This window comes from Bicyclus anynana, chromosome 7 (assembly GCF_947172395.1).
Source record: "Bicyclus anynana chromosome 7, ilBicAnyn1.1, whole genome shotgun sequence".
Lineage (NCBI taxonomy): Eukaryota > Metazoa > Arthropoda > Insecta > Lepidoptera > Nymphalidae > Bicyclus > Bicyclus anynana.
Window position 1 is genome coordinate 14793467 of NC_069089.1, and position 56758 is coordinate 14850224.

The 56758-nt window shown below is 36.1% G+C and overlaps 2 protein-coding genes across 2 annotated transcripts; one reads left to right on the forward strand and one right to left on the reverse strand.

The window, feature by feature from the left end:
* Positions 1-33299: 33299 nt before the first annotated feature.
* LOC112045199 (peroxisomal targeting signal 2 receptor) lies at positions 33300-48804 on the reverse strand. Its single transcript, XM_024081293.2, has 8 exons — positions 48620-48804; positions 46622-46835; positions 43670-43852; positions 42684-42869; positions 41787-41904; positions 40047-40131; positions 36502-37000; positions 33300-35568 (listed from the first exon to the last, which is right to left on the reverse strand). The coding sequence occupies exons 2-7, from the start codon at positions 46820-46822 to the stop codon at positions 36841-36843; spliced, it is 933 nt and encodes a 310-aa protein (XP_023937061.1). The 5' UTR covers positions 46823-46835; positions 48620-48804; the 3' UTR covers positions 33300-35568; positions 36502-36840.
* Positions 48805-48985: 181 nt separating this feature from the next.
* LOC112045197 (arrestin homolog) lies at positions 48986-51155 on the forward strand. The gene is made up of 6 exons (XM_024081292.2): positions 48986-49296; positions 49383-49589; positions 49676-49807; positions 49896-50247; positions 50332-50526; positions 50609-51155. The coding sequence occupies exons 1-6, from the start codon at positions 49108-49110 to the stop codon at positions 50755-50757; spliced, it is 1224 nt and encodes a 407-aa protein (XP_023937060.1). The 5' UTR covers positions 48986-49107; the 3' UTR covers positions 50758-51155.
* Positions 51156-56758: the final 5603 nt, after the last annotated feature.

Sequence of the window (56758 nt, forward strand, 5' to 3'; positions counted from 1 at the left end):
ATATATTAATATATATATATATATATATATATTTTAATTTAAATTAAATATATTTTAATTTATATATATATATATATATATATTTAAGCATTTTTTTTATATTGTGTCATAAAATCTAATTTTATGCAATGTCTTACTATAATTACGAACAAAAACTTGAACGTGTCTGAAACATCATAAAAATGACCCAGGATATCTTGCGTACTCGTAACTTTAGAATTCAAAATAATGATTCAGCTCCAAAAGCAGGTTCATGAACTAAAGCAAAACATATCTCAAACTGTGCAAGTTGTCGAATATCCATTTTTATTTAGAAAAATGTAAGCTTCTAATCGTTACAAATAGCTTGCATTGAATAAAAATAGTTTATATTATTATTATTAAAAGATTCATAAAATAAATAAAAACGAAAAAATCGATTCTTCAAAAATACTAACGTGAGTGGTCGCGCGGATTATTTATGTAATCTATCACTCACTCACTTGTATGACTCTGAACAGGTCTCTTAAAAGTTTAAGTTAAAGCACAATTAGCTATTTTTCAGATATTTTCCATTTTGTATGATGAATTACATAATATGGGATCTGGAGTGGTGGTGATAAGATAAATACATTTAAGGATACATTAAATTAAATATACTCATTAAATTAATATTATTTGTTTCAGTACGGAACAGCAATTTACGAAAATCTTTGATTCGGGACAAAAGAAATGTACAAACGATAATACTCGTCTACCGTGAAACAGGCAAATATTTTTTACTTTATTACTTTATAATGTCTACAATAATAATAATCATTAATTATCATACATCTACTTGTCAGTTATGTATCTACTTATCTCAGTGTACGATTCATATCACTAGCCATTTCATCACTCGCCACTTAGTGCATAGACTACTAAAAAGCTGTAATTTAGCATGAGTATGAACAATAAAATGTCGACAAAGTCGAAAAATATTTTTTTAGGTTAGCTAAAGTGGGGATATTTGTTTTTATACATTTTTCTCTCATACTGAGATATCGTCGGATAGGTTTTCAAAGAATATTGTGGTTTTGGAGACACTATTTTTCGGTATAACATTTAAATGCTAAGATCGTAAGATAACTCAAGAGTCTGTTACAAGAAAGCTGAAATTTGGCATGGGTATGTATCTACTCGTATATGAATCAAGTCTATAAAATAGTAAAAAGAAAATAAAACACATTTTTGGAGTTCCTTCTCCAAAGGGTGGTAAAGTGAGGATGTTTTTTTTTTGTCGACTATCTCATAGTGTGTTAAAGTGGTAGTGTGTATCACTATCAGTATTTTTGCGAAAACCCGGCTCAATGCGTGGTTTAAAGTGCTCATTTAATCTACGGAATCCTACACTGCGCGTGGCCCAACACGCACTTCGCCGATTTTTAATCATATTCGTATTTTCGTATTTGCGAGCATTTAACTTTGTTAACCAAATCATCTTGAAAACAGTCATGTCATGCAGAACTTCTAATAAAATAATAAAATAACTTCTTGATACTTTAGAAAACTACTTTTTAGTAATTCATTGCTGCACGTAAGTATGCTGCTGCTTCAAAAGTCAAAGGTTCTCAACTGAATGACTAACTTTTAGTGTCCTATGATTAATGATACAAGCCACCCTCTTTATGCGTTAGCCATCCTAAGTAATTGAACACAAACTTGAAGTATCTGTCTTAGTTACTAACTTTCCAGTTTCCATTTAGATTCTGTAAGGCGAAGAACAAATTGTACGGGAAAGCGCGAGCGGAAAAATGTGTCATACGTACATTAACGTACGTACGAAACGTAAATTAAACCTATATATATATACAGTTTTACACAACTAACTTATCTAATCGCATCGCTTACACTCTTCACACAGAATATTCTTATTTATTAATATTTTATTATACGAACTTGACATAATTTAGTTAGAAATGGCTAAAAATGAAACGTAACTTCATATTTTAGTGTACTAGACGTAGTTGACCGTTTTTATGCCATTCAACTATACCAGCCGGCATTTTTAGGGAGCTCTTTACACAACGAAAACGATTACAACAATGAAACATCGATTCTATAGAGACAGTTTTTATAAACACGTTAGATCGTTGATCTTATATTTTGACAGAGGGGTAACATCTAGTGCGGCAGGTCACATAATGTATATATATTACTAGCTAACGCCGCGCGGTTTCACCCGCATGGTTCCCGTTCCCGTATGAATACAGGGATAACATATAGCCTATAGCCTTCCTCGATAAATGGGCTATCTAACACTGAAAGAATTTTTCAAATGGAACCAATAGTTCCAGAGATTACCGCGTTCAATCAAACAAACAAACAAACTCTTTAGCTTTATAATATTAGTATAGATTTGTCTGAGGTTAAAAGTCTGCCAAAGAGGTTGTCACTCATGCGATCAACAAAGTTTTCCAACACAGTGTGAGTTCTCACTCGTGACTTCCTGAGAGCTCCTTTCTAAGTTATCGAAACCAAGTCTCCAGCTATATTGGTCAGTTTTAGTGTCTACGATACAATAGATAACAGGATAATCCAGATCTGTAACCCATAACTTGATATCATCGAACAATGAAAAAAAGAAAAATGTGGCATCGAAGCGCTTCCATGTGCTTCCATTTCCCAAGTCAACATCGTGTTAGGAAGTATCTCGTGTGATGGTTTCAATTCATGAATCATACAATGCTTCTTTTGTAGCGCATAGTTACCTACGTCTACGTTATAATTACGTAACGAAAAGCAAACATAGGTGTTTCGTAGCATCCTCGCGTACGAGTGCCTTGACGATTCCTAGTGACCATTGTATCCATCCATCCATCTTCTGTAAGCTCGTCTAAGTATTATACTGTAGCTTGTAGTATGCCTATGCTGTGCTCTACACTACACTGAAGCTGTATTCCATCGTAGTTATAAACATACATTGACAATTAATTAACATTATTAAATTGCGTATTCATACATATAGATTGCGATATTAGCTATATTGCGTAGGTACATAGTGGATTCGAATTGCAGCAAGAGTTACTTTTATTTTGTTAAGGCTTTCATAATTTCCAATAATAGCTCCGTGCCATTGTTATGGGAAGAGAAGATCTCATAATATGTGTTATTTCCTTCCCAGTGTACTGAGATTAAAGCAAAATAGTTCAACTACGTATAGTCGTGGCGTCGTGACGACATTCCACTCGCGTTTTTCCGCGCGCCGTGCATTCGTTAGGTTTCTCCCTGCTCTAAGACTGATATTAATCAAACGTTGTGAGGTGAAGTGTAACATAATAAAAGGAAAAATGATAGAATTATGCAGTAGCTGAAACAAAATTCTGGAACTCCTACAATAATCTAAATAAATAATAATAGGCCGATTGTAATGGCCTGTTAATGATGATGATGATGCCTATTTAAGTTACAGTTAAAAAGATCAGAGATAATAGATATATTGATTAAGTGCTTATTAAAATACTGTTAAATATCTTTAATCTTCCATTTTTCATGTTAGCCTGGAAAATTGGCCAGTCAAAATTTCCATATAAGTTCATCTGTACGTAAAAATAAGAGCACCTTGCCGCAATAACTGCGGTTGCAATTTTCTCTTGCGGAAAATCATACTTTTTCGATTTTTTTTCAGAGACGGGTGCTACGAAAGAACAAAAATTCGCTGAAATAATCGCATCCGTCGAGCAGAAGCCGTGGGAGGCGGTCCGTGAAAATGGTAAAAAATTTGCTTTTGAAATCTTCCCGAATAACGGATAACTTATAAGCCGTTTCTTGGGTGACTTGTGTGATATTTTTAACCGACTTCAAAAAAAGGAAGAGGTTCTTAATTAGACGCGTATTTTTTTAATGTTTGTTACCTCATAACTTCGTCATTTATTAACCTATTTTAAAAAATATTTTTTTGTTTGAAAGAATATACTTCCAGATTTGTCTTATTTAATTTTTACGAAAATAAATTCAGTAGTTTTCAGTTAAAATCAAAATTATTAAAATATTTATCTTAAATCGCTTTGAAGGCGAAAACAATAAACTTTAAGAGCCTATTTGGCATAGCCTTCAAACCGATCAATAGAAAGGACATAGGTACGATGTTATTTTTTGCCTTTTGGAATAAAGCGCCTTTGAAGTCGGTTAAATTTTTTGTAAAAAATATTTGTTTGATTAAAGACGAAGGGCGTATTCACGTAGTGAGCACGCTGCTTGCGCCACTCTAGCAGCGCTTATCGGTACTTGTTCGAGCAGATATTCTGTACCGAGTCTCCAAACCAGAGTCAAACCATTGCCGAATGTAGCAGACAAGTTCCTACCTGCTCCGATCAGCACTGTTATATTTGTACGCTACTCAAACCGCCGCGCCACCTACTTTCGCTTGACTTGTGTAGTAGCTATCTGCGGGGTTCAGTGCCGATAAGCGCTAATGATCGGCGCAGGCAACCTGCTTTCTTCGTGAATAACTGTTCTTTTTTTGATTGTGTAAGTGCCGTAAGCCCTCCAGTGACGCCGCGTCGCCGGAAAGTTTGCCCGAGCGCAGAAGCATCGCCTGATGGCTCAGACCAATTATAAAAGGACCTGTATCACACTCATAGTCACGAGCAAAATTGTCTGTCATTTTCTGAAGAAAACGAGCTTCGATTTGGTATATATCTTATTCTAAACTAGAAGTTTTTGCCCGTTTTTTACACCGTTCAACTACACAAAAATATTTTTACGGAGCTCTTTAATCGACGAACACGATTACAACTATGTAATATCGATACTATAGATACAGTTTTTATAATCGCATTAGATCGTTGATCGTATACTTTGACAGAAAAGTAACGTCTAGCGAGGCAGGTCCAATACAATAATTGGTCTGAGCCTGATGGGGCTGAAGGCAGAGGCTGAGGGCGAAACGACACTAATGGCGTCTCCTCTGAGACTCGGACCTCGGCTAAGACGGCCGTTCGGGAAGGGTGTTTTGGCCTCAGTGGCGCTGCCGAGATCGTGAGTTAAAAAGCCCACGTCGTGTAGCTTGACGGTCAAACCAAAACGTATCCTTCCTTAAAAAGTACCTCTTTCGTATTATGGTCACAAATCGTCCCAAATTCAGTACTTTCAGCGTGATGCCCGGTCAACATCAGTCGGACAGACAGACAGACAAAAAGTGAAAAATATTTTTGACTTCAATATCGATTAAATCATAATGCCCTGGAGCTAAAATTTTCAAAATCTTCAATCTTCAATGAAAACTCATTGTTACGGTTTTATTATAAGTAGGTAGATAAAGAGTATGTTAATCATGAAATAATTTCTCAGGTTCTACATCATCAGCGAAGTACAAGACGTCACAAATAAAACACGTGAACATCGGCCCATCCATGTTTCCGTTTCTCTACAACCCATGTAAGTGCAATTGTGCAAATCGAATATAAGCAAGTTGTTTTTAACAGACATTCAGATCCATTTTGACGGCCTCCGTGGCGCAGTAGTATGCGCGGTGGATTTACAAGACGGAGGTCCTGGGTTCAATCCCCGGCTGGGCCGAGTGAAGTTTTCTTAATTGGCCCAGGACAGGCTTCGGCCGTGGCTAGTTACCCTACCGGCAAATACGTACCACCAATCGATTTAACGTTCCGGTACGATGCCGTGTAGAAACCGAAAGGGGTGTGGATTTTAATCCTCCTCCTAACAAGTTAGCCCGCTTCCATATTAGATTACATCATCGCTTACCATCAGGTGAGATTGTAGTCAAGTCGTGTAAATTATTAAAAAAAAAAACATTTTCATGAAAATCGGTCTAGTAATTTTGTGTTAAAATCAAAATAACTGAAATACGACTTTGAAGTTGGTTCCAGTTCCATTTCTATGTAAAAAACAATATTTATGATTTGTGATATGACAAAACCATAATACGTAAATATTAAACCTTAAGACAGATTTTATAATTAACAGTATTAATTAAAAAAAAATTGTATTTGAATTTAAACTCTTAAAATGTCTGTATTTTACAAGTAAGCATTTAAAATACCGACACTTTACCGCCCGATTTTAAACCTAAAAAATAAATTAAATAAAAAAATTTAACTTTTTACAGCTCTACTGTGTATTTCGACATCAACAGCGAAAAATTTATCACAGCACAGCGCTCGCAGTAGTCACAAAATCAGTGACTTTAAAATTAAACATAACGAAAAATTAAAATTTCCACGAAATTCGAGCTTAGGAAAGGAATCCAAAGGTATCTTTGACGTACTTGTATGTTAGCCAATTATTATGAGTTATCACTCAGAGTGAATGTTTTCATTTAGAGTTTTGACTATAATTTGCCCGTTTTGTTATTTAATTTTTTTTTATATTGTTTTTAGATAATTCCCGCAGAAACACTAAGTCAACAAGCAACATAACAATACCGCATTACGTTTTAGAAAATGGAACAGGTATTTAATCACCTTCATCATCATCATCATCATCATCATATGCACAGAGGAAATACTAAGGCAACAAATTACCAAAGTCGGTCATACATATGGTTCAATAAATGAATTAACACTTCCAGTTACTGATAAAGTTCCGACCTATGTGGAGAATAAAGTTACAAGCACTACGATAAAGTTCAGACAGATCAAATTGGTTAACACGGAGTCTCAGGATGCGTATACTCAGATATATGTAACTAACAATCACGCAGGTAAACCCTTTCTCTTGATTTTTAACCCATATCCAAAGAAGGGAAAGGAAGAATCATATATGACTGATGGGAGTTTTTCAAAATTTCAACTTGTAATATGAACTTATTCAGCACCCGTAAATAGAATGCTTATGTTACTTATCATCAGTAAAATAATTGATATAGATATAAGCTTCGATAGCCTTAATTATTTAAAAAAAAAAGATATTTAAAAACTATTGCTTTGCAAATCCTGATTTAGACCTTGTATAATCTTTACCTAGAGTTAGGTAGTGTTTTGTTTTTGTTTTTTGTTCTATACACACATATTTCGTTTATATGTAGTTTAACTTTAATCTAAATTTAATTTTGTTCTTTGTATATTAGAAATCAGTATTACTTATTTATTATTATGCCTAGTTTGAATTACTTTAGTGTTTTGGTCGAGTACAAACGTTTTTTTGGATTTACCGCCCAAAAATCGTTTGTACTCGACTGGAATACTGGAGTAGTCCGAACTAAGCCTTACCATTAATGCATGCTGTGACAACTAATAAGTGCATCTGCAATAATGCCAATGATTGTTATTGTAACCGGTTGTTGTCCTGTTTAAATAAATAAATAAATAAGAGAGGGGGAAATTGAATTTTTCTCGACTATTTTATGTGTTTCTTTTTCTTATGAAATCTTTATCGGCTCACAGAAGATTATTTATAACAACAATTACGTACACTTTTTTCGCAGCAACCGATGTCAAACATACTTCTAACGCACGTTTAGACACTACTATCAATACGAAGTCTGATGAGGAAGCTTATTACTATGGAGTCGATAGAGGTAAAGTTTCACTACATTAAACTTTCATTATTATGTTATTTTTAATAATCGATGCATTTAGCGTAGGGATATAACTATATGGATGGACGGATTTAATGCAGACATAATGAAAAATTACATAGGAATGTAGTAATTCTGTAACATAAAGCATCTAGCGACGCGTAATCTGTGCACTCTTATTTTAGTAAAAAATTAACTCGTGTTTTAAACTACTTAATAAATTTATTAAAATTGTTAGGGACGGGACCGACCCTGACTCTAAAAAAATCACAGCGTTCTATATCCATCATGACGTCCAAAGGAATAATTGAAGAAGTGATTGATAACGGTAAGTTTCTAAAACTTTTGATTTTAATTGCAATTTGGTAAAAAATTTTTCGACGTCATAATTAATGACGTTAAAATTGCAATTTTCAATAGTTCCATAATGATTTTCATGGTTTCTATCCTTTAACTTGTATTATGTTGGACGAAGATCGATATTTTGTTTATGATTGTTAATTCAAAGTTGTATAATTTTTTTATGTTAATTATAAAGCTTAGTTAAATGTTATATACAAAATCGAAAGATAACCTCAAAACTGGTACAATGTAGAATCCTTTGCTTGTTTTAAAAAAAGCGGAATTTTAATTTTTTTTACTTACAATTTTACATAAAATTTAAATTAATCTTCTCTACCGTAAATAGTAAATTATGTGATTTAAAAACTATGTTTCCACATAGTTTCGAAATTCGATTCAAAGTTCTGAAAATGGAAGCCCATATGTGACCTTATGGCTTTATAATTACTATGTTTTATAGTTTCAAGGTAATCCCAAAAGGGCTATTTCCAATAGATAAAATTGGGTCGGAAGCGCCCAAAGGACCATACGCTGGGTAGTTTGGCGATTTAGTGAAACGTATTTCTCTTTGAAATTTCTTAGGTAGGTAATTAGTTTCACCCTCGTTTCGCCATTGATGACCCACATTTCATTTAAATGTTATAATGTTATAAATTGCAATTCTGAAAAAATATTTATTTTATTTATTTATTTATTTGGTCCACCAGTGACTGTTGCAGCATTTACACAACCACAATCTAAAAAAAACACAAACACAAGGCTCTGCACAATCAAATGAAGGTAGACACGGCATGCACATTTCCGTAATAAGTATTAAAATAAATTTTTCACTACTCTTGCTCAAAAACATTGTCATATTACCACTCCACAGCGGGACTAAACAAGCATATTAGCCTCTAGGGGCTAAAGTAATTTTGTTTTTTAATTATTGTCTGTTACGAGTACTAGCCAAGTACTAGCCTACTTTATATCGAAGGAGGTTATATGGCTCCGCGCGTCGAGCGATTGAGCCAGAGGAAAGGTCCTGACTGTTTGATAAAAATAAAACTTGGAATTGGAATAAAATGCAGCGTTCTTATCTGTGAAATGCGGTTTTTTCTTTTTATTTGATTTTTATTGAGTTGCGAATTTATAGAGCGAGATTTGAAGACATGGGTGCACGGTGTAATACCTTTGCCTTTTCTTCATGGGAAAAAATGGGACCTCTGCCTTCTATTCTAAGGGCGTAGGTTTGAATCCGTTCTAGGGCATGCACAGCCAACTTTTTAGTTATGTGTATTATAATAAATCAAATATCACATAACACAACATCGTGAGGAACCCTGCACACCGGAGAACTTTCTTAATTCTCTGCGTGTGTGAAGTCTGCCATTCCACATTGGCCAGCGTGGTGGACTATTACCTTAACCCCTCTAATACTTCGAGGAGATTCGTGCTCAATGGTGAGACGAATATGTATTGTTAAGGATGATGGTGATAACCTTTTACATAAATTCATTTCACACCAAATGCGTACAATGGCATTCATTTATAAAGATACATTATGAAACGAGATAAAAATAGAGATAGATATAATAGAGTTTACCTTTTTTTTTTTATTCTTTACAAGTTAGCCCTTGACTACAATCTCACCTGATGGTAAGTGATGATGCAGTCTAAGATGGAAGCGGGCTAACTTGTTAGAAGGAAGATGAAAATCCACACCCCTTTCGGTTTCGGCACGGCATCGTACCGGAACGCTAAATCGCTTGGCGGTACGTCTTTGCCGGTAGGGTGGTAACTAGCCACGGCCGAAGCCTCCCACCAGCCAAACATTAACTTTTTTTATGTTTGCAGAGAGTCAAGTATCTCCAGATTTATTTGTGAATATAAGAAAAGATTCTACAGCTATGGCACAAGAGCATTATAGAGATCCAAAAACAAGCATGATTACTGGTAAGCTAGCCATATTTAGCGTGTATTTTAATTATTTTATTAAAGCTTCAACCAACACATTAAAAAGCATTTGCTTAACTGATCGATCAAGGGTCGGATACAGAAGGAAGTTATTCTTGAATCGTCGCGTATTGTGAGGAAGTTCCTCACTCTGGAGTCCTGACCACCGATTGCTTGGACACTCAAATGTCCCGCAGCGGGAGGGTTGATTTTTTTTTCATAAATTTTTTATAGTGTTTTGTATTTTATTAACATTGCTGACTGCTCTATAATATTTTGTAGCGTATTAATTAAATCGCACTGTTTTTCAGATACTACAGTTCCATGTAAAAAGATTGATAAAATACTGATTACTTCTAAAGGGACAATTCTATCTTGTACAGGTAAAATACTACTCTCTGATACTCGTATATAATATTGGTTAAAACAGTCAAAATGCTTTTATTTACCTATATTTTTTGTATAATAAAACATATATCCCTCAAGTATAGGTACTTGACTTCATTAGAGGGGAATCTGAGAATCTAGAACATATTGGGAGGGTCTTTTAAAAGGCACTGGTGCTTTATAAAATGTCCTAAGTAATATAAATAGAAACACTTTCGGGGATGCATGCATGTAGTAGCATTTACTTTTACACTGAGTTTTTCATTTTTGTCAGTGTATATATATCCGTCCGCTATAGATACACGCATATATTTTTTTATTTTCCTCAGGCACTAAAGTTATTTCTACGTCTTCAGCACACATACAAACACCATCAGAACCAACAACAATAGCAAGAGTTAATGCCATGAATACAGGTATTTTCACACACGTACATACAGTCCTATATAAATCGAGCCACACACATTCAGTTTTCACACATAAATCGTCCGTGTTTTGTGTCCGTCTGTTTTAATTGTACAGTTAAAACTGAACGTCTGTAGCGTGGGTTTTTTTTTGTGATAAAATACGATGTCATCTGATGCTGTGCGATGAATGATGATACTAAGTAAGATGAATGGATTTTTAAATCGCACAATGAAAATGTTATAAAATTGAATATCATGTACCGTGTTATTGGTTTTTTTGTTATTATTCTCAAAAATGTACAAATTGTTTTTGTATTTTTATATATTTAACCGACTTCCAAAAGGAGGAGGTTCTCAAATTGATAGGTATGTTTTTTAACTAATTATGTTTTATTATAATATGTTTTATATACAGATTGTTTGACATATGTTGATGTCAAACAATCTGTATGTAAATCTCTCTATCGCAGACATGTTGAAAATGTTTCTTTGAGTAAGTAATAATTTACATGAAATATTTGTCTTAATTTTATTTTTGTTTGCACAAAAAAAAAATTAGAATTTAAGTCATAGATTTGTAACACATAGATAGTGTAATCGCAGGATTCGTTGTGTGCGTGACGGCGAGTGAAATTAGCTTAGCTGTTACACTCATATAGTCACAGAAGTGGCTTACGTTTGGAGTATAAAATTGTTAAGATTTGCGGATCTATACTTGTAGATTATTAGTCTAAGATTAAAGTATAAATAATTTGGCTGAATATTAGAAATATATACATACAAAAAGTTCATTTTGGATAATACAGTTTTCAATCTATACTGAATTTATATATAGAGGTAAAGTTTGTGATAGTAGAGGGTAATCTCTGTCTTACAGACAGACCAATTTTGACAGTAGAATACCACGTTATTTGTGTATCTCACAGGCTATATTTTAGCCCTGTATTCTCACGGGAACTACGCGGGTGAAACCACGGAGCATCGGCAACTCTATACTAATAATATAATGTTGGAGAGTTTGTTTGTTTGCTTGAACGCGCTAATCTCAGGAACTACTGGCCCAATTTGAAAAATTCTTTCAATGTTATATAGCCTGTATATCGAGGAAGGCTATAGGCTGTATATTATCCCCTTATTCCTACGGGAACGGGAACCGCGCGGCGCCAAGTAGTATTCAATAAAACAGGATGATCGTGGATGCTTATTATTGCGATTTTTAATCTTACAATGAATTTAGTATTTTAAATTAATATTTTTATAAACAGGTACTCAAGTGCAACAAGTTGTTAAAAATGAAAAATCAACGTCATGTGCAGCACAAACCTTTGTTCATACTGGTAATTATTTTTATTTTTCTCCCAATAATTCAAATTTATAAAAAAAATGTACAGCATTTAATTATCTCATTGTTTACGGGAGCTTTCCAAAAGTACTTACGACTACAACGAACAATATATCAATTAATTTTTGAACTTTCTGAATATTCTTTTAAAATTAAAAAAAAATATTTATTATCAAACAATAAGAGCATAGTTAACTTACAAGCTAAAAAAAATGTTTCAAGTACTAGCGAATTTCATAATTTGATATTTTCATAGATTTATTGACTTTTCAAATTATAACAAACTTTTAACTTCAAAGTTAGTCAGGGAAGTTATTATTTTCCATTTACATGAAACTATTTGAAGCTGAATTAAAAAACAGTATTTTACTATAAGTAAAATACAATTTTACTCATATAACATTTTTTTTTTGCTTTCAGGCGTATCTGCTTACAATTTGGTGGATCGTGCGTCATATAGCGGAGGTTCGCATTATTCACTGAAGAATTTTTGCGCAGGTACCTCATAATAATCATATAAATACATATAAATCCCCCTCTCCCAAGAAAACCGGCCTCCATGGCGCAGTGGTATGTGCAGTGGATTTACATGACGGATTCTGGATTGGATCTCCGGCTGGGCCGACTGAGGTTTACTTAATTGGTCCAGATCTGGCTGATGGGTGGCCGTGGCTAGCACTACCACCCTACCGGTAAAGCCGTACCGCCCAGCGATTTAGCGTACCGGTACGATGTCGTGTAGAAAGTGAAAGATGTGTGAATTTTCATCCTACTCCTAACAAGTTAGCCCTTCTTAATCTTAGATTGCATCATCACTTACCATAAGGTGAGATTGTAGTCAAGGGCTAAATTAAAGGGTCTTTACCCTTTAATTTAGCCCTTGAATTAAAAAAAAACCGTTTTGAATTTTGGCATAATATCCAATACGAATACTATGCTCAAAGTATATAATAATATATAATATATAATATTCAAATAAAATATATATAAGTAATAAATAACCTTAATAAGTTCAAATCAATCATGACAAGTTTTATTTGAATTTATATAGTAGTTGCGGAATGATGCACAGCTAACAAATAGACTGACAGACAAAATAAAATATAATAAAATATACGACACGATAAGAGGAAAAAGAAAACGTCTGGATTGTTGTGAAATTGAATAAAAGTATCCCTTACGAGTCTTAATAAACCTAAAAAGTAAAAATACGAAAAGGATTTATTTCAAGACCTTATCTAAATTGGTTTAACTAACAACGTATGCTACTCTCATATATTCTTCGTGTCGCTTGAGATTTAGAATCCACATATTTTTTCCATTTTCCACTTGACTAGGTGCAAGTATAAATGCATTGGTTGTTTTTCGGTAGAAAAATACCTTTTAGATATTGAGAGAATATTTAATAGTTGTTGACCCCTTGATTGGTGTCTACAAACATAAATAATGTATCTATTGTAGGAAACTGTAGTCTGAGACGGATATGACATCGCTCGATCTTGGGTTGGCTCGTGGCGACTGCGAGTAATAAAGGCTACACTTTATTCGCGTATTCCTATGTGAATGAGAACTACGCGGGTGAAACCACGGGGCGTTTGCTAGTAGGCTAGTAAATACAGTTGAACAAGAACTGTTTCTTATTACAGATAAACATCCGAAACGTTCGTCGGCCTGTATCAACACTGCCATAGAAATGACAAGTAATTCAACGAGTGTTGGGAAATCGTTTGACAATACGTCCAAGAAAAATAATAGTTTAAATAAATCCACAGTTGCCTGTAACTTCAGTAACGGTCAGTAATGACAATATAATTATTTTAAGATATCCATATCTAATCTACATAAAATAGGTACATAAATACTTACCTATACTTTGTTTATTATGAATTTCTAAAGGTTAAATCATCGATGTAATATTACTAGATTCTTGATATCCGATTCAAAAATAGCAGCACGCTAGAGATAGTAGATTTGTGCACTTATTTGTGCACACAATCAATTGTAGTCGTCCATAACATAAAAATAAGTCTCGAACCCACCCACCTGGTGGTCTGGCGACATCAAACGAGTCGCAGGGATTCGCTGGATGCAGGCGGCTCAGGATCGTGATGTTTGGAAGTCCCTACAAAAGGCCTATGTCCTGCAGTGGGCATCATCACTTACCATCCAGGAAAGATTGTAGCTAACAAAAAAAATAAATAATAATTCTTATTATTTCTAGGGTTGTCTGCTTCGAATAGTAACAGTAACGCCAAGATTCTGGCTAACATAGGACGCAGTCGCCTCATATCTGTACGCACACTCAGCGACTCTGTCACCGACATGGCGACGCAAGCGCAGCCGAACTTACAGTGTGCAGGTGACTTTAGAGAACTTTTTAGTTTATTTTACGTTATTATCTGACGCCGCGCGGTTTCTAATGAACGCGCGCAGACTAATTTAAATTTACGTATTACAATACACATTTAATTGAAAGTGCTTAGAGTAAATTAATAGTTTCCCTTTGTTGTATAAACAAACTAAAGCATTAAAAAACCGGGATGAGTTTCTATCTAACTAATCTAGCTTACATGGTATTTTTTCTGAGATTCTCTCTTTTATCAAGCTCTATGAACATAAAAAAAAAATATTCAACCCATAAAATATTTGTATTTTTATTTATTATGTTAATTTTCATAAACAGGGAACGATGGAATACAATCAATTAAAAGTGAAAAGTCAACGTGCTGCATACAGATGACTTTTGCGGACGCTGGTAATTTTTAAAAATGTAATACTTACCTAAAAATAATATAAATACCTAACTGGCATTGGGCATGATCTCCTCGATTTTTGTGTATGCGTGGCCTTAGCGTGACCTCCTAGGTGTGTCTTTTATAATAAAGCCCGAGTTTTTGTAGCCCATGACATAGAACTATTTAAAATAAAAAAAGTAATTGTAGCATGGTTCACCCTTGGCATTACCAAACGACCTGTAGGAATAAATAACTTTGATATGATTTGAGGTTTTATATTGAGTAGATTAAGAAATGGGAGTAGAAAAATACTATTTCTTTTCGCAGAAGTACTTGCTACTAACTTAGTCGATCGTGCATCTTATGGTGGAGGATCCCATCATACTCTGAATAGTTTTTGCACAGGTAAAAAGAATCAAACTTACTTGTGACAGTGCTAATAATTCAATTGTGATTAAGAAGCATCGTGTATCAGTTAATAATAATTGGTAAACAGAAATGCTCATTTTGTTCATTTATTTAACAACAATTAACGTTTGTAAACGTGGGTTGATTCGTATAGTTATTAAGATAAGTTAGCTTAAGTTCCTTATTGTATTCTTTCTCAGACTAACTAAGAAAAACTACGAAAAACAAGGTGGGACAAGGCTAACCGAGTGAAATTACAAAGTTTAAAATGATTTGGAACTTATGACATTTCTGTTGTAACGCAACATTAATTGCACCATTTAGTTTGTCGTAAAATAGTTTTTCTTAAAATATTTGTACCCAGACTTCCTGCAGCATCCAAAAGTACTTCATTAATCGCCTTTGTTTTTCTGGCTCCATATAACAGTAGATAACAATCTGCCCGCTCAGTTACATGCAGGTGCAATTGGAAAATCAACACTGAACATTGAATCACAAATAGTACAAATTTGAACTTGCGATCGTATGTCATGACGTTGTTAGCTTAAGGCTGCTCCGTACAAATTAATTACGGGAGTTTTGGTTAAGTAGATTTAGCAGTTTCAGTTTACTCAATCAAACTAAAATAAATATACTCAGAGGCACAATTATCCACCCTCTTTAATATGATGCGAGTATATTAAAGTGGGTGGATAATTGTTTTCTTGTGAAAAACAGTTTACCGATTTGTGGAAAACAGTTTTACGTTAACGGAGTCTAGTAGGCTAATATAGATGACGCTAAATTAGAACTTCTTATCACAGCTATCAATCCAGAATGTTGGTCGGCCTGTAACAATACTGTCGTAGAAGTTACGAGCAATTCTGCGAGTGTTGGTGAATCATTGGATAATACTTCTAAGAAGATAAATAAATCCACAATCGCCTGTCACGTTCAATGCAAACCTTCTAGAAGGATTAGTGACGGTCAGTCATGCAAAAATTATTCATAATTATAAGTATTGTATTGTATATCAGCGAAGCTGAAGTGGCGATGGGCAGGCCACATACTTGTAGTTTGATAGACGTTGGGGTCCCAAGGTGCAGGAATAGCGACCCCGCACCGGAAAGCAGTGACATTAGTGCGACTTGTTAGTCGACCCCCCACTAATGTCAAGCGGGTTACAGGTAGTCACTGGATGCTGGTGGCTCGAGACCGTTGTGTTTGGAAGTCCATACAAGAGGCCTATGTCTAGCGGTCCATCGACTGATATGATGATGATAATGATTCTGGAAGCATATTATTGTAAACGAAAAAATAATGGTACAACTAAAAATACCTTGTTGCTGTGTCACTTGAATTTGGACGGACGCGCGACCGCGTGTCTCGATATACTCTTGCTAATTAGGAACCACCTCAATACGCGCTGTCTCAAGGATTATTACTTTCAGACTTTTGATCCAATAGTCTAGCGAAAGCTTCTTAAGGTGTTGGTCAAAACTTTTCGCTGTAATACCATTGACTTAAAGAACTATAGGAACAATAGTAGGTGGCTAAACATTTCATATGGCGGTCATCTCATAAGTAAGGTATAATAGTAATTACTAATTATTATTATTACTATTTCTAGATTCATCTCCTTCGGATAGTAACAGTAACGCCAAGATTCTGGCTAACATAGGACGCAGTCGCCTCATATCTGTACGCACACTCAGCGACTCTGTCACCGACACGGCGACGCAAGCGCAGCCGGACTTGCAGTGTGCAGGTGACTTTAGAGAACTTTTTTATACCTTTTCCATTGACTCATCCACTCATAAAGTCCCTTCGGTTGCCACCAATAGAAAACACGTTTAGAAGGTTCAGAATTTCCCGAGAACGAGAAAAATTATACAATCTTAAAGCCGATTTTTGCAGAATAGATAAAGAGAGCTATTAAAATTTAGTCGTAGCCATGTCGGAAAATTTTCAGTAGCACTTATTTGTTCCCGGACTTAGCGGTGCGTAACCAAAGCCCGGGAGATGGCTTGGAAGGAATTCGCTCCATCGCCATGCTTCGCTACGTTCATAATTTTGTCCGACTCGCCATGAATAACACATACACATAGCTTAAGCAGTATGGTCAATAGTCATGAATAAATATATTGTTCCTGGACCCAAGAAATGTTGTCATTGAAAATAATTTTATAAATCTCAAGGAATACATATAAATACTAACATATACATACGTATAGACCAGACAGTCGCCCGGCGCAAAATGCAAAATCCAAATTCAATATAGCAAAATCGCGAGATAAATAATCATTTCACTAACAACCCATATTCAGCTGACTGTTGAGCACGAATCTCCTCTGAGAATGAGGGGTTAGGCTAATAGTCCACCACGCTGGCTCAATGGGCTCAATGTTGATTGGCTGACTTCACACATAAATAGAATTTAGCAAATTCTCAGGTACTAATGCAGATTTCCTTAAAGTGTTTCTGTCTCACCTTTTGAGACAAGTAATTTTTAATTTCAAATGAACGTAACTGAAAAGTTGGAGGGGCATGCCCTGACCGGATTCAAACCTATGCACTACGAATCGAAGACACAGACAGACACTGGGCTATCATGGCCGATTGATAAATAATAAGTACATGAATAATAAGTTTCAATACCACAAAAACTTTAGACCTTGAAATTAGAAAGTCGGAAAAATAATAAATTTCCCAAAAGCATCTCCGAGACAATTGCGTAATGTCTTGGAAATGAAGATTACACGGCAGGTAGCTCGACTTTATTTTTCAGTGTCTTTTCGCACCTTTTTCGCATTTTTGTATAGTATTTGACGGTTTTCCAATTTTCCTCCTCCAGTCAGTTAAATCATTTTCAAAGAGTTTGCTTAATGATACAGGAAATAAGAAAATAACACATCGATACATGGTAAAATACGGGAATGGTGGGGCTACATTTTGTTTTCGGGAATATTTTGACAGTAAAAACAGAGGGTTATATGTTGTTTTCGGTAATATTTTGACAGTACAGACAGAGGGTTATATGTTGTTTTCGGGAATATTTCGACAGTACAGAAGGTTATATTTTGTTGTTTTCGGGAATATTTTGATGCCACGATGACTGCTGCGTTGCGTTAGTCTATTAATTGTCCAATTTGGCTTCATAAAATATATAAGCCATTTATGCAAACTTTGCGTAATGAAGCATTGAAGTATTTACCAAGAAACGTTACAATAGAGCTTACTTGTTGGGAAGTTCCGATATTTTTCATTTAATGTAAAATGAAGAAAAAAATTAAAAAACTTTTATTTATTAATTTAAGTAGTCTAAATTCAATTAAGACAATTATATACATTTTATCCACCTCAGTTATGATGTGTTAGTGCCCTATCTGTTTTATAAAATATCGTTGGTTTTAATGCGTTAAGGAATTTTCAGAAACGAACACTACGCATAAACAGAAAAGGTCTACGTCGGTACTCACCTCTCGCTGTACATTCGCTCTACCTCTACGGTCGATATTGGAGTTACAGCCGAAAGACACTACTACAACAGGTAAAGATATAAAGGGTAACTTTGAACTAGTAGACACCCGGTGGTTTTACCCGCGTAGGTCCCGTTCTTATGTGCACTTTTTGTTTGTCTGTATGTTTACGTTATACTCTGGATCTACTGAACGGATTTTCATGCGATTTAGCGACAAGTAGATCAAGCTAAGTCCGGATCATTATATAGGCTTTATTTCATTTAAATCGAACGTGTAAAAAAAGTAATCCATTAAAAACAAATAATACAAACTGATTCGCAACCGGTTATTTTTCTGTGTTTCCAACTGAATTTTTTACCAACACTTATTAGTTTTGCCTCAAAATCAGTAGTAGAGTCGCAAAAGTTACTAAACACTAAATGAATAAGAATTTTGAATCTTAAATGAAAATAATTGATTTCGCTACATAAATTACGTCTTATTTTCTTCTAGGTGGATATAATATTTCGACTTCCAAGTGCTCACACGTGGATAGCAAAACGATCGACACCGTCCAAACGAGGTCCCAATCGCTGGCACCTGCTCACGACGATGCTGCATGTAACATTTTGTTTTCTGTTTTTCATTTCTACTCGTACTTATTTAGCTATGTATTAAGACGCGTAGCTCTGAGCTACAGTTTTGTAATGATACGTAGCTCTGAATTTTTGCTTTGGTATAGTGACGCGTAGCTCTGAGTCACAGCTTTGTAACGATGCGTAGCTCAAATTATTGCTTCGGTATAGTGACGCGTAGCAGGCTCTGAGTTACAGCTTTGTAATGATGCGTAGCTCTGAATTATTGCTTCGGTACATTGACGCGTAGCTCTGAGTTACAGCTTTGTAAGGATGCGTAGCTCAGAATTATTGCTGCGGTATAGTGACGCGTAGCTCTGAGTTATAGCTTTGTAAGGATGCGTAGCTCAGAATTATTGCTTCGGTATAGTGACGCGTAGCAGGCTCTGAGTTACAGCTTTGTAATGATGCGTAGCTCTGAATTATTGCTTCGGTACATTGACGCGTAGCTCTGAGTTACAGCTTTGTAAGGATGCGTAGCTCAGAATTATTGCTGCGGTATAGTGACGCGTAGCTCTGAGTTATAGCTTTGTAAGGATGCGTAGCTCAGAATTATTGCTTCGGTATAGTGACGCGTAGCAGGCTCTGAGTTACAGCTTTGTAATGATGCGTAGCTCTGAATTATTGCTTCGGTACATTGACGCGTAGCTCTGAGTTACAGCTTTGTAAGGATGCGTAGCTCAGAATTATTGCTGCGGTATAGTGACGCGTAGCTCTGAGTTACAGCTTTGTAACGATGCGTAGCTCAAATTATTGCTTCGGTATAGTGACGCGTAGCAGGCTCTGAGTTACAGCTTTGTAATGATGCGTAGCTCTGAATTATTGCTTCGGTACATTGACGCGTAGCTCTGAGTTACAGCTTTGTAAGGATGCGTAGCTCAGAATTATTGCTGCGGTATAGTGACGCGTAGCTCTGAGTTATAGCTTTGTAAGGATGCGTAGCTCAGAATTATTGCTTCGGTATAGTGACGCGTAACAGGCTCTGAGTTACAGCTTTGTAATGATGCGTAGCTCTGAATTATTGCTTCGGTACATTGACGCGTAGCTCTGAGTTACAGCTTTGTAATGAAACATAGCTCTGAATTATCGCTTCGGTATAGTGACGCGTAGATCTGAATTACGACATTACTACAACGCCTAGCTGAATTGTTCTAATATTAATATATTATATAATACGCGTAACTTATTTACTCTGATATAATTACGCGTATTACGCCAACAATATATTAACTAGCTATGAATTACGGCTTTGGAAAAGTGACGCGTAGTTCTCAATCACGAAATTACTATAACGAAGCTGAATTATAACTTTAATATTATGCCATTAATATATTAACGCTTACCTCTGTATTCAAGCTTTGATATATAACGTGCAACTCTAAATTACGACGTTAAATCGACAAAGATGCATATAAACTGAATTATGTTTGCGATGTAATGACGCGTAGCTCTGAATTACGCCTTTGGTAAAGTGACAACATCATTACATTGACTCGTGGCTGAATCACAGCAATAATATAATGACGCATAGCTCTGAATTACGCCTTCGGTAAAGTGACAACATCATCACATTGACTCATGGCTGAATTATGGCTATAACATAATGACGCGTAACTCTGAATTACGCTATCAGTATAATAAAACGTAGCTCTGAATTACGGCTTTGGTGCGTAGCTCTAAAGCTGTACTCCACTTTAGAGGAATCACTGTCCTAACTGTAGAGCTATTGTGGCTATGACACATAGCTCTGTATTTAAGCTTAATCATAAGCCTAACAGACACATAGCTCTGAATTACTGCTAAGTAAAAATATGGATATTTCTTTAGTCTATTAATATACAATGATTTTATTTTCTAAATTTTCTAAGGCAAATCGCAAGCTTTGAAACGGGTTCTAGTTTTGGCTGCTGAAAAGGGACCGGTAGAACGACCAACGGATTCCAACCCCGAAACTAAGTCTGTTATATCAAGCAATATGAATGCCACTAAATGGATGGAGGGATGCACTGAAAGATCGTTCAAAGGTAAAAATAATTTGTTATTTTTGATTCAATGATACTAATTGAATTCTACTGTATATAATTATATTGGAGTATATAACTCTGTAATTTTTTTATAATACTACTTACTATTTCCAAAAGCAAATATGATTTCTTTAAATTCTATTCTAACAATGTTTGCTTACAGATTTGTTCACACGTAGAAGTTTTTATCTTTCGAGGACATTTCTTTTTTCTGGTTTAAAAATTTACCCTATATTTTATCTAAACCTACCAACGAACATGTATTCATTACTAGTGATTGAGTAGTTGATTAACTTTTAAATAATATATTTATGCGAATTGTTTTAAAAGTTGATAAATGATAAATCCTGTCAATAGGCGAAGTTATCTGCTCGATAAATAAACTCTTAAATCTTTTCCAGACATCCAATCTATAATCACTATCAGCGCAACGATGGTGAGCGAGTCATTTGACCGCGCTTCGTTGGTCATCGCGGGGTCAAAAGACCCTCACTGTATTAGCAAAATTAAAAAGCTGTCAAAAGTTCTAATAAATCACGAGCCTGCTGTTAGTTGTGGTAAGGAAAATCTGTTTTATGAAATAATAATTTATTCTACATTATCCGCCTTTTTAAAGGCCCACTACAGTTCCAGGTCTCGATATACTCGTAGTAGAGGGGAATATAGGGTTAAGACCAACCATGCTAACTATACAGCAGACTTAGAATTATTATGACCCTTTAATTTTAAGTATTCGACTAATTATTATCATCGTTATATAATAGTATTATTATTTTGAAAAACTAAAAACGCTTGTAAAGTAATCCTAATTGAAATGAATGAATTTTGACTGACCTTGACTTTATGTTGAACTATTTTACGATCACTATCAGGTTATAATGAGCAGTATCGGCTGACGTAGTCTCCGAGGCACGGTGTGTAACACCACCACCAACTTTCTAACGCCGGGCTGAGAATTTACTGAAAATTTCTAAGATGAAAGAAAAGTTTAACATTATCCAGGACTCAATCCCAGGACCTCGTGATTCGAAGCCACACAGGCTAACCACTGAACGGGCGAGGCAACTTTCCTTATTACGGCAGGCGTCCACATATCCGCTACGTACGTATCGGACGCATCAATCGACGTGTTCGATGCGATCCGTACGATGTGGAAGTGGACGCACTTGTATGACTTTCTATACAAAGAATACTAAAATCCGTTTGTTGTGACGCGTCCGATACGTACAGTGGCTGCATTTGTAAAGGTTTTTTAATTTTTTCAGTAACTGGAACAGGTTATCAACCAAGTACGTCATTTATAAGTAAACTACCACCAAATAAAAAGAAAATCCCTACATTAGAAGAACATCAGCCCAGTGATAAGAAAATTGAAAAAGAAATTATTATTGTCAACAATGTGTCTTCCGGTAAGACATGTAGTTAGAAAAGATAAAATGTAACCCATGTTAATCAAGGATTATGAAGGATTCTAATGATGAAAGTATTTTTCAAATCGGTCCAGTAGCTTCAAAGACTATTAATGCAAACAAACAAACAAATCTTTCCTCTTTGAGAGGGAGTATATCATAAATTTAGTACGAAAAATTCAAGTAGGTATTTAGAGTTCGTACAGCTGTCGAAATTCAAACGTAGTTCATAAAAAATTTAAAAAACATAGTTTGTGATCAACTGCACTGAAATTTCAAATAGACGTCTGAATATTTTATTTACCTTTTCTGCGTTCACATACCGCGTTTTGCGCTTTTAGACAGGGAGGGCTCCAGGAAATCCTTTATAACGGAAACCAAAAAAATGGCTGATTTTCAATATTTAGCTCTGTATAGTTGTATACCCTACGCTACCACGTAACATTTATGTATTACCTACCTATGTATGTAGATAGTGTAGTGTTTCTGTGCAACCACGGAGATAATCTAGAAAAGATAAAAAGACAAAATTCAACTAGCGGTGCAACCAGATATATTGCTGTCTCTTTCATTGCAATGGTACGAGGGAGATGGGACTGGGGATGTTACTCACGGCCTCACGCTGTTAGAATTGTGATGAATATCGAACATCGATGTTGAGCTTTCGATTATGACATCAAAGCGGACGCAGCACGGCACGAATGGTATCTCGACTCGCGCGTAAAACGTGAGAAGAAAGAGAAGAAGTAAAAGTCGACAGTCCCGCTCATTGCACGCGTTTTACACGCCAGTGAAGTACCCGCGCAGGCAACTAGACGGGATATACTTACTCGTATGTAGCTCTAGTATCTCCGCTACATGTGAGTCTCGCGGAGCGCGAGTAGACTCGCGTATAAAACGCCCTTATATGGACAGGCTCATGAAGTCCTAATCAAAAAGATGTCACGATTTCGGTTTCAGATGAGAATACAGTAAAACCAGTGGATCAACCTTCATTAAAACAGCCTTCAAAATTACGAAATACAGGTAATTTCATGCGGTTTTCATCAATAGATAGTGATTAATGAAAATTTGTAAATTTATTTAATTTGGCAATAGTTGTTGGAAGTATCGGCAAAAGTCAATACGCATGGGAGCTTACATAAAAAAGCTGACTAGTCAATTGCATAAATTACAAAAATATGTACTTAATGTGGAATATTGGTTTTTTAATTATATAAGTAGTGATGCATTCCTATGCTTTCTTGAGCGTTGGGTTAATTTGTAATTAGATTGGATTTGATAAATTTGATCTGTATCAATGAAACTATGTGATGCAAGGAACACAAACTTGTAGTGTGGTACTTGCAACCCGGGTAAGTTCACTTTTCAAATTGTAATAATTAATTGTCAAAAGCCTAACACTTGTATTCGTCATCAACCCATATTCGGCTCACTGCTGAGCTCGAGTCTCCTCTCAGAATGAGAGGGGTTAGGCCAATAGTCCACCACGCTGGCCCAATGCGGATTGGCAGACTTCACACACGCAGAGAATTAAGATAATTCTCTGGTATGCAGGTTTCCTCACGATGTTTTCCTTCACCGATTGAGACACGTGATATTTAATTTCTTAAAATGCACACAACTGAAAAGTTGGAGGTGCATGCCCCGGACCGGATTCGAACCCACACCCTCCGGAATCGGAGGCAGAGGTCATATCCACTGGGCTATCACAGCTCTCTCACTTGTATAGTTAATAGATATTATTGTAACATAACCTACGGCCTTGACGGCATTGATGGCCGTGGTGCAGTGGTTTGCGCAGTGGATTTACAAGATCCGTCTTGGGCCGATTGAGGTTTTCTTAATTGGTCCGGCTGGTGGGTCGCTTCGGCCGTGGCTAGTTACCACCCTACCGGCAAAGACGTACCGCCAAGCGATTTAGCGCTCCGGTACGATGCTGTGTAGAAACCAAAAGGAGTGTGTATTTTCATCCTCCTCCCTAACAAGTTAGTCCGCTTCCATTTAAGATGGCATCATCACTTTAGATTCTAGTCAAGGGCTGATTTGTAAAGAACAAAAAAAAATTAAATATTACTGTACATAATACATTTATCCATTTTCTGTTAATTTAAATGTCTTTCATTTTCAGGCACTGGCTGCGGTAAGACAATTCCCAAGCAGCAGTCAGCCAGTGTGCTAACGTCCCGACATATCCTGGCCACACCGCCCCGATGTCTGCACACCTGCAACGATCTCTGTAGAGGTATGCTTTAGATTATTTTGTACTAGCGGACGCCCGCGACTTCGTCCGCGTGGTATTCAGTTTTTCATAAAGCCCACTGGAGCCACGGATTTTTCCGGCACATAAAGTAGCTTATGTGTTAATCTAAACTAAAATCTATTTCCATTCCAAATTTCAGCCAAATCGCTGTAGTAGTAGCGGCGTTAAAGAGTAACAAACATCCATAAAACTTTCGCTTTTATAATATTAATAGGATTGTGTGTAAATAATTTGTTGGGTCTTTTTTTTGTTATTGAGTCAAAACTGCCTTTATTAATTGTGTAAGCAAATTTAACGTCAGCGCAGATGTATATAGAGACACATCTTCCCACAATAACACAATGAATTAGCGCTCGAAAATTTATTTTGAGATAGCTGCCACTCAACCGAGTCAACTAGTGGTTGAGGCTTGTAACTACACCCCCGATTCCAACGCTGATTGTTTGATTTACACGCACAAAAAACGTCCTTTATGATCTTGACGATGATTTAATCGACAATGCTTCCCAGGCAATACAAACACAAGCTACACAAGAGTAACTCTTCGCCGACGAAAACGAGGTCCCCGATATCTGACGTCACCCAGACGTGGGCTTTTAACTCACGATCTCAGGTGGGCCCTGTCTAATACACTCAGGCCAAACACCCTTCTAGAACAGCCCTCTAAGCCGAGGTACTAATCTCAGAGAAGACGCCATTAAAGAGTCGTTCGAACAATCTATTCTAATTCTGCCGCCCAAACCCCCCGGTGATGCTGAGGTCCCATTATGGAGCCTATCACTTACACAATCAGAAAAAAGCAGTCGCAACGCATTGTTGGGCGTACGACATAGAAACCCGATCAACAGCAAACATTGCTTAGCAACCATTCACAGTTAATTTATAGAAAAGTTTTTGATTTGCTAAAGTTCCTTTAACTTTACACACAAAGCATCAATAGCTATTAAAACACCAAAGGCAAACCCGTGTTTCTAAGATATATCAGCAATCTATACCTGACTCGGTAATCTTGGGGTCTTTGAAAATCTACATTTCGTAGGGTACTTTACCTTTCGAAGCTTTACACTTTGACAGTTTGTTAAATCGTCGGTCTACTTCATTAGCACTAACACAGAACACTGATCACTATTGCCTGAGAGTTAGTTTGTTACTAAACACGACAAACTACATTAGAACAACTTGTTTAACTAACTTGCTCAATAGATGGCTAAAACGATTAGATCCATATTCGTAGTTAAACACAAATTTGCACGATACCAAGGATGTTACGGATGTTTTACTACTTACCAGTAAGTTACGGATGTTTTCTGCATCCTGGCATTCGGCTTCATATCAATCGACCGGCAAAATTCACAAAGACTTTATAGTTCCTATACGTTTTTTTTTTATTTTACAAGTTAGCCCTTGACTACAATCTCACCTGATGGTAAGTGATAATGCAGTCTAAGATGGAAGCGGGCTAACTTGTTAGACAGGGTGACAATCATTAGACAGTGTGTTGTCTTGAATATACTATATCCCTGTGATGTTATTGGCATCAGATCATTATCTCCATCAACATTATAATTATTAACAACCCATATTCCGCTCACTGTTGAGCACGACTCTCCTCTCACAATGAGAGGGGACTCGAGAGGAATGCACACACACCTAGAGAAATTAAGAAAATTCTCTGGTATGCAGGTTTCCTCACGATATTTTTCCTTCACCATTTGAGACACCTGATTTTAAATTAAAATAACTTCGCTGTCAATGATTTATTGTCGAATGAGACATACGTTTACCTTACCTTCTAGTACTGAGAAAATTCCAGTACGACAAAAATATCCCCCATCTTCAGGTTTCTATTTATGGCAAGCATTATTTCTACGCGTGTCAAAAACAAGATCGCGAATTTCCGATCTTTGTTTCACGCTTACGTTTTATTTAGAAACAGCGCAGTTGTTTTGTGTGAGCTATGGAATTTTCTCGTGCTTTTCCATTTCTAATTAAAACATAGACTACTTTTTATCCCGAAAAAAAAAACTGAATTTCGAAAGGACAAAGCCGCGGGCGTCCGCTAGTTAAAGATGTGTGGACAAAAAAAAGACGCGCTTAATAAAAGGCAAAAATATAAAATTTCGTAGAAAAATATCTGTTTGCTTAGTCTAGAATGACATACGAGTATAGACACATCGATCTTGGTTCTTGTCTACGGATTTTTCAATCGCTGCAGAGTTCTCTCCGAAACTTTACGATATATATTTTATCTGCGAAAACTACTCTAGTAGTAAAAATATGAGCCATCCATCTTAGTGACTCAGCTGAAACCTGAATAGAGAATTCCTATAATTTTATATTTTATGCTGCTATACGAATTTTATTTAGCTTTTATTGCATTATGAAGTGCTATTCAAATTCAAACTTTTGTCAATAAATAACAATAAACATTTGTAATAAATGGGTAGTTTACGTTTAAAATCACTAGTTTATTTTTACTTCTTACTCGTAGATATTGTACTTACCATAATCTATTTTTTATGATTTGGACCATATTGCCATAAGCTAAACATGCCCAAAAAGGCCTTGAATTTTGAATTTCAGCGCTACTGGAGTTACCTACGTTTAACGTTCTTAAGCAATTACTGACGCCGCGCGATTTCACCCGCGAGGTTCCCATTTCCGTATTAATACGGGGGTAATTTAAAGCTTTCCTCGATATATGGGCTATCTAACACTGAAATATTTTTTCAAATCGGACCAGTAGTTCCGGAGATTAGTGCTTTCAAACAAACAAACTCTTCAGCTTTAATATTTATTATAAGACCATTATTGGATTATTTAAATATTCTACGCCCCTTGATGTCCTCTTTCCCCGCTTTTGCAATCGTTATTTATTCTAACATTTTTTTTAGTGAGAGTAGATAAATGCTAATGAATTTTCTTTACTTTATTTATTAATTTCTCTTACAGACTGCATATTTGTATACGATCGTCCAAGATGCGTGGTGCACAGTTGTTTGGCCGACGCTGTGGTTCAAACGGAGCTACTTAACCGCAAATCAGGTAAACCGTATTAATTACAGTGACAGATACTATTAAAAGTAACTTGATGCAACATGAATTGATACTAGTTCTTGGTCTTCACAATACGACTAAGTACATAAGATCCTATCAGTGGCGAAGGATGAAATTTTGTTGAAGATGAAGATAAGCCGTCCTGTAAGAAAAGGAAATTCATACTGCGTGCTACTCCACAGCTCCTGTTTCTCATACAATATTTTTAGCAGACTCAGAAGTGGATTACAAAAATAAGAAAACAAATGTCGAACAAAGGTGCTTCATATTTGTCAGGACAACATAATTAACATATCAAACTGTAACCAAAATAAGACCCTAGAATGGCAGAGAATGACCTTGAGCACTTGTGAACGTTGTGTGTAGGGTTAAAGACGTCCTGCTTTCCCGCCCGTCCCGACAAGTCGTTATAATATATATAGTCGAAATAAGTCGCGCCACCTGACGTCATATCCGTCTCAGTCTACTATTTCCTATAATATATTCATTACAATAATGAATATATTGTATGTATGTTGATGATGTTTAAAAGGTTTGTATGAACGCTTCGCCGCTGGATACTATACATATTGAACTGATGTTTTTGCATTACGCTTACGCCTTAATGAAAAGACAGAAACCTTTTATGATTTTAGGGTCGTAGCACACATATCAACACAGAAAGGTGATCTTAGTGAACTAGTTTATGGGTTCTGTGTTTTCCTTTCGAGACGCAGAACCCTAAAATCAGTGTACGCAAAGCTTTACTTATAAGCAAATAATTTTCAGATAACACGCACGAGAATCTGTCGAACCGCTCCGTCGGGTTGGTGACTTCGTTAGACCGATATTCCCGACAGAAGACTTCTATTGTCGGGGAAGTTTTATCGCCCAACGGTAACTATTTTTGAAGTCCAAAAAAAATATCTTTATACTACACCATGTGCGTGATCATGTGCGGGCGACAGTTTCAGTAACTGATTATGAAACACGTCTAAAACTCACGTGATATTAGGTCGGAGTATACCCGACTACTTTCGAACCCATACGGGGCCCTTAGTACCGCGAAGATACCGCCCGAATCCGAGAGCTCACTGATGATGTCGATTCTCCTCTCAAAATGAGAGGGGTTAGGCCAATAGTCCACCACGCTGGCCCAATGCGGATTGGCAGGCTTCACACACGCAGAGAATTCTCTGGTATGCAGGTTTCCTCATGATGTTTTCCATCACCGTTTTCTTAAAATGAACATGCACCTCCAACATAAAATGTTGGAGGTGCATGTTCCGGAGCGGATTCGAACCCACACCCTCCGGGGGTCCATCCAGTGGACCTCCGGAGGGTGTGGGTTCCATGGATCCAGTGGGCTATCTAGCCGTGATAGCCCAGTATCGGATATTTTTGTTGCGAAAAAACCTCAGAAGGGGGTAAAATTGAGTTTGAAAGTTAGTATGGAAACACCTTCATTTTTCATGTTTCAAAAATAATGTAATTCAAGATCTTTTTACCCTGAAAGGTTAAAAAGGGGTTGAAGCTTTTTTAATATTTATCGTTGATGTTTTGTGTTATATTGTTGTTTTTTACAACAATATAAAATGATTAGTGGACTTTATATTAAATAGGGGGTTGAAAGTTTAGATCGATTTTCACACGGACGAAGTCTCGGGCGTCCGCTAGCATTATTATAAACACACAGTAGGTGTTTGATTGTGATTTGTGCATTAAACTTTTCGAATGTTGAAACCTTAAATATATTATGCTTACAGTTTATAAATCTTTGTATGAAACGACGAAATTAATAGAAGGCTCCGCAATTTTATCAGAAAAAAACTGTAATGTCCAAGAAACCTCCGAAAAGGCTGGTAATTTCATTTATTCTTTAGCATACCTACTGTATAGCCTATTCACTAATTTAGTCTTTAGTAACAACCTATTAAAATAAACATCAAATGAACTAAGAAATGTCTGAACTACGTACCTACGAGTACTGTATGATATCTACGAAGGGTTATGTAGGCACCGGATGATATTTGTTACATAGAATCTCAATTTCGTATATGTCAAGTAACATACGTCAAAGTTAATGAATTAGCCTGCAGGGCCAGCTGGCTTATTCACTGACTCTGGTCTATTAGCAACCTAACATAATTAACATCAAATCAATAATTGCATTCTTAGGATTCGGCAAAGCAAATCTTAACACCAAAGTTCAAAAAATCATAATGTCAAACACACTGGTTATTAATTTTGACAAGTTACGTTAAGTTACCACTTTTTCTTAGTTAACTTTCTAATCTGGTACCTGCCTAGATATCACAGAAGTCTCCTTAAACAAGCAAATATTCAAATCACATGAGAAGCTACTGAAAACCTATTTTTTCAGTTTCGTCAGATCGCTCTGGGATCTTGGTCTAATAGGTTAAACAACCAACTAACGAAGCAGGTACTTAGATTTTTTAAATTTTTTCATGAGATTTATTCCTAGAGAATGAAGACGCTGCAGATACCACCGGCACGCATGATCGTGGACAGATGACATTATGCATGCTATCCGCCCCCGGCCAATGCTACTGCGCAAAAGGTTTAGATCCAGGTACAAGCAACGATATTTTATACTATAGATATGTTTCGTGCCCACAAAATCACCGCAAAAAGGGATCCTAAATTAGTTACCCCACTGAGCGCACACATGCATAATTTTGTATTTACTTACATTCAATATTTATGTACCTATATATAGTTTTACTTTTCCTGAACACACCACTCGACATTGTACGAGTAGACAATATTTAGGTATTATTTGTTTAAATAACTTTCGATGTTCATTATGCAACTAAATGGGTACTAAAAACAAACTAAACTAAAAACAAACAAAACTAAACTAAAAACAATACATGGGTTCCAAACACAACCAAACAAACACAGTACAAACATCATTCGGGCCAGGTGTCAACTTAATCCGTACGAGCTGTAGGTTTATTGGCGTAGGTACTAGCAGACGACCATCCGTTTCACCCCCGCAGTTCTCGTTTCCGTTTCTCACGATGTTTTTCCTTCACCGTTGGAGACACGTGATATTTAATTTCTTGAAATGCACATAACTGAAAAGTTGGAAGTGCATGACCCGGACCAGATTAGAACCTACTCTCTGCGAATTGAAGGCAGAGGTCATATCCACTACACAATCATGGCTCATTACTTCAGTACCTAATCACTATCACCATTTTTGTTTACTTTCAGGAAATATGAACAATCAGTCACTACAAACGATCACCCAACTTTTGTATTGCCAAAACTGTAATGCACAAATAACGAAACAGTTTCGTGGCGCGCAAGGTAATTAATTATGTGGTTCGTTTAAATTATGTATTTAATTCATTCAAGCATCGATATAGACCGTTAAGTATGTGGGCCCCTCCATATTAAAAAAGCCCAATTTTATGTCATTACCTTACCCAATACGTGCACGCACATATCTTATCTTAGTACGTAACAAGCGCATGCTGTGATTGGACATGGACTTGAAAAAATATTTGCTGTTTTTTTACGGGCCACTGCACGTAATTAGCCATTGTAGACCGACCGTGTATTAAAGAAATAAAAGAATTAAAAAACCTTGGTAAATAATATGTACCTACGTCATAATTGGCGTTGGACATGGCCTTCTTGATATTGTATATACTTAGATACGTGGCCTCCTAGATTTTGTATCTTTTAGGACAGCCTAAATTTTTGTAGCCAATGCCATGGCAGTGAAAATTAAAAGAAATCATTGTAGCACGATTTACCCATGTAGTATTTGAACATTACTTATCGACCTTTACGAACGAATGGCTTTGTGTTATGGATTGAGGTTGTATATTGAGTAGACAAAATAGCTCTAGAAAAATACTATTTACTTACTATCATATTTACTTTACGCATACATTCGCAGACAACATGAAAAACACATCGATTCAAGCTATGGTATGCTCCAACCACACTTGCTCAAAATACAGAAATAAAATCATATTCGATTCGATATCAAAAGAAAACAATAATTGTGGTTAGTACGAGTACCTACTATGTTTCACTATTGAAAGCATAGATAATACACTTAATTGAAAGTTTGTCGCGATTCACGATATCACGACTGTCACCGTACCCATGCTATCTGAAAAACACTATAATAGTAAAATGACTAGCGATTTGTACCCTTATACCCTCATTTGAAATTTATTAAAATGAGGGTATGAATCGCTTTTTGCGTCACTGAAAATCATACTACTTAATCTTGCTCTCTTTCAGAAACCGCTCAAGACGGCATGGAATCCGTTTTATTAACATCATGTCGATACTACAGTAATTTATTATCACTAAAATTAGGACAAGTCAAACAAAATTGTGAGTATTACCAATTACTATTGTTAGCACAATTAATAGGGTAGCGGTAGGGGTAGGGTAATAATATTAAAAGAACAGAAAAGCCGTACCGTTTGTGAATATATTAACCAACTTAAAAATAATTTTAAATTGTTTCAGTGAAGAAGCATATAGCGCCACCTAGCGAAGAGGAGACGTACCATGTAGCAACTGCGCGCAAAAATAAGTTTCAGCGCCATCTATCGAGCAACATTTTCTACACTGAAGCATGCACAATGAAACCGAGCGGTAGACATGATGAAAATTGCCAAGTGAAAGTCTACCAAAACAAAATAAACAATCACTCTTGCTTACTATTTCCAGCTTTGAGTCTAACAGATGTAAGGGGGGACGATAAAAATAATTTGCAGAACGTTTATTGTATACTGACCGCTATTGAAGGCAGGGTTCGCAGGTTGAAGAACAACTTGAAGAGTTAATACGGAGTAATTATTATAGATGGCGCTGTTTTGTATCAATCATCATCAATCATTTTCATTATAGTTCTTGTGTAACGTTTATTCGTAATAATATATATATATATATACATATATACAGGTGCTCGGGGAGTATTTCCCATAACTCCAAGGTGTTGATGAGTCCACTTAAAGGAGCCGAACTGCATCACTAATATTTTATTAACTAAAAATAAAAACTTTTTATGTCTTCATACAAAGTAATTCAAATAATTCCGACTATCCATGTAACTAACACACGCCTTTATTTATCCTTGCATTTTAAAATACGTCAAACATGGCTACGTCATATTTATAAAGATGCGAATATGGGGCACATTTTAAGATCTATTTACAAAAGAAATTTGATTTACCCCGAAAATATTAAATTTAGAACACATGATCCTTGAACATTTTTAATTCATTTTCGGTAAAGAATTTATCCCGAGCGTTGTATATAATACTAGTAGACGCCACGGGATTCCCGTAAACGAAAATAGATCAATTGTGTATTTTTGTTCAGTTGTTGTGCATACTAATTGTGCAGTTATAGGATAAATGTGGCAAATAATAAACGTAACATCCATAATATTATATTTTGTTTTATTTTTATTAAGTCTGATTGTAATATTTATCATAAATGTTGTCAAAGATTTAATTTGATTCTATCTGTGACACAAACTTTACAAAATTTCGAAATAACGAATAAAGAATAATATACAAAAAAGAAATCACATTGCTATCCACCCTATCTATAATAATTATTAATAATACTTATTATTATTATTAATTAATATAGCCTGATCAGAAATATAGAAAACCTTTTTTTGGAGCGCAGCAATATTATAGCAGTCTGCGAAGTATCTTATTAGAAGGAATTTGTTCCATTTATTACCGCAATAGGGCAAAATGTTTTATGAAAAAAAAAACTTCTTAATACACGCTTACTTTACACAACTTCAGCAAATTGGTGAGCGTGACAACGATATTTTATACTATAGATAGATGTTACGTGCCTACAAAATCACTGCAAAAAATTATCCGAATTTAGCTACTCCACTGAGCGCACACATGCATAATTTTGTGTTTAATATCAATATATATTTATGTATACACAATTTTTAGTTCCTAAACACACAACTGGACAATATTTATTTATTTAAATAACTTCCGTTGTTTCATCTTCCACTTCCATACTACGCGACTCAATGAAAATTAAGACAATTAGGCGCTTTTGTATGCGTCAGTTTTGCGGCGCTAGTCACATATCTCTATTATAAAATATTTAGGGCGCGTTACAAAATTTTGTAATGAAGCGATACTGGCATAGTGAAAGTGTGTTATTTCGAACTACCAGTAGATGGCGTTCTTAGAGAACTTTGAAACTTTTTGTAAACTTCAAGTACCTATTGCGATGCAGTTACGCCTGATTCTCATAGATGGCACTTTTTTATTTTTACCCGACTTCAAAAAAAGGAGGTTCTCGCCGATTTCTCTTTTGTTTCTATAAGTAATTTTTACTTCAGTCGTGTAGTATACAGGATACTCATTATTTTTATATTTCTGGTTAGGCTATAATATAAAGGAAACTGTACTTTTAACATTATAAATTCGCTTCGTAAAATAGCTTAAAGTAAAAAATTAGCACATTTTAAAAATCGTTGTGAGCATACCAAAGACTTATCAAAATACTGTATTATTAGAAAATCATGTGGTTACAGTACTGTGGTTAATAATAAATTGTAAGCAAGTTAAGTAAAGGCAAATAAGGGTTGTTTTAAATTGCCAGTTATAAAATTCGTCGAAATAAACGTACTTAATTACTAAATAAAATACAACTTCGATACACTCACATCAACGTACAATGTATACATTTAAGCCTTAAAAATATTATTTACATATTTAACAAATACATTAACAACAATATAAGCTTTCTATACAACATATAAAATGTAAACATAAATTATAATTACTGGAAATATAACCTTATTGGCATTACAATAAAATGTTTTAATTGAATTTATTTACAATCCATTATTTAATTAATGTTAAAAACGGAGTTATATTATCAATGAAAATACATTCATTGAGTGAGTCCATGAAATATAAAAGATTCCTATGATTTTTCCGGTAATAAATAAATTCCGTATACAAAAGAAATTGATTTCCCGTTTCTCTGGTGTTGCCATGTAAATACATTATATATACAATACAAGTAAATACATTATAAGTCCACCATTTTTTCAATAGACTAAGTTTAGACTCTTGCAATGTTATGTGTTGTTGAGCCTTAGAAAGAACTATAATCTGACTGAAACCGGTTCAACAAACTAGTTTAAGTAATCAAGTTTTCTTTTTTTTTTATTTGACCAATATACCCATTTTCCCTCCAAATAATCATAAAGTAAACTACAAATATAGAGTAAACAGAGTCGACCTTGACCAAACCATTGTCTCTTGGGCTTAAGTTTGACCCTATAACCATGATATAGTCGTATGCAATCTTTTAACATATCCGACCACCGTGCGTTAAGGTGCGCAATACAAGATTTTAGGTGTGCCCGGTAAAGCGGCGGCAGGGCATCACCCCTTTTTGTATGACCTGCACCTTATTTCAGAGACGTCATAATTATTGCATCCGACTATAGTTATTATGGTTGATCTACCCGCATTTTTCTTTTTGGTTTGTGACTATAATTTGTGAAATATTATCATAACTCCAGGTCATAATCGTGTAAAAGACGAAAAACAGACATTTCCCTTAAACCTAATAGCAAGTAATGCATAATGAAATTAAGTACTCATAGTTAGAAACCCATTTCCATCTTCTTCATACCCTGTTTCCAAATACCTGAAAATAAAGAAATAAATTTATTTTAAAATATATACGTTATACGATGCCTGAAAATGAAGATAGCATGGGTACGGCGGCAGTTGTCTGTATGTCGGTCATGATACCATTATCGAGATTCCTGGCAAACTTTAGTGAAACGAACTGTCACCCACACCATCCTACATGAAACGAACTGTACTCACGGGAACGTTCGCGGGATAAAATCATCCCAGTTTTTTTTTAAAGAATATTTTGCCATATCTTTGTAAATGTGTCCAATATTCCCATTCCCCTCTAACTAGTCGGGAAAGACTGTATTAGGATTGGGTACGACAATAGACCAACGGGGGAGGATCGAACCACCACCCCTCGGTGATATGTTCGATCGCTCTTACCGTTGAGCAATTGAGGCTATATAGTTCACATGTATCATCAAACGTTCGCGGGACTAAAACTTCCCAATCTTGCAAGTGCCCTTAATTCTGAGCGTATAAATGAGATATAAGATGTTGAAGTGGCCATCAATAATTCCAATCGACAGCATACGACACCATTTTTGACGGCCTCCGTGGCGCAGTGGTATGCGCGGTGGATTTACAAGACGGAGGTCCTGGGTTCGATCACCGGCTGGGCAGAAAATTTTTCTTAATTTGTCCAGGTCTGGCTGGTGGGAGGCTTCGGCCGTGGCTAGTTACCACCCTACCGGCAAAGACGTACCGCCAAGCGATTTAGCGTTCCGGTACGATGCCGTGTAGAAACCGAAAGGAGTGTGGATTTTCATCCTCCTGCTAACAAGTTAGCCCGCTTCCATCTTAGACTGCATCATCACTTACCATCAGGTGAGATTGTAGTCAAAAGCTAACTTGTAAAGAATTAAAAAGAAAAATACGTGAACTCGGAGTGGTGACGTATCGTCTCTAGAGGCCTGCGTATAAATAAATGAATAGTCACCTATATCTCAGACGAGAGACCTCGGCGTGAACACGTGCACGAGCGAGTCCCAGCCGCAGTCCGCCAGCTGGTGAGGCCTCAGCGCGTTCCAGTCGAGGCCGTACGTGAACTCGGAGTGGTGACGTATCGTCTCTAGAGGCCTGCCTACAAATAAATGAACAGTCACCTATATCTCAGACGAGAGACCTCGGCGTGAACACGTGCACGAGCGAGTCCCAGCCGCAGTCCGCCAGCTGGTGAGGCCTCAGCGCGTTCCAGTCGAGGCCGTACGAGAACTCGGAGTGGTGACGTATCGTCTCTAGAGGCCTGCCTACAAATAAATGAACAGTCACCTATATCTCAGACGAGAGACCTCGGCGTGAACACGTGCACGAGCGAGTCCCAGCCGCAGTCCGCCAGCTGGTGAGGCCTCAGCGCGTTCCAGTCGAGGCCGTACGTGAACTCGGAGTGGTGACGTATCGTCTCTAGAGGATCACAGCCGCGTTTCAAATCCCATATCCTGGAAAAGGGAAACAGTTATTTGATTATGCCGGCTCCACATCAGTGCCATGAAGCTCAGTATCAGGCGCGAACGTCAATGTGGACGGTTTTCGCAGGGTTCACGCACGTGTCGGTATTTTGTCCCGCGACAAAGGGCTCGCGGCTCTTTCGCGCGGCGTTAACTACTACATACACATCCACAATCACGGCTCTAAATAGTGGTAAGTATAGTGACCCAGCAAACAAAGTTATTGCTGCAGCAGATTCTACGTCCACTTCGCGGCGGGTTACAAATGATTGTAAGCATCCCGTGAATGTGGAGGTCATGGACTCGTGCCGTGAATTCATGGCGTGAATTTGTGCGTGAATTCACGGCACTAATGTGGAGCCGGCATTAAACATGTATAATAATTTTAGTCTTTAAATTAGTCTTTAAATTAGTATCTTCGTCAGTTTATGTACAAAAACCGTACACATAAACTCGTACAGTCAAAGGTCAAGTTATCGATTAAACGTTCATATAATATTTAAGCCATGTCGAGGCCGGCTTTGCAGATTGTTTAAATCTTGTTAGTGTATTACGTGCTTCATGGCGCTTATATAACACGGAATATCTTACTACAAATGTATACCTACATATAACAACTCGTAAGCATAACAAATCGTGACTCGTAAAATGATATTTTGGCGACTTCCAGACAGGGGCGTTTCTACCGCCGAATCAATGATACGGGGCATCCGGACTACAGGGGCCCCTTATGTGTGAAAGCAAAAATTGGTAAAATGTAATCCACAATGCCACTTAATCTGGTGCTTCCCGGAAAAAACATATAAATAAATTAATTCAACAAATAAAAAAACCCGACTGCTTAAAGTATAAAAAAACTGAAAAGAAATAAAACAAGCTTAGTCCAGAAGTGTAGAAAGCTATTAGAAACCAGTCGGGACCTTAGATATTGGATAGAATGATTTTCTTCTACATTATTTAATAGGTCCCGACTGTTTTCTAATTGCTTTCAACACTTCTGGACTGAGCTTGTTTTAGTTCTTTTCAGTTTTTTTATACTTTAAGCAGTCGGGTTTTTTTATTTGTTTAATTAATTTATTTATTTCACTCTTTTTAGTTACGATAGATGGTTAATATCGGATTTATTTGTTACGTTTATTAGTACCATAATTTATACAACAAAGTACGATAATTTATACGTCTAACCGAGGTTAAGCAAATATTCCAAAAATTCTACGGAACGCTCGGTTCGGTCTCGCACTTAGCCGATTATTTAATTTAGTCTATTTTATTTATATATAAAATAGACTAAATTAAATAATCGGCTATAACTTCACTTCACAAACCTGCTTGCACCTTATAGTCATCCGCCTCGCGTATTTTGTATAGACAACTAATAAATAACGTTTTTTTAATTGTAGTTTTTTTTAACATGGTCATGATATACCATTTTAGAATCCTCACAAGAAGCTCTTGAATTTGATACCCATATTGCAATATTAGAAAAAAAAATTCTCACATCGAGTCTATAGCGTCTCACAGTCGTCTTGTTATTTTTTTTTAGTTTCACCTATCTAAGAACACTTGGGTAATTGAGACAAATGTAACGATATCCTAATTACGTAAATCCGTTCAGTGGTTTGAAAGATATGAGGTAATAAAGAATATTACATACATACATACATACATACATACATACATACATATATATATACATACATACATACATACAAGATACGCGCGAAAAACATAACCCTTCTTGCAGTCGGGTAAAAACTGCTTATAGAGTTTCACTTCAATAAAACACAAAATTAAGAAAAAGCAATATTTTCCCAGGTACAGCCAAAAAATGGAATCATCCTCCTTAGGTTATGTTACTGTCATTTTTATGTTAAGCACGCATTTTTATTTATCTTGTGAGAAATCTTTACTCTGCCCCCCCCCCCTCGCCCCAACTATAGCTTGTCAAGTTCATTGATGATACTCCCATGATAAATATAAATTAGTGTGTTCGTAAATTTTTCATTGAGTATTTTTGAGCACTACAATTTAAGATGATGGAGCTAAAGTACAGACGAGGGAACTCCTCAACGATTAACAGCAATTACCTTGTGAATGGGCTTATTTAATTTGTATTGATGATAACTTTCCACCTAGATAGGTTGTGATTGTCATTAGGGTTTGGTGATAAAGACCAAGATCAATTAAGGGATCTCCTTAACGGTTTACAGTAGCTACCTTGTGTTTGGGCTTTATTAATTTGTATTGATGAGAACTTTTCACCTAGATGGGTTGTGACTGTCATGAGGGGTCTGGTGATACAGACGAAGGATAGTTAAGGGAACTCCTCGTCGGTTTAGGATTTTTTTCTTTAAACCGACTTTTTCAAGGCCTAACCACTGAACCAATTTGGATGAAATTTGGTATAGAATTATAGAACTTAGGCTACTTTTTATCACGGAAAATCCTCCCGCGGGATTTGTATAATACAGATTTTCACACGAACGGATTCATCACGCGAGATAAATTCTTAATTTATTTATTTCAATTTGGCTTACTTTACAAACACTTTTGAAATGTACATAACTTGACATGAACTAATGGCGGTAATTAAAGTCAAAAACTTAAAATTAAAGTTATGACGGTTCCAAACGCACCTCGGTCCGAGAAGAGCCTACATCTCAGTCAAGGTTAATTTTTTTTATTTACCACCTAACTAACAAACTAGATACACAGTTCAACACTTTTTTATCCATACTAATATTATAAAGCTGAAGAGTTTGTTTGTTTGTTTGTTTATTTGTTTGTTTGTTTGTTTGATTGAACGCGCTAATCTCAGAAACTACTGGTCCGATTTGAAAAATTCTTTTAGTGTTAAATAGCCCATTTATCGAGGAAGGCTATAGGCTATATTTTATTCCCGTATTCCTACGGGAACGGGAACCACGCAGGTGAAACCGCGCGGCGTCAGCTAGTAATTTATATAATCATTAACACTATAATCAGAGCTAGTATCAGCTATAGTACCAACATAAAGCCTGTATGTATAAGTCCTTACCTAGTGGTGAAGTCATAAGACACCGCCGCTATGACGGACGGCGCGTGCGGCGAAAACTGCACTCTCCGCACTGCACACTCACAACCTGCGAGACACAGACAATGATAATTCAGTGGCGTAGCTAGGTCACCAAGGGCCCTGAGCCCTAAATATGGGGCCTTACTACCATCTTAACTGGTTAGGTTTTATCAAGAAAAAAAATATCATCAGCTCTTTTTCGTTTTCGGAATTACCTAAATTCAGTTCGATCGCGATTTTCTGGCAAGGATTAAAGGGCCTTTGGATAAGTTTCTATACCTACATAATTGCATATTATAAAGAGGTTTTGATTTTATGTTTGTTTGTTCTCCATTTCCGAAACTTCTGTACCGAATTTTAAATTTTTTTTACCAGTAGTTACATTATTAACAGCGACTATATTCCATATTCCCAAGGGAATGGGAACTACGCGAGTAAAACCGCGGGATGTCTAGTTTAAATGCTCCATTTTATGGTCAGACTTACAGACTGCTCGAAACTGCTGAGATGAAAAACTCTTTGAATTATTTGGAAAGCGACAATACTGGATGGACAATACTAGAGCCGTGACAGCCCAGTGGATATTTTTTTTTAAGAATGATATGACCTTTGCCGATTCGAGGGGGTTTGAGGGTCGAATTTGGTCAGGGGAATGTACCTTCAACTTTTCAATTGTGTGCATTTTAAGAAATCAAATAAGTCGTGTCTGAAACGGTGAAGGAAAAATATCGTGAGGGTTTTTTAACAGAGAATTTTCTTAATTTTCTGGTATGCATTAAGCCAGCGTGGTAGACTATTGGCCTAACCCCACTCATTCTGAGAGGAGACTGGAGCTCAGTAGTGAGTCGAATATTGGTCGATAATGATGAATGATGAATACTGGATGACAGCTGATGGAAACTCATCATGATCAATGATTAAATCATCGTCAATGTTGTATCACATATTTTTTGGACATACCAGAAATGTCATGTCTCATGGCAGAGAAAAGTTGAAAGAACACAAATACGCTGGACCAATCAGTTCAAAGCGCTGTCAATGGTTAACTCGATAAATGTGATAGAAGAACTACAACCCTGATTCGTCATATTATAATAAAGGCCTACGACGAGCTGCGACATAATATATCCACGACAAAATGACATATTGGTGACTAATAGTGAGGAACCGGAGATACTATTTATTTTGTTCCGATAGGACGACATACATTTTCTTGGTAGTTGGTTGGTTGCTATTGGTCAAATATGTATTTTTCTCTTTAAAAGTTAAGTCGTGGCGTGCTTAGTAGGCCTATAGGTGACAAGCTTTACAATCCACGACCACTGAATAACCAACAAAAGAAAAAACAGTACCCTTGCCAAATAGGTAAATTTTATCGCCGCAGTGAATGGATTATAATAAGAGCCGTAATAGCCCAGTGGGTATGACCTCTGCCTCCGATTCCGGAGGGTGTAGATTCATACCCATGCACCTCAACTTTTCAGTTGTGTGCATTTTAAGAAATGAAATACGTGTCTCTAACGGTAAAGGAAAAACATCGTGAGGAAACCTGCACACCGGAGAATTATCTTAATTCTCTGCGTGTGTGAAGTCTGCCAATCCGCATTGGGCCAGCGTGGTGGACTATTGGCCTAAAAGCTGTCATTCTGAGAGTAACTCGAACTCGGCAGTGAGTTGAATATGGGTTGATATCGGTGATTGATGATAACAAAACAAACTTACCTTTCAAAGTAAACATAGGAGAAGTTAGTCTTCTAAGGTCCCACCCTCGAATGAGTCCGTCCGAGCCGGCCGTCGCCAACGCGTGCGTCTCCATTCGACTCCAGTCGCACGACAACACCTGCAAACCATTCACACTCTTATTCCCAACGCAATAAGGTTGCTTATAATGTGAACCAACAAAACCGTGTAAATATGTTCTTACACTGAAAGTAATAGGATATAAGAGGCCTTCGGAAACAAAGTGGCTTAACCCAAATACTCGTAGTTATCATTTTTTTTATGACTATAAAAATTGTTCTGATATAATAATATTTTTTTTTAGTGAGGAGTTGTGCAATCGTGATATCATCTAATGCTAAGTAACCACCAAAAGTGACTGAAATAACTCTATAAATAAATGTTTTCAGGGTTACGTATTTAAAAAGGAAAACAACAGAACCCTTAAAAGACTCACTTTTGTCCGTCCATCTGCCCGTCCTAACGAGTACGAAGTCACGCCCGACTTCAGATAATTATTATCTATACTAGTTTTATTAAGAAGTGAAATTTGTATGTTTGTGAAGTTTGTAGAGGGTAATAATTAATCTTTGTATCAACTGAACCGATTTGGACAGTCTTTTACCAATAGAAAGCCATTTTGTTTGTAAATGTCATAAGCTGATTTTATCACCGTATTCTCACAGGAACTGGAACTACGTGGGTGAAACGTTAGTACGGAACTACGTTAGTATGTAGCGTGGTTATATTGCCTAAAGAAACGGGCCACCAAACACTCAAAGATTTTTTTAAATCGGACCAGTAGTTCTTGAGATTAGCACGTTCAAGCAAACAAATAAATAAACAAACAAACTAACTTCAGCTATAGAATATTAGTATTATTGATATAATAGCGCTTACCTCTGCTTCATGAGCTTTAACAACCGCAGCAGGTCTCGATGGTTCCGTACATGTCCACAACTTCAAGTGACCGTCACCGGACACTGAGGCGAAAGTTGCCGGCGAGTGAGGCGAGAACGTGGCCGTGTACACCAGCTGAGAGTGACCCGCGAACGTACTGAGGCAGACTTCTGACTCGGGGTCCCACTAGAATGGACGATATTATTGAATGTTAAACTCTATCCAACTCTAGTTTCACTATACTTACTCGCATTTGTTAATAAACACTCATGTCAGAAGATTTCGAATTAGACATGACAATGCAATTTCTTGTTAGTTGACTATAACATAATATTGGATAGAAGCAGGCGTTAATTTGCGGAAGTTCATCATGATTATATAATGATTTATTTATTTTGCTATCATCCGCGAAAATTCGGCGAACCCATGCGACAACGTCACCCAGGTCCGACAAAATACTCTCAAAATTTGAAAATTGGGAGAGTATTTTGTCGGACCTGGGTGACGTTGTCGCATGGGTTGGCCGAATTTTCGCGGATGATAGCAAAATAAATAAATCATTATATATAACATAATAGTCAGATATGCAATATTGTTTTATGTTAAACTTTATCCAAGGTACACTGCAAAAATTATAATTGCTTAGAACAAAAGAGTATTTGAGTATTATGTTAAACTCTATCCAACTCTTCCACATCTATCCATCTATCTGTGGGTTAGACTGACAATATTTTCATGTTATGTTAAACTTTATCCACTCAGAGCCCCGCTGAAGTGGACAATACTATTACTGTGTTAAAATTAAAGTCTGTCTCTGCACAGAATGGCCACCGTCAGTGCGGTTGCAGTTTCATCTACACCTAGCCTTTAAGATCCCACTGTTAATAAAATTGTTAACCAATTTAAAAAAAGTGTGTTTTTTCTTATACATCTTTTTTACATAACAGCTCTACTTAAAATAAAAATCTTCGTACATATAATCTCACCAACTTAACAGTAGTATCCCAGCTGGCGCTCAACAAGTGAGCTCTGGGCCAGTCCACAGAGCACACCTCGCTGTGGTGAGCCCTCAACACCCTTAGTGGCGCCGCACACCCTCCACGCCACACTATGACAGCGCCATCGCCTGCGCCACACGCCGCCACACCATCCGCTGTGCCTGACCATGTCTGTACACAAAAAAAAACTATAGCATTATTTATTTAAATATTTGTATTGCAACAAACATATAAAAAAAATGTTAGAACTAAGAATAAAATGCAGTGCAAGAGGCGACCTTATCACTAATAGTGATCTCTACCAGGCTACCTAAAATGAATGAGGGTGTATAAACCAGTGAGACGGGTAGTCGCAATAACTTAGATACTCTAAAACTATACCTACAGTCTACATATATAATAAATAATGTTCATAAAATACATACTATACAATAATACATAATATACATTGGTAATACACAGACAATCTAAGATGGAAATGATATATGTTACGAGCCTATAAAATCACCGCAAAACGTGACCCAAATTAGCTACTCATACATGCACAATTTTATGTTTGTTTACATTATATATTTATGTATATATAATTTTTACACTTCCTGAACACACTACTCGAGATTGTAGACAATATGTAGGTATTATTTGTATAATTTGTGTAAAATATTTGCTGTACACAATATTAAAGAAATTTGTTACCCTTATTTTAGAAAAAAATAAAGTTATGCCATATTTTTAAGCATGTCCAATATTCCAGCCTGTCAGTCCATGTTCAACTTTGCAGTATTAAAGGCTTATAATGGATGGGTACCTATAGGCGGGGGTCGAATCTAACATGCTCTGTTTTAACCTCATCATTAACAACCCATATTCGGCTCACTGTTGAGCATGATCTCCTCTCAGAATGAGAGGGGTTAGGCTAATAGTCAACCACACTGACCCAATACGGATTGGCAGACTTCACACACGCAGAGAATTAAGAAAATTCTCAGGTATGCAGGTTTTCTCATGATGTTTTTCCTTCACAGCTTGAGACACATAAATGAACAGTTGGAGGTGCATGCCCTGGATCAGATTCAAACCTACGCCTTTCGAATCAAAGACAGAGGTCATATCCACTGAGCTATCTTGTCTATCATCTGTCCTCCTCTATCCTCTGTTAAAAATTAATATATTCGTTTTATAGAACCTTTTAAAAACCTAGCAACTCTCCACAAGTGAAGGACCTTTTCTAGCTTAATGGCTTTTTAAAACCACCACCAACCACCACCACCACAACCACCAACTTTGGGATACTATTGAAATCTGAACAGTTCATGTTTGGACCCCCTTTCAGATTTCATTCACACCAACACTTTTGACATCTAAGTGTAAATTCTTTAAAACAGTTCAAACTAAAAATTTTGAGGATGATTTTGCAAGTTAACCAAATACCTTGGTATAATATAAGAGTCATATAATGTTATAGAGCAAAGTCAGAAAATGTAACAAATTTTTTTTTTATTATTCACAGATAAAAAAAAATATAGAATACATGTAGACGAATGAAACGTAAGTAAGCCTATTTAGTGCTTTCGTCAGAATGGATGCTCGCATAACTTCACTTCTATGGCTTCAGTATACTAGATTTTTCTTATGAATAACAACTATAAGAGCATTATGTCCAAGATGTTGAACCGTGGACTAGATACTTAAGCCTTTTGTGCCAAATACTGACACACCCATTTCTAAAAAGGGTTTGTTTAGTTTTAAGGATAATTAAGCAATAAAATACCATATGTACAAAAAAAGATATAACAGAAACAGACAGAAACTAGTTACATAATATATTTATTTATTTATACTTTCATTTAATACATTGTATGGACATGTTATACCTAGCCCCAACAATTATTTGGCAAAAAGTGCTAGGCATAGATCAACTCTACCCTACCCTTTACCACAAGTAAGGGTTGAGTAGGGTACTTCTCAAAAGGACTTGAGGGAATTAGGACTCTCCAATGAAGACACATTTTAACTATGTATGAGGGCTAATTGATTCTGAAACACACTCTGTGTAAACAATGACCAAGAAGAAAGAAAGATAAGCCATTCTTCTATGAATGTAAGTTGCGAATCAAAATCGAAAACCCTTGCTAGTGGAAGATCATCCACTGGAAGGTCTCTTATTTGCATTGACAATGCAAGGTGGATTGAAGTACCATACCCCTTTCCTAGGAGGTAGGCCTGGCTATTTACTAAGACATTACAGATAGGCTTAGGATGACTAAGTTTGACTAGAGTACAACTAATAAAAGAAAGTAATATCTATCGACATTATACACTAATAAATCATCAAAGAAAATACAGCATACAGCTATAAGACAAAATACAGCAAAAAAACTAAGCCAATAAAATATTACTGTACTTGTTTATAATAATAAATTGTTGAAAACAATTGATAAGAGCATAAAAAATTGATTAGATATTTTTAATGATAAATATAGATTATCTGAAACTAGTTATTGCTTGCATGTGAATTTATCATACTTACTATATTTTAGGAAATGCTTTTGTCTAAAGGTATCCTATTTTTTTAAATTTACTAAACAAGAACTACTTTTAAATGCTTAATTACTCCTTAATGGTTCATCATATCATAGCCTGTCTGTATCAGAATATGTTATGTTAAAGAGAGTTATGGGCAGTATTTTATAATCACTATTATTACTAATCTTACTTAGAAAGCTATTTTTTATTTTATTCTTTACAAGTTAGCCCTTGACTAAAATCTCACCTGATGGTAAGTGATGATGCAATCTAAGATGGAAGCAGGCTCACTTGTTAGGAGGCGGATGAAAATTCACATCTGTTTCTACACAGCATCGTACCAGAACGATAAATCGCTTGACCAGGAGAAGAATAAGATGGAACCAGCTGAGACAAATTACTTTGAAACCTTACCACATCAAACAATCCATCAGTCCACTCTAACTTCTGCATTTCCACCATGGTCGAGCCATCTGGTGAGAGCTCCAAGAAGAACAGGGTCCCCCCACCAGCCAGGCCATAGTACTGACTGGTGGCCACAGCCAGTGCATCAGGTCTTGTCCGAGAGAACCGAACACTGTAGCCATGCCGGCCCGGAGTTAGGAATGTTGGCATGCTGATTGTGTAACTGGAAAACCCAAAACACATAAATAAAATTAAAGTGTGTCAGTGATATCAAATAACTGTGTTTTGTGCTTAAGTGCTTAGAGGTATTAACACAATATAAAAACAAATGAAATTTTTGTCTGTCTGTTTGTCCAGGAACTGCAAAAACAATTTTAATGGGACTTTCACTTGAGAGTAATGGGACTTTCACTTGGGAGATAAAGGAAAGGTTAGGAGCAGCATAATTGGCTACTTTTTATCCCAGACACATCCATGATTCACGCAGGAATAGTGAAGAACTGAATTTTGTGCAGATGCAATATATTAATATAATTATAATTGTTTTCTTATTTTGTATGGTAAATTGGCTTGTGTTTGACTACAATCAAACCTTATAGAAAGAAATGATGATTATGGTTGCCTGGAAGAGATCACTATTAGTGATAAGGTCGCCTTTTGCCTAAAAATTTATGTGTTCTATTGTTATTTTCTGTTTTGTGCAATAAAGTTGTTATAAAAAAAAAAAAAAAAATTAAATATGATAGATTCATACATGACAAAATGGTCTAAATTGGGATATATGGTTTATATGTAATATGGGGATAATATATAGCCTATAGCCTTCCTCGATAAATGGGCTATCTAACAAGAAGTTCCTGAGATTAATGTGTTCAAGCAAACAAACAAGCAAACTCTTCAGCTTTACTTTAAGAATGGCTTATCTCTCTTACTTCTATATTAGTATAGATAAGCTTCTATTTGTCTATAATTGCTTGATGAAAAGCCATAATATAGTCTATTTTAGAACATTTTTTCCTAGGGCATGCCTATTCATTCAATCTAGCCCTAGAGATGTTTAAATTATAAGCAACAGAAGTTGAAGACGCCTGAAACATATTTGATATTTTTTAATTTAAACACAGAATCAACTAGGTATGGGTCACTTGGATGGCAACACAGAGGAATGGATAGTTCACCATTAATATTGTATCAAAAAAATATAGCTTTAGAAAGATAGTAAGTAAAATAGTCTCAACTTGGGAACTTAGGGATTAAAGATTGCCTGACAAAAGTTGCTGTAGGACTAAACTAGTACTACATTGAGGAAAAGACTATTTTAAAGGCCTTAGCCTCATTTTGTTATCAACCCATATTCGGCAGAGGGTTTAGGCCAATACCACCCTGTCCCAATGCAGATTGGCAGACTTCACACACACAGAGAAATTAAGAAAATTCTCTGGTATGCAGGTTTCCTCACAATGTTTTCCTTCACCTTTTGAGACGTGATATTTAATTATTTATTAGCCTTATTTACTTTCTACATGATTTCTCAATGTTTTCTTGTTTTTAAATAATTGTTGATTGCATCTTTCTTCATAGTACAATATTATTGTTATTATTATTATTATACATGACATTTTTGTTTTTTTATAAAGTTGTTCCCTTTTTGGCTAATATTCCTAACATAATATTAGAAGGATACATGTACTATTTACAAGGATAATAGTGTTTCTTTTGACAAATTATCTTGTTAGAATCTGTATGGATAGAATCTATTCACGAAACATTTACATAAATAAGCGTTTAGATGCGAACGAAATCGCGACGACATGTCTAGAGAAAATTTGTACAGACAAGTTACTGATTGAATTTTTTTGTGTAGAAACTAATATTGATTGAAGTACGTTTTACTATGATAATAGCTATGTTTGATCATATGAATTAAGGATTGTTTAACCATTACTTTATTAATTTCGCACTTAATTAAACATCTAATGTTTTAGGAAAAACTGCATGCTACCTTACTTTGTTAAATCAATTTGAATCCAAATACATCTTGCACACGAATTTTCATTTAATTGAATTCGGTAACTGGATTGCAATCATACTAAATTTTTAATCTAACTGGAATAAAAATGAAATCACAACAAAAACAAACTTGAAAAGTGGTCAAAAAATAACCCTTTTTCAGAACTGTCAAAACAATTTTTGACATTCCCTTGAAAGATTAAAAATATATCGAATAGTGTTGTGGCGTTATGTTATCGATTTTTCCATAAGTTACCGTCACACGATTTTAATCCAATTTGTACTCCTACGTACTAAATCCTATTAGAATGCCATGTAGGAAACCTCACAGGTTCCAAATATATATAAATGCAACATATGGAACAACGACATTTCTGGTGAGCGCTTCAAACTCACACGTTCCTTATTATATACTCCAAACAATAGTTTCATATCCTAAAGAGTTTTTGCTCTTTTTTCTCCAGTTTCTTTTAAATCCATAAAAAATGCTTGACTACCTATCTCTCGTTTTTGTAGTTGCGGTGAAAGTTTTTAAGAAAACTACACCAAATGGAAAAGTTACGGTTTACCTGGGCAAGCGGGACTTCATTGATCACATCGATTACTGCGATCCCGTAGATGGAGTTGTGGTCGTTGATACCGAGTACCTGAAAGGGCGAAAGGTTTACAGCCAGGTATAAATGTGATATGTGATAGTGTCTAGTGAAAGTGTTATTGTGAAGTGATCATACCTAATCCTAACAAATTTATCCTTGCACAGCTGGTGACGACTTACCGATTCGGTAGGGAGGAAGATGAGGTCATGGGAGTCAAATTCTCCAAGGAAATGGTCATCGGAAACGAACAAGTTGTCCCGATGGTCAACTCGAAAATGGAACTGACACCTGTCCAGGAGAAGCTGCTAAAAAAACTCGGCCCTAATGCCTTCCCATTCACTTTCACCTTCCCAGAGATGTCGCCTAGCTCGGTAATTCAAAATTGTATTTGATGTTTTGGTAATTTTTTATTTTCAAATATCTATCATTACTTATTTACTAATTTCTAATTCTATAGGTAACTCTGCAACCATCTGAAGAGGACCAGGGCAAACCCATGGGTGTAGACTACTGCGTACGAACTTATGTGGCTGATAACGAAGACGACAAAGGCCACAAGAGGAGCTCCGTCACTCTTGCCATCAAGAAGGTTAGAGCTTATCAAGAAAAGAATAGTTATTATTTTATTATAAATCGTCTATATTAAGAAACCCACTAATCATTGCTCTTTTTGATAGCTGCAACATGCCCCATCCACCCGTGGACGACGACTTCCTAGCTCTCTTGTTAGCAAGGGCTTTACCTTCAGCAACGGAAAGATTAGCCTCGAAGTTACTTTGGACAAGGAAATCTATTACCATGGCGAAAAAGTTGCTGCCAACATCATCGTATCGAACAATTCCAGGAAGTCGGTACGAAACATCCGTTGCATGGTAGTGCAACATGTTGAGATTACCATGATCAACTCTCAATTCAGCCGCCATGTTGCCTCTTTGGAAAGCCGCGAAGGATGCCCAGTGACACCCGGAGCAAGCCTTTCCAAAACCTTCTACCTGGTGCCTCTGGCTCGCAGCAACAAGGACATCCGTGGTAAATAGCAACATTCGCAAATTGCTTATTTGCTATCATGAGAAGATTCAGTACTTTGATTAAGTCATACTTTATTTTTCCTAGGTGTCGCTTTGGACGGCCACCTCAAGGAAGATGACGTTAACCTGGCCAGCTCCACCATGGTATCTGAGGGCAAGTGCCCAGCTGAAGCCATTGGTATTGTGGTATCTTACTCTGTGCGCGTCAAGCTGAACTGCGGAACCCTTGGTGGCGAACTCGTCACTGATGTGCCATTCAAGCTTCTACACCCAGCTGAGGGTAAGATGACAATTTATATTCTAAGGGATAATTACCACTAGACTGACCAACGATGTTTGGTAATGATATTTATTTTATTTAGGTTCCGTTGAGCGCCAGCGATTCAACGCAATGAAGAAGATGCAGTCCATTGAGCGACACCGCTACGAGAACTCGCTGTACACCAACGAAGAAGATGACAACATTGTCTTCGAGGACTTTGCTCGCCTCAGGATGAATGAACCAGAATAAACCATTTGGACACCGCAAAAACAAAAAAAAAATTGAAAAAAAATATGTAAAACTACAAAAAAAGTAATCAAGCAAGTTAAACCTAGTACCACGAACCTATGCTTACCCATTTGCTTTGTTGGAGTTATATCATTATCATTCATTATAATTGATTTAGAATTTGAAATCATTATTTGTGAAAAATTAATTAACAAAATTATATTATTATTATTATCAGTTATACGGATAGTGTGAGATTTATTCCTGAGAATATTAAATAATTAATTAAAGAAACAAACAAAGTTTTAGACAAATCGTCCAGAAAATCAGAAACAAAATTATTTACTAATCCAGTTTACTTATAACTTACTTTATCCGCGTAAGCTTATAGTAAAATTAATAAAGAGCTATCACCAGAATATTTCTTTTATTTCCTTTTGCCAAATATTATGCTAAATGTATACCTACATATTATTAATATCTTAAATATACCTTATTTAATTTCAAAAAGTACGGCCTTAAACCTATATATATTTAATTTTTTGGACTGCTATTTATGTTTTACACAAAGGTTTTTTGGTATTCTTTCAACTAAACTTAGGTAACTGCTCTGTTATTATTAATAGTACCAGTGGCTCATTTTCACCATTTTATTTTTAACTGGTTTTGGTACAAACGTAATGGGCAACAAAAAATTTTCAGTAGGTATTAAATTAAAAGTCTACTAAATTCCCACTTTAACTACCTACTAACTTAAAACTTTTCTCAACTACTAACTTAAATCAATTTTACTACTAACCTAAAAAAACTATTAAATTCCCACTATATCTAATAACTTAAAACAATTTTATAGAATTACCAAACACACCGATCAAAACGGTCCCGTATTAGCTTTGGTTTTATTTGTACCTATTTTACTAACATAACCGAAATTGGAATTGTTTGAATATCGATAAAATTACAAACAATAAGTTATTCAAGAACTACACTATCGCACTGCTTAAAACTTTAAACATTAACAGTACCTACGGTTTTTGGCGGGAAAATCGTAAGAATTTCTAATTTAAATTAAAGTCTAAAGTAAAACGTCCCTTATACTATCACTCCCTACAGGGATCGCTATGCTACGTGCAGTCGGATTTTTTGTTTTTAAAATAATATTTTTTATTCACTAAAGTTTTGTGAAGTGGATACCTATATGAGCTACCAATGTTTTTGAATGAGCGTAAGTAATTCGATTTTCTCGCTGGACTCAATCAAAAGTTTTTATAAGGTTGCTTTTGCCTTACTAAAGCATAACATGACTTGGACTAAGCACCGACTGACGAAAAATGGTGTACGATTTATTATTTTGATACCTATTTCTTTCGTAATACTAGCTAGCTTTGGTACACATTATTACAAAAAAATCCCTTTCAATATTAACATTATAATTTTACAATTTTTTATCCAATTTTAAAACTTACGGTAAACTTAACAATAGAAGAGCATCTTGCTGCGAGATGCTTTATTCTTCCGCACGCGCCAGTATTTAAACAAAACGGTCGATGGGGCGTTTCACAGGGAGCAATCTTAGGACCCCTTTTTAAAAAATGAGGTCGGCTAATGTTCTATTACCGATTAATTATAATAATCTCTGCAGCTCTAAAAAACGTTGATAAGTTTGATAACTGATTAGATTTTTTTTTAATTTCAATTTACCCATTCAGGACATACACTTAAGTAAAAGAATAAATTGTATATTCGTTTGTGTAGTTTGTACTGTGTAGTGTAATATTTATTTATAAAATTTTACTGAAAATTACCATTTAGCTTGATCCCTAACAGCAATGTATCACTAATCCAATACCTACACATAACATGTTTTACCTACTTAACATGTTTTACACTATATCGTAGGTAATTATATTTTTTAGAAAACATCTTCAAATTATTATACATCTATATTAAAACAACAGCAATATCCAATTTAAAGTACTTTTTAAAAATATTAAAAAAGTATATATACCTATCTACTCCTATGCAAAACACCACTATGTATAAGTAGGTTAAATATCTTTTTAGAAACGATCATTTGTTAGATACTCATTAAAGAATAACTAGGTACCTATATGAAGGTAAAGAGCTATATTTTTTTTAATATCGCAATGCAATATTGCAATATAAATTATAGAGAAGAATATTCCTACCTTTCTTAGATTATAGTCGAATTCCACCTTCTTAGTTTTTCAACCACCTGCTTTTATAGCTTCACACTTCCACTATATCTTTTAGTAGGTACTATAACATCTAAATATATATCTTAATTAGATTTAATTTTTAGATGTGACCACTTTAACAACTGGCAAGTTACTGACACAGCACCTACCTTCCTTGGTATGTTTTGAGTGTCTATTGTATTATTATTTGGGTTTAAATTTCGAAGGGTTGTAACATCCCCACCGTATTGTTAAGATGTTTTGATTTCTTATGACGACAGATAAAGTTGAATAGACAGGCGTTAGCGGAAGTACATGATACAGAGTAGGTAATATTTTTAGCGGTTTTCCACCAAAATATTTTTTTTCCCTCAATGGTCCATAGCTTGTGTGTCTTTTTTTTTTTTCGTCTCTCAATATTCCTACAATCTGTTTTGAGACATTCAGCGGGATTTTAAGTATTTACATTAAGGCGTGTTACGTGCAAAATCCAGTGATTTGCCCATATATAATAATGTAGTGTCTATTTCATGACATCTTGTGGTGCTCGTCTCTTGAGCCTTTTGAAAGTTGTACCAGGTTTCTTCATCATTAGGTTCCTTGCAAGTTCATTTGGATGTTTACGAATACGCTTTTGGTATGTTTTTATTGAGTGTGAAACTTCTGTCTTTATAGTCTTAGTTTTTAGTTCACGATGCAGGCGATCATTTTTGAAGTACCAAGGAGCATTGGTAATATGTGTGTCTTTAAGATCATGAATTTCTGGGTTCGATTTCAGAAAATTATAATAATTAGATTTTTTTTTACGTCCATACGGTGTGGCCGGAGTTGGGATGTAAATGTTATGCCACCACCGCAGTATCGGGTGTGGGTGGCGTTACTGCCTTGTCGATCTATAAAGGCCTAGGATTACGAGGTTTTGGGTTCGGATTATCATCATCATCATCATCATATCAGCCGATGGACGTCCACTGCAGGACATAGGCCTTTTGTAGGGACTTCCAAACATCACGATACTGAGCCAACTGCATCCAGCGAATCCCTGCGACTCGCTTGATGTCGTCAGTCCACCTGGTGGGGGGTCGGCCAACACTGCGCTTACTAGTGCGGGGTCGCCATTCCAGCACTTTGGGACCCCAACGTTCATCGGCTCTTCGCACTATGTGCCCCGCCCATTGCCACTTCAGCTTCGCAACTCGTTGAGCTATGTCGGTGACTTTGGTTCTTCTGCGGATCTCCTCATTTCTCATTCGATCACGCAGAGATACTCCTAACATAGCTCGTTCCATCGCCCGCTGTGTGACTCTGAGCCTTCTTATGAGGCCCATAGTTAGCGACCAAGTCATTCAGGGTTCGGATTAGGCTTTTAATAAAATATATGACTTTTCAAGAAGTTCTCAAAAAAAATCACAGCCCTGATTTGGGTACTTGGTGGCGTTACCCCGTAGTCATTATCAAAAATATCTGATAGTAAACGTAACAAAGTCAAACATTACCGCAATAAGCCTGCCAACCCGCAGCGTGGTGATCCAAGTTCCATATCCCCAATCTTGCAGAGAGACTTAGGCATATAGAGGGTGGCGTCGGCACAAAAGCGTCAGATAAATGCATACCATTTGACGACTGCCAATAATGCGCAGGGTCTGTAGCCATGTCGATTCTCTTTCTACAAACGCTAACGTTTCGTAAACTAACAAAATCAGGTGACCTGTCGATAACAAATGTCATTCCCATACATTTTTATTTTTTATTTTCAAATCGTATGATGGGTACATGCCCTGGTTTGACGAGATGTTCTGGTTTATAAATCCAGATCGGTCAGCTAGGATCAAAACAAGATTTTATATGTTCTAAACTGGATAGTCTTAACTGTTGGTAGATTTTAGTTATGGCAAGTTACAATTTTACCGGCAAAGGTGCATCCCCAAGGTTTTTAGGATTTCAGTATTTAATAAAAGTTGTACCGTATTCGTCCTACCTAACATAGATTCTCTCGTTACACTAAGGCTAAAATATGTATCAGGGCCTAAATTGTCGTCGATAAAGTAAACCAATTAACCTACTCCGTACCTTAACCACAGCTATTTACCTAAACTGGATTTTAAATTCCCAAAGCCATATTATTAAATTGGGATGAATTATAAAGACATATTAAATTCCCAAAATTAACACCACCAAGAATTGAACTTGATTCCGCAAATTCACAAGCCACATCACACACTACATAGACAGGTCAACAAATTCTAATTCCTTAAACACTTTCTCATGGCCAAACTGGTCAGACAGGTTATGGACAAAGGGCCCGGCCAAGGAAGACCCCGAGTCCTTTCATTTGTGTCCCAAAAGGGGTCCGTCCAAAAACCTGTCTGACCACTTTCCGGTATGGGAAAGGACATCCGACAAATGACCCTTTATTTGCATGTGAAAGTATAATAGATTTTCATGGGACACACAGTTCAACGGAACTTCCGTTCGAAATTGGCTCGAAGTAACATTAAGTTTTTTCTTACCTACTTTTGTTGTCATTATGATATGACTGCTTCGTTGATCCTAAGGTTGTTTTTGGTTTTTGAAGTCCTGTTTCAGTCTATGATACAGGTATTTAGCAAATACTTAGATAAAGGCAAATGACTACCAAAATCCGCGTTATCGAGAATATCGCCCTTTCTTTCGCTGCAATCGGGAGAGCAATTTTTCGATTGAGCCACTATTCAAAAAATCGGAAAAACATACCCTTAAGTTAGACAACGTAAGTTCAGCACAGCACTGGTCAATAACAAGTTTCTAGCATTCAAATATTACAAACAAATTTAAAAAGATAGTTAGAAAATTTAATATCAGTAACTACATTAAAAACTTTTTGAGAAAATAATCTAGGAAACATTTTAAAGAAAATAAAGACGAAAATATAAATAAAAATTAAACCCCAACTTCCGTATGTCAGAACACAATGCCCATCGAATAAAGCACCCTAACCAACGAACAAGTGCAAAAGGGACACCTTTGCCCATTCATAAGATATATCGCACTAAAATATCAAAGGGATAGTTTATTAACTCAAAAAGAAAAACTTCTAAACCTTAACGTCATCACATAAAGGCTATTTTCGAAATAAAGGAAAGGGAAGTGCGTGTGGACAAGATTCCCACGTCTTAACTGGTCAAACAGGTTTGTTAGAAATTGCAAGGGTGGACAGGGTTATCTTTTGACCCTTTGGCCATTATCTTTCGGAATACGTGTTAGCGGCCGTTATAAAAAGATTAGCTAGTGCAATGTGGGAACCAAAAGCAAATAGGCTACGACATTTGCAACGATTTTGCAAGTCCGGAAATAGACAAGTCTTTCTTTTGGTTTTTTTTATCTAATTACCTGCATATTTACACAAAATGCAACTAATGGTTGATTTTGGATAAAAGGGCTTCGTGTAACAAATTTTAACACCATGAACAGTAACAGAAAGTAAAGCCTATTTAAAATAAAAATACACACACGACTTCGTAAAATACATTTTTTTCACTAAACCTCCTAGAACCACAGACTTTTCCGGAACATAAGTAGTATGTGTTAATCCAGAGTTAAATCCATCTTCGTTCCATAGCTAAATACATTCAGCAATGTTTGCGAAAAAGAGTAACAGACATCTATTCACGCAAACATTCACGTTTATAAGTGTGCACAAATTGTACCAAAAGTTATTGCTGATTCTCACAACTATAACCAATTTTTCCACCTTGTTAGCTTACACAAATGGTTAAATTTTATTTTTTACTGTGCTAAATGGGCTGTGAACTGATTCAAGATTATAACGTTATGTCCAAATGTTG

Bases quoted from the DNA above. Each gene is read 5' to 3' on its own strand.
- LOC112045197 (XM_024081292.2), top strand. From the start codon at position 49,108: ATGCTTGACTACCTATCTCTCGTTTTTGTAGTTGCGGTGAAAGTTTTT. The intron at 49,297-49,382 runs GTATAAATGTGA...ATCCTTGCACAG, and splicing joins GGCGAAAGGTTTACAGCCAG to CTGGTGACGACTTACCGATT. The intron at 49,808-49,895 runs GTTAGAGCTTAT...TCTTTTTGATAG, and splicing joins TCACTCTTGCCATCAAGAAG to CTGCAACATGCCCCATCCAC.
- LOC112045199 (XM_024081293.2), bottom strand. From the start codon at position 46,822: ATGCCAACATTCCTAACTCCGGGCCGGCATGGCTACAGTGTTCGGTTC. The intron at 43,853-46,621 runs GTAAGGTTTCAA...TTTTGTGTACAG, and splicing joins CTGATGGATTGTTTGATGTG to ACATGGTCAGGCACAGCGGA. The intron at 37,001-40,046 runs GTAAGGACTTAT...TCCCTTTTCCAG, and splicing joins TCTTATGACTTCACCACTAG to GATATGGGATTTGAAACGCG.